Source organism: Ipomoea nil, unplaced genomic scaffold (assembly GCF_001879475.1).
Source record: "Ipomoea nil cultivar Tokyo-kokei standard unplaced genomic scaffold, Asagao_1.1 scaffold3265, whole genome shotgun sequence".
Classification (NCBI taxonomy): domain Eukaryota; kingdom Viridiplantae; phylum Streptophyta; class Magnoliopsida; order Solanales; family Convolvulaceae; genus Ipomoea; species Ipomoea nil.
In genome coordinates this window covers 1-72,089 of record NW_017619693.1, presented here as the reverse complement: position 1 = coordinate 72,089, position 72,089 = coordinate 1, and the positions used below count along the sequence as shown (strand labels likewise).

At 39.5% G+C, this 72,089-nt stretch overlaps 2 protein-coding genes, 1 non-coding gene and 2 pseudogenes across 3 annotated transcripts; 1 reads left to right on the top strand and 4 right to left on the bottom strand.

The window, feature by feature from the left end:
* Positions 1–39,945: 39,945 nt before the first annotated feature.
* On the bottom strand, positions 39,946–40,698 carry LOC109169220. Its single transcript, XM_019318067.1, has one exon. It carries the CDS (start codon positions 40,696–40,698, stop codon positions 39,946–39,948), a length of 753 nt encoding a protein of 250 aa, XP_019173612.1.
* Positions 40,699–47,881: 7,183 nt separating this feature from the next.
* On the top strand, positions 47,882–54,183 carry LOC109169226 (calcium-binding mitochondrial carrier protein SCaMC-1-like). The gene is made up of 4 exons (XM_019318072.1): positions 47,882–48,532; positions 52,504–53,289; positions 53,395–53,485; positions 53,602–54,183. The coding sequence occupies exons 1-4, from the start codon at positions 48,088–48,090 to the stop codon at positions 53,792–53,794; spliced, it is 1,515 nt and encodes a 504-aa protein (XP_019173617.1). The 5' UTR covers positions 47,882–48,087; the 3' UTR covers positions 53,795–54,183.
* Positions 54,184–62,695: 8,512 nt separating this feature from the next.
* Positions 62,696–64,680, bottom strand: LOC109169219 (annotated as a pseudogene).
* Positions 64,681–64,748: 68 nt separating this feature from the next.
* TRNAS-AGA lies at positions 64,749–64,830 on the bottom strand. Its single transcript has one exon. It is a non-coding gene; the product is annotated as a tRNA-Ser (tRNA).
* Positions 64,831–65,724: 894 nt separating this feature from the next.
* On the bottom strand, positions 65,725–69,859 carry LOC109169217 (annotated as a pseudogene).
* Between the last annotated feature and the right edge of the window lie 2,230 nt (positions 69,860–72,089).

Here is a 72,089-nt window from a genome sequence, read left to right as displayed (position 1 = left end):
TCCTCCACCTCAGGCACCGCCGTCAAAACCTCATTATCCTCCTCTGTAACCAACCGTGGGACACAGCCCAGCCTAGTCAACTCAAAACCCCCAACCTCCGCGGTGAACATATGCTCAAAGAAAGAGACCGCCTGATTAGCAATCCCTTGCCTATCCTCTAGCCACACACCGTCACCACCCTTCACTCTGTGTATATATAGCTTTCGCCTACGTTCCTTAACAACTGAGTGAAAGAACCGGGAGTTTCTATCCCCATCCTGAACGTCGGTGATACGCGCCTTCTGCTGCCAAAATTCTTCTTCTATAGCAATCTGTTTCTGTAACAAAGCAACACCCTTTTTATATTCAATTAAAGCATTCTCATCATCCGGGTGTTGCTGTAAGGCAGCCTCTAGGGCCTGAACACTATCCTCATACTCCCGGAGCTTCACAAAGATATCCCCAAATACAGTCTTGCTCCAGGTGCTCAGAACTTTCCCCAACCTATTCAACTTGGTGGCTATTACAAACATAGGGCCCCCCTCTACAGGAACCTGCCAGCTATCACGCACCACCCTCAGAAAATCCTCGTGCTTAATCCACACGTTCAGGAACACAAAGTGCTTCGGAATTACCTGCATACTTATCAACTCAAAGGATATTAGAAGCGGACTGTGGTCAGACGTGGACTTTGACAAATGCCGTACGGATGACGTAAAAACCGACTCCCACACCGAGGTGTAGAGGAGCCGATCCAAACGCATCCATATAGCCGCCTCTCTACGGCGCCCATTCCACCAAGTAAAACAGGAACCGTAATAGGCCGCGTCGATCAAGTCACACGCACTGACACACTCCTGAAAATCAGTAGTCTTCCGGTGTGAATACGGTAGACCACCTTTTTTCTCGTCCACACTTAACAGACAGTTAAAATCACCCGCAACCGCCCAAAGCACACCCCCGGGGATCATAGAAAAAATAGCTTTCAGCTCAACCCACAGGGGGTCCCGGAGGCGTACCTTGGTCTTGGCATAAACAAAAGAGAGCCAGAAAGGCGTGAGAACCGTAGAGTGTACACAAGATATCGTAACACACTGCTCAGTCTGACTCTCAAATGTTACTGCCAAGTCATTATTCCAAAATAGCCAAATTTTATTATTATTAGAAGCAAAACCATTATCAAAATTAAAACGAATTCTAAAAAACTCAAGCCAATCAGACGAGCTGAAAGGCTCGAGCAGACAAAGTACAACAGGAGAATGCATTCTTAACAAAACACGGATCCTGCGTGCCGAACCCCGGGAGGACACCCCCCGCACATTCCACACGAGCATCTTCATAAAGACAATAGACCACCCGACTCCGAGTGAGGGGAGCCCCCCCCTTTTCTGGTATGTATAAGCCGACGTCCTACCGGGCCTACACCATCAAGCACCCGATCCTCAGAGTCTGACCCCGACTCCGGGGCCCACTCCTCACGCTCATGACCAGGCACCGGCACGTCAGAATCTGACCAAGCCCTTTCCCTCCCCCTTCTCGGCCCCCAGGGAGCCTTAGGAGAATGAGAAAAAGGAGTGAAAGAGAAAGATACCTGAAGCGGGCTCTGCAGATCAGCCCGCCCTCCCGAGGGGCTAAAACCCCCCGTAACCTCCGGGATAGTGGACAACTGGCCAGGCGACTGGCCAAACCCTACCCCGGGCGCTGTCGTGCCTACAGATATCCTGCTGTCAGCCGGGGTAGATGGCAATTCGCCACCCCCCGGCCCCACAATAGCCTCCTCAGAGGCTAAGTCCTCATCCTGGACCGGGGTAGGCCGGCTAGGTGACAGGGCCCGCCATACCTTATTACCTGTACCAACACCCGGCCCCTGACTATTGTCCATCGCGGCCTTACCTTTTATTTGCTTTTCTTTATTACTTTGTTTTTTTCTTTGACTAGCCGTCATGTCCCGATGATCCAACACAATAGCTGATCCCCGGTCCTGGCCGACCCCCCCGGACGGGAGCGGGCCAGCATCAGCCATTGATGTCGACACATGTGGTGCCGAGGTGCGTGGAGCGCTAGCCCCACCACCAGGGACACGGCAACTATTGGCCCAATGGCCTTGTTTCCTGCAGTTCAAACAATACGGGGTGATACGCTCATACTCTATCGCCTGCCAAAACCCCACGGCCTCCCGATCCGGGCGCGCAGTTCCTAATCGGATGAACATCTTGCGGCACCGGGGTTTCAGCAAGTCAATCTCAACCTTCACCCTAGCCACACTAGGCCAGGTGAACTTAGCCGTAGGCGTATCCACCTGTAGAAATCTTCCAATAGGTTTGACAATCTGTTTGAGGCAAGGCTCCGAGAAACAGTTAGCCTTAAGGTTGGGCAATAACACCCAAACCGGGGCCAATGACGTCTCGAACCTCGTATCAAAGTCCATTGTCCACCTAAAGAGCCTCATCGGGCACTTCCCGTCAAAGAGAATCAGACCCTTGACTAACGTGTTAATGCAATCTTCCGGGTTGGAAAATGCAAGAGATACGTGTCGCGGGTCCACTAAACCAACACTCACAGTTCCTTTCAACTTCAAGCGTTTGGCCAAGTGTTCTCTTATAACGGAAAGTACGGGCCTGCCATAAGAGAATTTTCCAATAAGTAGGGTTTCCCCTATTTTGTTCATCTGCTGCACCTCTATATCCTCAAAGGTAATGCAGGCCTCCCCCTCATACGATTCAACCATTTTATCCGGGATGTTAAGCCCCGGGCCATGGCCCGCATGAACACCTTGAGCTGGCAGACCCGTGGAAGCAAAAAGACTGGCAAAGGAAGGGAGCGTACCTGAGCTCACGCCCAATGCCGAGCTACCTACCTGGGCCGTATAATCCAAGCTAATTGCCCCCTCTGGGGCAGCATTTTGAGCATGTAGCGTAGCAAGCCGAGTCCAGGCATTGGACTCGGTGGAACCCGAGACATGCACACCCCCTGCAGTGGTGTCATGTCTCGGGTTGGGGATGTTATTGGGGGCTTGCATTGCATTTTGCTTGCTCCCAATAGCATCCCCAAAAGGGCCATTCAAAGGCGTGGATATAGAAGTTTGCGTATCTTTCAACCCATCCACACCCCCTTTGTCCCCAAGATTACTAGATGCCGAGAACATGCATCCAAATTGACCAAATTGGGGTGGAGAGTTACCCCCAACCCCATGGTTATTGGCTGCCATGTTACCCACAGTTAGTTTAGATGAGTCCGAAAGCTGCCCCAGCCCAACCACTCCGTCATTGCCCAAAACCAAAGCCATGGACTTAGGGTGACTAGGCAATGCGGCAGCTCCCGGGCTTGGCAAGATTGGGCAGGAAACATAAGAGGGATTAGCTACAACACCCCCACCATTATATAGCAAATCTTGCCCTCTAAGTGTAGGCATTGTACTCGAGTTAACATCTTCATGGGGCCTATGACCAGCATTGTCAAAAATGACTAGCCGATTAGGATCACCCCCATGAGCCCTATGACCAGCTTGCCCAGCAAGAGCTTGCCGATTAGGGTGAGAAAATGATGTCTCTTGTACAGTTCCCACACTTAGGTTAGAAACAAAAGATAAGGGGGTAGAAACATTACCTGTTGCCGTGCAGCTAACCTCCGGCAAAAAGGCCTTTAAAGAATCCTTAAGCATTGCTCCCCCTTGTTGAAGATTTCGGCCACCACCACTATCATTCATACCACTCATATGCCTTTCCTCACCCAAAGATTCAGAATGCACAATCGTGCTATGAACCATAGTTGGTGTGAGATTGCAGCCGTGCTTAGTAACCCCTTTGGTAGACAAAAGTGGCGTATGGTCTAATGTTGGCATACTATCAACATTAGCAATCAACCCCATATTATCATCTATCAAAAAAGGGCAACTCCAACCAAATGTCAAGCAAAGATTATGAGCGAAGCACTTAGGATTGGGCATGAGAACCACACCTTGATCCCCTTCTACCCTTTTTTCAGCGTATTCTCGGCTTCCTCTTCCCTCAACAAGAGAACATGAGGCATTGCCAACACTGATCTTGCTTTTCCCCATCACAAAACCACCAAGAGGCACACGGAAATCCATGCCCTCCACCTCACTGCCTCGTGCCACCAAAGTAGAGGACTCACCCACGCTCATAGCCAGTCCTCCACTATGATTTCCCCCAAGATTATGAGATGCCTCGGCATTGAGAGCAGATTTATTGGCAGTACTGCCTTCGACCCTCTCGCTACTTGCCCGCAAGGTGGAACCCGAAACATGCAACCCATCAACAAAGGGCATAATGGCTTTGCCATTACCACCCACATTGAGCAGTTCCACACCTCGTTTCCCCTCACCAAGCAGCTTCGAACTGCCTTCTAACCCGTGAGGGGCCATAGCATCCTGCACCCTATGACCAGCATTCTCCTTAGGAGTAAGCCGATTAGGGAGATGTTGTCTATGACCAGCGTGCTCCAATTGAGCTTGCCGATTAGACAACATTGTTGATGGCTGCCCCCTCCCAGTTTCACACAGTAAATTAAGAGGAAGCTTACCTGGGATATGTTGTTGCTGGGACGAGGTGGGCGTGACCTCATATGGGGCACGAGACTTGGCACGCTTCTTGCGAGCCAACCTTCGCCCTTTTCCCACATAGCCAGTGGCCATTGGACCATCAAGCTCCGTAGACCCAGCTGCCATGAGACCACCAAGATGCTTCTCCTTCTCCGAATCATCCATATTCCCCAGTATGGCACCGGGACCTTGAGCAAAAGCACTACGGCCTTTCCTCTTGAACTTGGACTTCAAACGATGAATTTTGGCCTGAGGTTTAAACTGAAAACCCCCAAGCTTTGCTCGACTTTCCTCCTCTTCCATGGCTGCAAACAGAACTGCCAAGAGGTCCTCGGGCTTGGAGTGGTTTTTCGCATCCACCAACGACACGCCCAAGGCCTCAAGGCAACGCTGAGCTGCTATCCTTCCAAAACCATTCCCAGGCGTGGAGACCACCGCAGCCAGCCCCTTAGAAGCCTCCTCCAAACTCCCACCATGGACCTCCGCAACTGGCTTTCCGGCCATAGCGCAAGCCGAGAGGTCACGCCCCCGGCCAAAAGCGCTAACATCCAAACTGCGGCCTTCCCATGGCTTATCTCCTCCCTCCTTCGAAGTCACAACCCCGGCAGAGCCAAGGCAAGGCGCCATAGCCCTGGACGCGCAATCGCGACCCTTTGCGCTGACTCCAACCTTGCGACCGCCATCTTGGCCGTCGACCGATAGACCACCGGTCTGCCCACCATGGCTCCGCTCCATTACAGCCCCTTGCGTCCCCCTCACACCAAAAATATCACCACTGGCCGGCACAGTCGCGCACAAAGTCGAGGGACCACAAGTCGCCGGAATCGCGACTGCCCTCCGATCACCCCTAAGGCCTTCGCGATCAACCCCCGGCGTTTCCTGCATATCCCGTAGGTGCGTAGAGGGGCCAGAAGAAGCTTGAGACGCCATCAATGGCGATTGGGCAGAAACCCTAGGTTCGCCGGCAGAAATTTCCGGCAACCTCTGATCTCGCGTCTGAGCACGTCGATCACCCCCCTTAGGCTCCTGGACATCTCCGACCTCACCAGAAGGGCCAACAGAGCCATGGATGGCCGGCATCGAGGTATTGGCCGAAACCCTATGTTCGCGATCGGAATTCTCCACCAACGTGCGATCACGCCGATTTTGACTGCGTTGGGTAGCCTTTGGCCTGACGAACGCCTTGGACAGCTTTGGGAGAGGATGGCCATTCTTGAGGCACCTGATCGCCTCCTCGGAGAAGATGAGACCTTTGCGACGCAAATACTGCGTACGGCTTCGGAGCTCCTGCAGCGTCTCTTGGATGGTGAATGGGAGTCGATCACCCATCACCTTATTCGCCTCAACGAGGCGAGTCTTCTCACCGATTCAGATCGGCCGGACGAGGCTCGCCGGCGCCGGAAAATCCGGCCGGAAGACTTGCGCGGGAAAATCGCCTTTTTTTCTCTCCTATCACCAGAGCAAAGTTTCGGACCATTGACCTATGGGCTGTTGGTGTTCCTTCTTGTGTGCAGGCATGTTCGGTTTGATGAAGGGATCTTTCCCTTCGCCTCTAAAAATATTTTGCAGGAACCATCGACTAAGCAGAACTAGCCGTGGGCTGAGTCCATCCTTCAACCTCGTCCCACGACGTCTACTCATGTTCGGCCTGACCAGCCCATGCCGGCTCACCCAGTTCCAGCCGAACCAGAATAGGAAAATCAACCCGAACCTCCTACTTCACCAGTTGCACCCGTTACTTCGACAGTTGCACCCGCTGCTTGTCCTCGTGGCCGACCGCGTGGGCGGTCAACTTGGCCCAAGGTTCAATCACATGCCATGGCTACACGGAATCGGTAATAGGCTCCACCTACGGTTCTGACTGCACTGGTTTGTCTCACTGAACCTACATGCTACACTTAGGCAGTTAAATACCAAGAATGACGTAAGGCAATAGATCAAGAGTTAAATGCTCTTCTTCAGAATGAGACATGGTGCCTTGTTCCATCTACATCAGACATGAATGTTTTTGGGTGTAAGTGGGTCTTTCGCTCAAAAAGGAAAGCAAATGGTTCAATTTAAAGACACAAAGCAAGGTTAGTGGCTAAAGGATTTAATAAAGTACCTGGACAGGATTTCTTTGACACATTCAGCTCAGTTGTGAAACCCACTACTGTCAGGTTACTTCTCTCTTTAGCTATATCATCTGGATGGACTATCAGACAGCTTGATGTTCACAATGTTGTTTTGAATAGCCACTTATCTGAAACTGTTTATATGAAGCAGTCGCCTGGTTATATTGATATTCAGTTTCCTAATCATGTCTGTCTTCTTGAAGCGTTCTTTTTATGGGTTAAAACAAGCTCCTAGAGCTTGGTTTAATCGTCTACATGCGTTTCTGCTGTCAGTTGGTTTTAATGCTTCGAAAACATGTGTCTTTGTTCCATTATTCCCAAGATTCTGTGTTTATGTATGTTTTGGTCTATGTTGATGACATACTTGTGATGGGAGTAGTACAAATCTAGTCAATGGGTTGCTGACTAAACTCTCCACTGAATCCAAGATTAGGGATCTTGATGAACTTTGTTTTTTTTTTTCTTGGAATTGAGACTGTTAAATGTGATAATGGAATCTTACCCTTCGAGCAGTGATACATGACAGACATTTTGAATCATGCTGGTATGACGGATTATAAACCTTTAGCCACTCCTATATCTGTTTCGAAACCTACTTCTTTTAGTGCAGTTTTATATGATGATGCTACACAGTATAGGTGTTTAGCTGGAGCGATGCAGTATCTCACGATTACTCGTCCGTATTTGTCCTTCGCTATCAACCAACTCTGTCAACATATGCATGCTCCTACAGTCTCGCATTGGGAACAATTGAAGTGTGTGCTACAATAGGTTAAAGGTACTATTACTTATGGTTTACGTGTACGGAAGTCAGAGTCTAGGGAATTGCATGCTTTTTCTGATTCTGATTGGGCTGGCTGTCCTGAGGACCGTAAGTCAACTAGTGGCTATGCTGTGTTTCTTGGATCCAATCTTAGGTTTTGGGTATGCAAGAAACAAAGAACCGTTGCTAGATTTTCTACGCAGGCTGAATATAAAGCTCTAGCAGATGTTTGTGCTGAAGTAATTTGGACTCACTGCAAGAAATTTCACATTTAATGACAACAGAAGTTGCCACCGAAACTATCAATTTTGGTCACTATTGAAATTAGTGACCAATTTTTGAAGTCGTCACTATTGTAGTAGTGACGACTTTTGAAAAGTTGTCACAATTACTCAGTACTTTTGTGACAATATTTACTTACACTAAAAGTAGTATTTGAGTGATTAGTTGTCACAATAAATGTATAATTTGAGACCAAATATGTTATTACAAAAAATTGATCTAGTGACAACTGAAATCGTTGCAATTAATTATTTTATTGTGACAACACTTTAGTCACAATAGTTGTACTTATTTGTGAGAATTGTTCTTGACGCAAAAATGATTATCAATGACCAAAAAAGTTGTATCAATAATTACTTTGTTGTGACCATTACTTGGTCACAATTCTTTTTCCAAATAATACTAGCCAAATGCACAAAATATAAAATTATTTATTTCAAAATCTTTTCATAATTAAATGTTTTAATTTAATTACTATTTGGAATAAAGTAATTCATTCAACAAATGTTACTCACCAAATTAAAAATATATATATATAAAAAGACATCATTGTCGAACAAATATACTTTGTAAGAAATACAACTGAATTCAAATAAAAACGTTTTAAAATAAAATGTCTTGATTATTATTCAATTGAGGTAGTTGATGGAGATGCATTGCTTAACATATTTTGAAGCCTTTGATTGCTTGCTAAGTGAGCAAAAATTTGCTTGATTTCAGCAGCTTGTTTCTCTAAAGCTGTTTGCGCGATTTCTTTAAATTTTACAACTTATTCTTCTAAATTCTTTTCACGCTTCTTTGAAGCTTCAATTTCTATTTGAAAAGAATTTCTCCTGGACTTTTGAAGTTATGCTCTTAAAACCTAAACCACGTGCATAGCTTGACTTTCTCTTTAATACCAAATCAAAATGCTCAACAAGTGGTAGAGGTGTAACTGAAATCTTTTTTTTTTTATTCTTTTCTCTCTCTTCTTGAAGTTTATTCTTCAATTAAGATATATAAATATTAATAATTGAATAAATTAATTTAACAAAGGTCACAACATAATATATATACTTCTTTTATATATATATATATATATATATATATATATATATATATATATATATATATATATATATTAATATAAATACGTATGTCATTCAATAATAATAAAATAAGTTTTTTTTATATACAAAATAAATACGAAAGTATATATGTGTGTAAATACAGACCATATAATAAATCAAACATTACACTCATTTTTTTTTAGCATAATACATGTTCAATACTAAAAAATTATATATTTCAACTATTATGAATATAATTTATCTAGATATGATTCATAGAACAAAATCAACCAACCAAAATATCATATTTATGCATTTTTAACTAATACATCATACCAACATTTTTAGATAACACTTGGTCATTTCATAAAATAATTCATTTGATTCATAACTTTCAACCAATCAAAAATTCATTTAAAAAAAAAAAAAAACAAAGATGGGCAAAGTAAGATAAAGGACAACCACTTACTTCGAACAAATTCTTCCCAAATATTTTTAATCTTTTAATGCTCTAAGTTCTCCTCCTTAGGCCTGTGTAAATTGTTTCAACTCTTGAGAATAGGGGAAGAATTTCTTCTTTTTTTTTTTTTTTTTTTTTTTTTTTTTTTTTTTTTTTTTTAGAATTTCGGAAATGGAGAGATGAGAAGAAGAGAGGAATTTTTTTTTTCTTTTGCTAGTAGAATCGGCCAAGGTAAAAAGAAGGAAGAGAATATATATATATATATATATATATATATATATATATATATATATATATATATATATATATATATATATATATATATATATATATATATATATATATATCGATCATCATCCAACCCTAGTCAACTTAATAATTAATGGAAATGATTAACTAAAATAATCATTTCCATTAATTATTAAGTTGACTAGGGTTGGATGATAATCGATATATATATATATATATATATATATATATATATATATATATATATATATATATATATATTACTTACATGCAAATAATATATGTACTACACATATAATACATAATTATATATAATGTACATATATAATTATATGACACAAAATGATATGTACACAATTTATATTAAAATAATTATTTTGTTTTTCAAAATATTACCCACATAATTATAATTAAACATTATAATTATACACACTTTATTCTGTATTTATTTATAACAATAATAATAGCATAAGAATAATGTAATTTTAAATTTTTTTAAGGCTTGATTAGAAAAGAAATGAATGATCAATCGGAAAAATGACATTTACCATTTAAGGTTCGAATTTGGAAGATACGAAGTATATACTAATGATGTTATGGTATTGCATACGCCTGATTTGGATGCGGCAACTGTTGAAGTAAGCTCATCAAATGTTCATACCATGAGTATCGAAGAAGATGAAATTGATAGTGATGGAGATGCTTTTATTAATGATGATGATGAGATTCCAACATTTGAAGATGAGGAAGGTGGTGATGATGATTATGATGATTGAGTACTATATGAATTTGTATTTATAACTTTTGAATTCTTTACTTTTTATATTTTGAGTTTGAAGTTTTCAAATAAAAAATATTTTGAGTTTTAATGGTTAATTTAAAAAATCTTTTTGAAATATATTGTTGGTACTAAACATATACATGTTTATTTTCAAAAAAAAAAAAATTGATTTGACAAATTAGTAAAATAAGTAATAGTGAACTTATCTATCACATAAGAACGTTTAAAAATGAGTGATTATAAAATCTGTTTTCACAATTACATTCATTTCACACAATATCCAACTATTTAACTATAGTGACGAAGTCATTCTAACAATTAATTACTCGTCACAATTATAATAAATTAGGGACAAAAAAGGAAATCAACAAAATTAGTCACAATTTAGTAATTTTTGTTACGGAATTATAGAGCGTCACAAATATTTGTAACAATTTCATCACAAAAAATGACAATATTAGTGACAACAATATTTCTTCTCTCAATTGTTTCTAATTTCTAATGGTACAAATCAATTGTATTTTTATTGACAAAAAATGTTGTCACGAATATTATCAACAAGAGTGACCAACAACTATTTGTCACAAAAAGTACAAAAAATTGTGTCAACATTGTTTTTTGTCACAATTACATTCGTTCCCGCCATAATTATAATGCTGCTAAAATAAACATACATTTAGTGACAACAAATAGGGACAACGCATGTTACGACACAATTATTCTAGTAACAGTGACAATTTATTCGTAACAAATACTTACTCGTTACAATTACCATATTATCTGTGACAAAAAAAAAAGTTATCACAATTACACCACACAATAGTGTCGAATTATTTTTTTGGTCACAAAAAGGGTATTATTTGTGACTAAATTATGAAGTGTCACAAAAAATTTGTCACTAAATGTCTTTATTCTTTTAGTACAGTTTTATATGATGATGCTACACAGTATAGGAGTTTAGCTAGAGCGCTGTAGTATCTCACGATTACTCGTCTGTATTTGTCCTTCGCTGTCAACCAACTCTGTCAACATATGCATGCTCCTACAGTCTCGCATTGGGAACAATTGAAGTGTGTGCTACAATAGGTTAAAGGTACTATTAATTATGGTTTACGTGTACGGAAGTCAGAGTCTAGGGAATTGCATGCATTTTTTGATTCTGATTGGGCTGGCTGTCCCGAGGACCGTAAGTCAACTAGTGGCTATGCTGTGTTTCTTGGATCCAATCTTAGGTTTTGGGTATGCAAGAAACAAAGAACCGTTGCTATATCTTCTACGCAGGCTGAATATAAAGCTCTAGCAGATGTTTGTGCTGAAGTAATTTGGACTCTATCTCTACTGCGTGAGATTGGCGTGAATAGCATTTCTATTCCCAAGCCATGGTGTGATAATCTTGGTGCTACATACATTTGTGCAAATCCCATATTTTATGCGCATACCAAACATGTGGAGATTGATTATCACTTCGTTAGAGACAGACTTGCCAATGGAGACATTCAAGTTAACTTTATCTCAACAAAAGATCAACTTGCTGATATATTTACAAAGGCTCTACCTGATCCTAGGTTTTCTTTTCTTAGAGACAAGCTACAGGTCACCTCTGTACCCTGTGCTTGAGAGGGAGTATTAGGACTCTATGTATTTGAGTCAGTCTATGACTCCCTATCCTAGTCTCCCTATGATTGACTGACTCCCTATCCTAGTCTCCCTATGATTCTTCTTGTATATATACCTATGATCTGTACATTTGTAATCATATTCATACAATACAATTCCGTATGTGAGTGAAGAAAAGCTTAGAATTTTTCTTGGTGCAAAAACATTTTGCCAATATAGAGAGAGTTGGACTAATTAGCATTCATGACATTAAATTTTGAATTCAAAATTCAAAACCATAACCCTCACTTAAATCTAAAATAACACATAAGATTACAATTGTTATACATTAAATTCTAAGCTTAAAAATTGAATTTAAATATTATCACTCCACTCACCTATGCGCATGCACAAAAAAGAGCTTCTATGGTCTATACTACACAATTCAAACTTTTTAAAATGTTAAATTATATTTATACTAGTGCAAACTAACACACTTTTTAAATGTAGAACAAAGGCTACTTAAAAGTCTTTCAAAATTCCTTTTTTATTTTGTTTTTGTTTTTTTTTTTATTTTTGTTTTTATTTTTGTTTTGTTTTGTTTTTTTTTTTTGCTTTTCTGTTTTCAACTCAATAGGTGTTGTTGGGAGCATTTAAAGGGAAAAGGCTTCTTATAGCTTAACCAAGTTGTCCCACATTGGTAGAATAACCTCTTATTTCCCTACTTATATACTCCAAGCCTTTTGAGATAGTTTGAAGTGTTATGAGAAGGGAAAGGAGGTAAACCACGCGCGTGCCGCCGCTGCCCGCCTGGCCCGTCACGACGCGCGGTGGGGTCAACGTTTTGCCCCCAAACCTATTTTTCTCAGCCTATTTTTGTGGATCATCTAATGACCTTGTCCGCACAACTCCATGAATGAATGTGCAGAGATGGTCTTTGCTATTTTGTAGCCCTACAATTGTGGATGATGAGAGGTGGGCTGTTACAAATCATATACTATATAAACCTGCTGTCATTGTTGTTAATATACGAAAATTTCCAGTACAGATACAACACTGCCAGTTCGAAAAACCTTCTCCCAGTTTCGCAAAGCTTACTGCCAGCTTCGTATATATTGCCTGAGAGTTTTTATCTGTTGTGCCTGTCGAAAACATGCGACTCAATCCCTGGTCGTAAATGTTTTTAAGGTAGTGTTTAAAACACGATACAAAACCTTTCTTTACCATTTTTGTTCCAAAACAGAATTCCACAGTGCTGAAATTCCAACAGTTAAAAACATTTATCACCAAGTAGAGTCAAGAATGTCGGAAATAGCAAACACTGTGTCTGATGTTACTCTAGTTCAACCGCTCACTGGTGGTTTAAACTACAAAAGATGGGCTGCGAAAATGCTCATGCTTCTAGAATCGAAGGATGTGGATTACGTCCTTTTTGAAGATCTTGCAAAATTTAACGTGGCTGCAACACAACCTGCTGTGCAGACCACGGCTTCATCTGCTTCAACAGACCCAAAGTCTACAGATGCATCCAAGGACCCAAAGTCATCATCAGCATCTGAGGCAGTTCGCATCAAATATGAGAAAGATAACAAGACTGCCCGGACAACCATTCTCCAACGTGTAAGTGACCCGTTGTTTGATATGTTTTCTGAATACAAATCTGCAAAAGTAATTTGGGATTTAATGATTGAGAAATATGGTGCTGATGATGTGGGGAGATGCAAATATGCTGTGGGTCGTTGGTTACACTTTAAAATGGTGGACACCAAACCTGTAATCGAACAGGAACACGAGTTTGAGAATCTGGTCGGTGACATGAAAGCAGAAGGTGGAATAGTTAATGAAGTGGTCCTATGTGACTCCTTGATTGACAAACTGCCCGACTCGTGGGTGGACTTCAAGAACAAAATGAAACATGACCGAAGGAGCTACACACTGCAACAGCTAATAAATAGCGTGAATATCGAAGAAGAAAACCGCCTGGTTCAAAGGTCTGTTATTCTTACTGACAATGTTAAAGCTAATATTGTTGAGACTGACTCTGGGTTTGACAAGTCAAAAACTGGTGACAGTTCTAGAAACCAAAAGAAAAATTATAAGAATAACAGTTCCACTCGCGGTAAGGATGGAAAAATTCAGAAAAAAAGGGAAAAATTCAGGTGAATGCTATGTATGTGGTAAACGAGGCCACAGTGCTGCCCAGTGCTATCATCGCAAAGGGTCCACGAGTCAAAATGGTCAGAAGCCAAACAACGAGAGGCCGAAGAACCAAGCTAACCTCACGGAGAACACGGAAAATGCTGACTTAGTAGCTGCAGTAATAACTGAGGCCAACGTGGTAGAAAATCCAGACGAATGGGTTGTGGACACTGGAGCTTCACGACATTTCTGCAATAACAAAGCTTCATTCAAAACTTTTGAGCCTATCACTGGTGGAGAACAAGTCTTCATGGGAAACTCGAGCGTTTCCGAAGTAAGTGGTAGAGGAAAAGTAGAATTACTGCTTTGTTCTGGAAAACATTTATTGCTACAAAATGTGCTTTATGTCCCTTCCCTTCGAAGAAACCTGATTTCTGGAGGCCTTTTAAATAAGGCTGGAATCAAGATGGTTTTTGAGTCTGACCGTCTGGTTATGACTCGTTGTGAGAAGTTCATTGGGAAGGGATATCTGCGTGGAGGTCTTTTTGTACTAGATGTCTCTATAGTTAACAATCACCCTGATGTATCTGGATCTTCTCTGACTGCTCGTGATAATAAGAATGTTTCTTCTGCTTATATTACTGTATCAGTTAATGTTTGGCATGCTAGATTAGGACATGTTGGTACAAAATGTTTAAATAGACTAAAAAACGTGAGCATGTTGCCAAACTTGTCTAATGATACATGTGAACAATGTGAAACATGCACTGAGGCCAAATTTGCTAGAACATCTTTTTCAACTGTAAAGCATCGTACTTCATCATTGCTAGAATTGATTCACACTGATTTAGCAGACTTTAAGGCCACTGAAGTCGAGGTGGTAAGCGTTACTATATAACGCTTATTGATGATTTTCCCCATATACAAAATTATACTTGCTAAAATAAAAAAGTGAAGCCGAACAAAAATTTGTTGTTTTTAAAAATGAAGTAGAAAATCAGTTGGAAAAAAGGATCAAAAGACTTAGATCCGATAGAGGAGGAGAGTATGAATCAAATTTCCTGAAAGATCTGTGTGAATCTTCTGGCATTATACACGAAGTAACTGCACCCTACACACCCCAACAAAACGGCATAGCAGAAAGAAAAAATAGAACTCTCAAAGAGATGATCAACGCTATGCTGATCAGTTCAGGTGATTCTGACTCGTTGTGGGGGGAAGCTGTTCTAACAGCAAACCACATTCTAAACAGGGTCTTGCACAAAGGGTTTGAAAAAACCCCTTATGAACTGTGGAAAGGGCATGCGCCTAATCTTAAATACCTTAAAGTATGGGGTTGCTTGGCAAAGGTGGGACTCCCGTCCTTTAAAAAGCCCAAATTGGGACCTAAAACCTTAAATGCCGTATTTGTTTGGTATGCTGAACACAGTGCAACTTATAGATTTATGTGTTTAGAAAACCGTACAATCTGTGAATCTAGAGATGCAGTTTTCTTTGAACACGTGTTTCCTTTGAAGGGTGTTTTTGAACTAGATGCTAATAAAGAACAAAATCTTTCTTTCCATGATTTCTCATGTAATTCAGAAGAGCCTAGAAGAAGTAAAAGGCCTAGAATTGAGAAAAACTTTGGCTCAAACTTCATAACATATATGACGGAATTGAAAGATCTAAATGAACTCTGTGATCATTTTATATGTCAACTTGTGTTAGAAGAAGAACCAAAATCCATTCAAGAAGCTATGCGCTCAGTAGACGCTACTCTATGGAGAGAAGCAGTTAAAAGTGAGTTAGACTCTATACAGTCTAATCACACGTGGGAAATAGTGAATTTGCCTAAGGGTTGTAAACCCATAAGTTGTAAATGGATTTTCAAGAGGAAATTGAGACCAGATGGCTCAATTGAAAGATTTAAAGCCAGACTGGTAGCTAAAGGATACACACAGAAGTTCAGTGAAGATCACTTCTATACCTATTCACCAGTAACAAAGATAGCTACCATACGTGTTCTGTTTGCTTTAGCATCTTTACACAGGTTGATAGTACATCAAATGGATGTGAAAACAACTTTCCTCAATGGTGAACTAGAAGAGGAGATCTACATGGAACAACCCCCCGGATGTGTTGATCCGGGACAAGAAGGAAAGGTATGCAGACTTAAAAGATATCTGTATGACTTGAAACAAGCCCCTAAGCAGTGGTATGAAAAGTTTCATAAAACTCTATTAGAGCTAGGTTATTCCACTAACCGCTCAGATGCTTGCTTATACATAAAAGAGGTAGAGTCTAGCATCGTAATAATCTGTCTCTATGTAGATGACATGCTTATCTTTAGCTCAAGTATAGGAGCTATAAAAGAGACTAAAAGAACTCTATGTGACAAGTTTGATATGAAGGATCTTGAGGAGGCTAATGTAATACTTGGAATAAAGGTTACAAAAACGGAGAAAGGTTACCTTTTATCTCAAAGTCATTACACGGAGAAACTCCTGAAGAGGTTTGAGAGTTATGATGTAACTCCGGCGAAAACCCCCTATGATCCCAGCATCAAATTGTCAAAGAACATAGAGGCCAGTGTGTCTCAAGTAGAATATGCAAAGATAATTGGGAGTCTAATGTTATTGATGAACTATACTAGACCAGATCTTGCATTTGCTGTGAATAAACTCAGTCGGTATACTCACAACCCTGGTATCCCACATTGGGATGCACTGAGAAGGGTACTTCGATACCTAAGAGGCATGATAGACTGGGGCCTTAACTATAAGGGACACCCAGTTGTGCTCGAAGGGTTCTGTGATGCAAACTAGGTAAATGACACTAATGAAGTAAGCTCGACTAGTGGATATGTGTTCACTATGTGCGGAGCCGCGATATCATGGAAGTCAACCAAACAGTCCTATATAGCCGGATCAACTATGGAGTCAGAGTTCATAGCTCTAAATCTAGCAAGTCAGGAAGCCGAATGGCTGAGAAATCTTTTGGCAGACGTGCCATTGTGGGGGTGCCCAGCACCTGCTGTTCCCATACATTGTGATTCCCAGACTGCTATCTGTGTTGCGCAAAACAGTGTCTACAATGGGAAACGTAGACACATAAGAGTCAGACATGAGTCTGTATGGCAGTTGATAATAAATGGGGTGATCACAATGGTTTTTGTGAGATCTGAAAGGAATGTTGCAGATCCTTTCACAAAGGGCCTAAATAGAAAGGCTATCCTTGATACATCAAGGGAAATGGGTTTGGAACCCACACATGCTCTGTAGCCAACCATGGTGGTCTGCATTGAGGTAGACTTGACAGAGTTGAAGGTCTATACTAGAATAGACCTAACAGGGGATATTTCAGGGTCAAGAGTATGACCACACATAATTCATGGCGACTAAAGCGAATTAAGTGCATTTAAGTTCAAACTTTGTCTATTCGGTGAGTTCAAGATCTAATTCACTCCCGCGTAGAGAAGTACTTAATGTCACTATATGACAGTTCAAGTTCTATACACTGGTATGAAAATTTTCTTTTGGTCGTATTCAGGCAATGTGAGCACCAGCCTAATCCCTTTTCATGGTGGGGGATTTGGTGAGCTGTCGTAGGCTCCCAAATTAAAACCTTACAAACGTAGTAGCGGGAGTAAGGATCGTTCCCACGAGGAGTAACTAGTTTAATGTATGTGCTCAAATTAAAGTAAAGGGGGGTTTGGTATGAAGGTGATCATCAAAGAAAATAAACGAATAAAGCAATGAAAATAATATATTGAAAGCACCTATAATAGAAAACCTTGGTTAGTAAAGATCCACCACCGGAATTTATCACTGATCATTGATTCAAAAGGTAATTAATATGCAATTGAATATTTGACGTGAAATTATTTCATTTCCGTTTTTCCTTAGTTGTAGGTAACTAAAGCACACGCGATTTAATTACCCCTAACTACTAAATAACCTAAGACAAGCGCTATATATTTAATTTAATAGCAGCAATAGGAACTAGGAAAACCGACAAACTAAATAACACAAGCACAAGCGGTTGCATTTAATTTAGAAAAATATTCTTCCTGAAATCAATTATCACTAAGTCGTCAATAATTAACCTCAGTTGCTACTGAATATTAAAATAATTTGTAGCACAACATTATCTAATATAGCAAATAATTATATCAAATAACTTAGAAAAATATTTAATACCCAAATGCATAAAAATTATATAATAAAATAAATAAATAATCTTACAGCATAATCAATTCCGGAGCTTCAATTCACTAAACCAAGCTAAAAAATTAGCCACGAATGGACATTAACAACAACTTTAAAGAATAATCGAGAGGGGAAGAATAAATGTTTTACAATAGAAAACTTCTACTATTTATATATTTTCTAAATTAATTTCTACCACCCAATTCTTATTGTTTCTCGCTGCATGACAAATTCCTCCGCTGCTGCCGCATGACTCGGTCGACCATCTGCACAAATTGAAGTGGACCAAAAATCATACTTAGTTTTGTCTTTTTGCTATGAAATGGTCCAAAGATCATACTTAGTTTTATTTGAGGATTCATAATATATATATATATATATATATATATATATATATATATATATATATATATATAATGCATATATAGATATATACTTGTACAGTACGTAGTATGTATTCTTATTATATATTATATATTATATAAGAATAGATTATATATTATTTAAAAAGAACCAATTATTAGATAACATTAAATAATTAATGCAAAATTATTATAAAAATGTACCTAAAATATGAGTGTAAAATATGTCTATCAGGATTGTTGGGAGCATTTAAAGGGAAAAGGCTTCTTATAGCTTAACCAAGTTGTCCCACATTGGTAGAATAACCTCTTATTTCCCTACTTATATACTCCAAGTCTTTTGAGATAGTTTGAAGTGTTATGAGAAGGGAAAGGAGGTAAACCACGCACGCGCTGCTGCCGCCCGCCCGGCTCATCACTACGTGCGGTGTGGTCAATGTTTTGCTCCCAAAACTATTTTTCTCAGCCTATTTTTGTGGATCATCTAATGACCTTGTCCGCACAACTCCGTGAATGAATGTGCAAAGATGGTGTTTGCTATTTTGTAGCCCTACAATTGTGGATGGTGAGAGGTGGGCTGTTACAAATCCTATACTATATAAACCTGCTGTCATTGTTGTTAATATACGAAAATTTCCAGTACAGATACAACACTGCCAGTTCGAAAAACCTTCTCCCAGTTTCGCAAAGCTTACTGCCAGCTTCGTATTTATTGCTTGAGAGTTTTGTTCTGTTGTGCCTGTCGAAAACATGCGACTCAATCCCTGGTCGTAAATGTTTTTAAGGTAGTGTTTAAAACACGATACAGAACCTTTCTTTACCATTTTCGTTCCAAATCAGAATTCCACAATGCTGAAATTCCAACAGGTGTTGGTCCCAAGGGGTTTGGGAACAAGTTTAGAGAGAGGGGAGGGGGGAGGAGGGGGGAAGTGTGAATAAACTTGTTAGATTTTTAAAAATTTTCAAAAATAGAATATTCAAGTAAACTTGAATGTTCCCTTCAAAAAAAAAAAAAATTATTAAACTTGAACGCAATAAAAAATTAGAGTTTATAAAGTTTGTAACACAACGGAAAATATGTTAAACCCCTTTTAGTTTAGGCACTAGTTTTGTTCTTTTTAAGTTTAGATTTGGTTGATTAGTACACAAAAATTATTTCTATCTCCAACTTGTGTAGAGTTGGCTTGAAATCTTCTTTCCTTGCTGAAGTCTTGTTCTTGATTCTGAACTCGAAGTCTTGTTATATCTCTCTTACTAGTCAATAGCTAGATTGCTAGAATGCATGTTCGCATAGTGCACTTTTTCAAAATTAAAGGACTAGTACTTTATTCATATTTGAATGAAGATATTTATAGACCAATTTGAATTTGTCTATTGGAGGCGAGCAACAAATTCGAATAGTCTTTTATCCTTTGTGCAATGATCAATGGGTATTTGGTTGGTTGTCTTTGTTAGTCTTTTATTCCTAGGACTTTTGAAACCTAGGTAACATTCTGTTGGTCCTGGTGAGGGTTAGGGAACAAGCCTAGAGGGGGGAGGGGGCGGGGGCGGGTGAATAGACTTGTGTAATTTAGAAATCTTTTATGATTCGTTAAAGCAATTGAGAGGTGACTTTAATGTCTCGAGAGTTGAAAAACAGAAATTTTAATTAACCCTTTATATATATATATATATATATATATATATATATATATATATATATATATATATATATATATATATATATATATATATATATATATATAGAGAGAGAGAGAGAGAGAGGGGGGGGGGGGGGGGGGGAGGGAAGGAGAGAGAGAGAGAGTAACAACTCAAAAAATTTTCTTCCCAATTAAGCCAATTTCATAAATAACTAGTCAAAATCTTTTCCCAATATTTTGTTCCTAAGTTGACTAGTGTCTTTGACAAATAAAGTATTTATTCAAGAATCCTTATAGTGAATAATTCAATAATACTTCAGTTTTCGAGACTCAATTTGGGAGAAATATTCTTTTATTCAAAAGTCAATCCAAAAGTCAATCTGAGAGGAACATGTGAACTTGATAGCCAAGTTTTCTTTCAAAACTTGATTTCAAATAAACCTATCATATTTCTATATCTCTTATATTGAATTCTAGTCCGAATTTAACCCAACTTTTGACCCAAATTATAAATCAAAGTTCAAAACCCCAAATTTCCAAATTACCCTTCATTTTGGCGTGAAACAAGGCTGATGCATGACCTAGGGCTTTGTGCCCTAGGTATACATGCTCACTATCCCATTGTCTGCCCCTTTATTCTCCATATTTCACCAATTCTCCTTCATTTCACTTCTCCTGAGAAAGCTAAGAGAGCAAGACGCTAAACTCAGAGTAAGACTTCTTCATCTCTCTCTTCTTCCTAACTTCTCACAGTGAGTTTGTATGTGAATGTATGTTGTTTGTTGGTTGAGTTGGAGTCTTAGAGGATGATGAAGAAGGAAACCAAGTTTGAGGTTATAGAAAAGGGATTCTAGCTTTTGGAGCATCAAGCTTGAGGTATAACTCATGGACATCCAAAATATACTATTTTTCCTCTATTTGTCCGATAAATGCATGTTTGAATGTTATTGATGATGTGTGAGCTTTAGAAGTGATTTAATCTCTTGTTTGATGTGAAAAATGTGTTGGAGGATGTTGTATTGTGTTCTTGTGTTGTATTTGATGTGCACCAAATTGTGCACATCTTTAGTATTGATTTAGTTATATTTGTTGGGTTTAAGTTCATAGTTTTGGTAATTTAATTGCATAAATTCTTTATTTTATTATTAATTTATAGTTCACACTTGTTTTGAATGTTTTACGGTGTTTGTTAGTGTTTCTGAACCATTTTAGGTCAAAGATATGAGCAAGGGGAGTTTAAGGATGAGTTTGGAGCAATTTTGGACAAGTTCGGGGCCCAAAGGACTCGACGCGTCGAAAATTTCCAGAAAGTTTTGTGATCAAGACCAGGAGGACTCGACGCGTCGAGCGAATGACGCAGCAGCGCTAATTATATTCTAAACCCAAAAGGCACAACGCCAAAGTTAAGAAAGCGGCATCATTAAGCTTTCTAAATTACAAAGTGGCGTTCTAGTATTAACATGAGTGAAATCTTTATTTTAGGAGTCTAGTCCTTTTTTTTTTTTTTTTTTGCTAACCCATAACAAGTTCCTTGTTCTTGAGTGTGATTTTGCTTTGAATCTAAGAACTTGGCTTTGTATGCGTACACAATCTTTTGGGAAAGAAGGATTATTACCTTTGAACCTTGAGATTGAGAAAAGAGCCAAGTTTCTTAGAAAACAAACTAGGATGGCACAGGTACAAGAAAACCAAGTTGAAGAGAGATCAATGTCCAACTACCTTGCTCCGGATGTTGAGGAGAATGGTAGCATCAATATTCCAAATGTGGAGGCCAACAACTTTGCGATCAATCCGGCCATACTCAGCATGGCTGCGACGGATCGTTTTGGAGGTACACCCACAGAGGATCCCAGTGCTCACATCACCAAGTTCCTACTACTTTGTAGCACCTTCAAGATGAATGGAGTCACTCAAGATGCTATAAGACTTAGGCTTTTCCCCTTCACACTGAAGGACAGGGCTGAGGATTAGTTATCCTCACAGCCAGATAACCATTTTGACACTTGGGGAAAATTACATGGAGAATTTTTGAAGAAGTTCTATCCTACCTCCAAGACTCAAAGGATAAGAAGGGCAATTCAAAACTTTAAGCAACTGGAAACTGAGTCCCTCACTGAGTCTTGGGAGAGATTTAAGGAATTGAAGAGGCAATGTCTACACCATGGGTTTCAAAGTTGGGATTTGATGATGTCTTTCTATGAAGGATTGCTTGATAATTCCAGGATTTTGGTGGATGCTTCTTCTGTCCCTTTACTTGATTTTCTCTCCCAAGTCCCCTCCTATGAAAAATTCTTGAAAGAAATACTTGTTAAAAAGAGAAAATATGGGGAACATGAGATGATTGCAATGGCACAACAGTATAGGGCCTTGACGCCCGGAGTTGGAAGAAGAGTGACCAAATATAAAGATCCGGGAAAGTTCACAATTCCTTGTATTGTTGGAGGTCGTCCTATAAAAGGATCCCTTTGTGATCTTGGAACCAGTGGCAGTGTCATGCCTCTTTCACTTTGTATGAAGATGAATTTGGGTAAGCAAAACCAATCAACCTCACATTGTGCATGGTGGATCAGTCTACTTCAACCGTTGTGGGTATACTTGAAGATGTCCCTATTCGTGTGGACAAATATTTTGTCCCTGTTGATTTCATTGTAATAGATGCTCAAGAAAATCCAGAAATTCCACTCATCTTGGGGAGACCTTTCTTGGCCACAACCGGAGCATTAATTGATGCTAGAAAAGGGAAAGATGATTTTTGATTTTGGAGAAGAAAAAGTTGAATTCAATGCCTTCGAGGAGAAAAGTTCATGCAACATGGTTCATCTAATGAAGTGGGATGAAGACAACCTCGAAAATCAACCGGGCTAAGCACTCCATAACCAGGAATCTCATCTTCTCTCTAATTGTTTTTCAAGATCTTGAATCTTTGCTTTATTTATTTAATGCAAATCAATCATCTAAGCAATTGTTAGGATTATCTCTAATGAATAAATTAGTAACTAGTGCTTGATACAACCACTTCCCTGTGGATCGTTAACTCCTACTCCGAGTATTATTTGTTTGCAAATATACTACGCATCAGTATTGTTGATGTGTTGCTTGGTTAGCATGCTTGGAGGTGTTGTATCAGGTTGAAAGTAGGCAAAAATGCTCAAGTGTGGAACAAAACAAGGGAGACGAGGCTACTACCTCGTCTCTGCCTTGAAGGCGTGCGGGCCTGGCCGCGGGTCCTGGGAGACCCGCCGGCCAGCCCTCGTGCCTAGTGGCAGGTTTGGGTGGCAGGCCCTTTGCGACCTGCCACTTCAAACCAGGCTGAGCGGTTAGCGCAGCGAGTCTCCTGAGACCCGCCGCCCAGCCCGCGGCCTAGGGCCCGTTGAATCTTCGCGGGTCCGCCACTTGTGTTTTGCGAGTTTTCGTGACTCGGGGACTTGTACTGAAATGATATGTGTTACATACCATGTGTACAAAAATCATTTTCCCTGTCAAAGCATGATTATCTAATTACTTGATGCATGAACCAATCTTGGAATATTTATAAGTGTTGAGAATGATTCGTTGCTTGAATGTGGCTTTAGCATGCCTTTTAAATGAAACCCATTTTGAAATATTATGTCACTTGTGTGCTGTGTTGTGATATACTATTATGTGGGAAAATAATGAGACCTGGTGGAACACTCCTGGAAATGTTATGATGTAATGAGACCTGGTGGAACACTTCCAGAAATGTTATGATGACTGATGAGACCTGGTGGAACACTCCCAGAAATGTTATGCTGAGACCTGGTGAAACATTCCCGAAATTATGTTGTGATGAGACCTGGTGGAACACTCCCGGAATTATCTTCTTTATTAATTTGGTAGTTCATCTAATTACATGTCACTTTATCTATTCTTGAATTATTGAGTCAACTAGATTCATGTCTTGTTATTAGGTAGCGAGCATATATTTTTACTCGAGTATGAATTGCATAAGTACATTGAATATTGATTTCACTTACATGTGAGCTATTTACTTATAAGTTAATTACTATTGTTATATATATATATATATATATATATATATATATATATATATATATATATTTACATACTTGCGAACATATTTCACTTACATCTACGATCTTGATTGGATTAACGTGTTATAAGTGCAAAATCATCTATTTTCCAATCTATATCTATATGTATTTTATAGTATGGAGTGGTTTATACTTAGCATTCGTGCTAACGGATTATTTTCATACTCTTTTTACTTAATTAACCCCTTTCAGGTTTGACCGGTGATTGCTGAGCGCGTTTAGAAAGAGCTAGTATAGTGTAGAGTTTTGATGCTAGTTCCCTAGTTGTTTGTTAAACCTCTTAAACTTTGTTTGATGTTAGATTCGAGTAGTTCAGTTGATCCCTTTTATATTTTGTAGTGCGTTGACACTTAGGCCTGTGAGCCTTTTGCTCTGTTATGAGCTTAGACTGTAGTTTGTATGGGTTATGTGGACCCTTATGAATGAATGATGATGTTGTTTGAGATTAGCTTTTCCGTGTAGTTACTCTGTTGAGGGTGACTACGGAGTAGCATCCCCTTTTGGTTGTTTGTTTGGGTAACTAGTATTTATATGTTACCCCTTTCTTTTATTCCACAACCCTACAATTTAAGGGTGATTAATACTAGGCTTAGGTGTCCGAAAATTTGGGGTGTTACAGTTGGTATTAGAGCTCTAGGTTGAAGTCCTAGGGTGGTTAAGGAATGACAGTATGAGCCTAGGAAAATTGACTTGATAAACCCTTAAAGTTTGAGACCTTAAGGTTTAGGATTTCTTTAAGGTTTAAGATCTCTTTAAGGTTTCTAGTTTCTTTAAGAATACGCGGTGAGATTGTGAGTTATTTGCGCATGCTTGTTGTATTATGTGTTTTGCTTTATTCTCTTGATCTGTGGCTTTTGCACCCTGATGGTGTGCACCTATTTAGTATGTTCCTATCTGTTAGACAAGAGTTTGCTTCTTGAGTTGTTTTGTTGCCTCCCGTGCAGTGGTTATAGTAGATCGTTGAAGACGGGATCTATGCAATCAGAAGTCCAAGATTTCCCTTCTTGGAGAACCGCTCTATTGTAGCCCGCTTCCCTGACTCGCTCTACATTGTTCCGCAGTTGCATGGTCTTATGTCCACAATTTCAGCATAAGAGTTTTCTTCTCAAGTTCTTCTTTATAGAACTCAGATCATATGTCTTGAGAAGAAGATGTGCCAGAGTATCTCTTTCATAATATGGAGAGAGTATTTTCAATGATTCAAATGTCAAGAGTATTTTGTAGTAGTGCTTCTCACTTTTCTTGAATCATCTCTCCCTATATATATAGACTCTCTGACTTAAGGTAGACAAGTAATCTTAAAAGATATTCCATATAGACAGATTATTGTCTTACCCTTTGAGGTATATCGGAGATGAGGACTTTCTTGTAAACAACCTTATGAACTTGTAACTACTTGGCGAGATAAATCCAAATAAGTCAGTGTAGTCCAACGAATAGATTCCAAGCACTCTAGCGTAGTGTCTGCTCGATCAGGTTTTCACTCGGTACATTGACAGACACTAAAACTTAACCTATATAATTTTTCTATGATAATTCAGCCAATTACAAGTTAGGGTTTATGACATTTAAACACTAACATATATGTTGATCTATATACTGAAGTTTATATATAATGATCAATATAAACCCACACTCACCAGTAAGCAGGATTTTCAACTATCATAATCTGTAGGTTTACTAGAAAGCATAATAAAATAGATATACAAATCACTTCAATATAAATATACAATCACGGTGAAAGAAAGAATAATGCAGCTTTATATACTTAAGTGTATATATTGTTTTTGATACGGGAACTTTTTCAAGCACATATTCCGCCGGAGCATGTTAGTAGTCCTACTAATAATTTCATAGAAGGCAATGTATACTGTCTGAATTTTTTTTTTTCAGTAATTAGTAATTTCTACACCTATAAAACTGGCAGTCACCCTTACATGTTGAAATTCAACCATGCTACTTTGGCCAAAGACTACAAAGGTAAAAACTTCCCTAGACACATGTATCGGTTAAAATCTTTTACCTCTTTGAAGTCCTATGAACGAATTGATGAAAAGGAGTTGGTGGGTAGGTTTTATTTACCAGTAGTACTTAACATTTTATATTTAGTTTATTTTAACTGTCTGACTAAATACCTTTTATGTTTTTATAGATGTGATTGGTAGGGTCGTTGAAATCTACTCACTGTTGGATAAGTTGATTATAGGGAGGCCTTCGCGGCTAATTGACTTCCTCATTGCGGACTTAAAGTAACATTTTAAATTTATTTGGATTGTTTCATACTGACACAGATTTAATGTTTCTTTTTTAACTCTACATGCAGGGGCGGACCTACAATGGGGGCAGCTGCCCCCCCTCACCCCACCCCCACCCCATATATAATCTTTGTATGTATATATGTATATATAGTACAGGATTTATAATAAGTAAAAGAAAATTGATAATGGTAAACAATAGAGGTGTTAGATTAGTTGGCAAGAGGCTTGTTTAATTATGAGAAGGGTAAGGGTTCAAATCTTTCATGCTACACACTTGGCTATTCCATTCAACCTACTTTGTTTTTTCCCTCACTATTATTATTGCTTCAACACATACACACCGTTTCTTTATGATTTTTTTTTTATAAGAGTTTCTTTATGATTTTTTTTTTATAAGAGTTTCTTTATGATTTTTATATATTAATTAATGGTGAGATTTTTTACACACACATATATATAACCTTTTTATTATTATTATTAATGAGATGTGTGATTTATAATGTGTTTTTTATTCGAATTATTTTATCAAATTAATTATGTTTCATATTTTGTTATGAATTTTTTTATAAAAGTTTGATGTGCTTTACTTTTCATTCATATCTAACAATATTTATAGTTATACTTCTTTTAAGTGTTTCATTTTTTTTCTTCAAACTATCTGTTTTATTTTAATGTTTCGCCCCCACTGGAAAAAATTCCTGGGCCCGTCACTGTCTACATGCTTTTTTACGGGGGCAATCAACTCAAATGTACAGTGTAGGATCATCAAGTGGAAAAAGTTGTCTTTCTTCAAATCTGACTTAATTGATCCTGTAATTGCTCTTATACAATTGTGTAGGGTCAAGATTGCAGAAAATAGTAAGTCTTAAGTTTATTAACTTATACTTTTTTGTTATAGTCAGTTTTAATCTTCATTGAGTAGTGATATGGAATATACCCCGGTTTTGACTTCCCTATACGTCCGTTCTCTCGTTCCGTAATCGGATCGAGGTCAAACAGTTCGGGTCATGGTCAAAGTCAGAGGGTCAAAGTTAACGAGTCAAGTGCCTATATAAAGGCCACTAGCCATTCATTTTAGGGGGATTTTAGGCTGGACACCCTCTCTCTAGATTATTTCCATTTACACATTTCCTCCCAATTCTCTATAGATTTATGAATAAGAAGACTTATGGGACTAGATTTTTCTGGTGATCTTCCCTGTCTATGTTCAATTTGTAATTTCAAACACTTCCTATACATTTTCCTACACATTCTATACGTAAAAGGGATATTGAAGGAATTAACTACATCAAGTAGTATAAAATAATTTTTTCACACACGTGAATTAAAATGCAGTAGAGAAATAGAGTATGTAATATGTACTTCACATATGCCGGGGATAACAGATTGCACATGTTAGTTGCACATTTAATATGGTATTAATTCACCTATTTTAGAATCCTGCAATGCAAATATTTCAATTAGGAAATCGTTAAGGTTGTACCCTAAGTTCACATCAATTGTAATATAACAGTCATCTCAATCTAACAAGAATATAACATGTATTCTTTGTAATAAACTTTGAGATCCTAATTGTGTAGCTGGTGAAGTCAATGTTTTCAACTCATATAGTGCTATACAACTACTTTTCAACCAAGATTCTATAGAGTTCATTCAATTTCGTGAAAGGTTTGCTATTTTTTTTTTTTAAATACACTTACTTTAATTCAATTTTTAAACACTATTTTTTTTTTATTTCAACCTATGTGATCAACAAACCCCTTTGAGGAGCACTACATCAATGTCAAGCTTTAGTTATGGTAACTGTAACACCCCCGATTTTTACCACATTTTTAAAACTTAAATGCACAGGAAAACATCTAATCATCAAGACATAAAGCAACGGAAGCTATATAAAATCGGGACGAGTTATGCCACATCTATCTCAAAACATAGGTGCACAGGCGGAAAAACTAATCACTTCAAATAAGTCATAAAGTGTCAAGGCACACAGGCCGCTAACTAGGCTCAAAGGCCAACAAAACCTAACATCTACACAGGACAGCTAATCTATCTAGCGATCCACGTCTAGCGCTCTCAGACATCTACTCGAAACCTGTAGAACAAGGGAATAAACATGGGGATAACACCCGGTCAGCGAATATTGCTGATAACCCATCAATACGCGTTAAATAACATTAGATAAGTATAAGTCAAAACCATTTTGAAACGGAATACAATATATATCATTTCAAAGCCAAGGAGAGAGGTCAACTTCAAAGACTCATTCAACACTCTCAAAAGAAATGGAATCACCATCCTCACAGCAACGACAAGACAACAAACATGAAGGACAATACAACTCAGGATGCACTCTACTGATCACAAAGTAGAATACATCAAGACATGCTCATAAGCAAGGAATTCACAATCACGCAGTAGCAACTACATGCCACAGTGACAACTACATGTCACAAGTATCATAGTTCCAACCTTATGGCTACCCCGACCTTATTTCAATTCCAACATTTACCTCCTAGTGCCACCCTGTACTTCTGAGTCCAACCTTGTACCGCCAGGGACCGTCGTCCCCCCTCCAACAACCTCCTATTCACCGACGAATTCTCAGTACACGAGGGTACCATTAATTTCATTCACATAGCCTCCAACATATGAGCCAAGCTCAGATAACACACCACCAATTTCAATCATAGTCACACAAGACCATCATCATTACCAAGAAGACTAAGGCTCAACAATAACCTTAATCAAGTATCAATCAAAGGGTACAACAATTTACATACGTTCACATCATAGGAATCAATCAAAGATCACAACAAAGACATGAGACCATACTCAACAACAAAGGATCACAATCCAACACCAAATGATTGTCAACACAAGTTGCCAATCCCAATAGGAATGAACAAACCTCACATACTAGCATTTCAACATCAAACTAGCATGCTTGCCAAATGGGTAAACCAAAAGTAGTTCCAAAGAACATTCAAGACTCACATTAGTCCAACGAATCACAATATCGGACCCTTAGCAAGATTCAAGACACCAAATCCTACATGGATTCCTAACAAACCGTTCTAGACATACGAAACATCAAGAAGACTCACAAATAGCCCAATAAAACAACATCAGGAGGTCAAAACATCAATACCGAGACAAAAGAATCACGGGGAACAAATCCCCGGCCAACCACCACTGTGTACCCCGCGGATGGGACCATGGGTGGATAACCACCAGCGGTTCCGCCCGCGGGTACCGACCCACGAGGAATACGTTCCCTGCGGATGGGGTGGCGGGTAGGCCTCTGCCTACCGTTCTGCCTGTGGGTACCACCTGTACACCAATAATTTCCCTTCGGGGATTTTCAACAACAAGGCCAAGTTCAAGTCCAAAACAAACAAAATCGCACACACAACAACAATATGACTTGAACCCAAGAAATAGCCAAGCAATGGAATTCAAGAACCCTAAGAACAAGCTCTAAACATGCATCACCACAAGACAGTGCATCAAATCTCACAAATCAACACAAGAATCACAAGTAGAAGCCAAGAATCATCATATAAGTAAGAAAATAGGTTTTGTAAAGCATGGGTTACCTTTGTAGCCTAATAACTTCCTCTTTTCACCCTTAAAAAGCCTTTCCTAGAGCTCCTCTTCCACACCAACTTCATACACAAACCAAAAAACAACAAAGATCCTATCTTTAGAAAAAGACACCTAAAAGAAGGTTAAATACATCAAAGGACCAAGGATCTTACCCTCTCCTATGCTCAAGATGAAGAAATTAGGAATCTTGGGAGAATATCTTGCAAGACTTGGATGCTCAAATTCTAGCTTGGAGAAGAAGCTAAATCTTTTAGAGAGAGGCTAGAGTTTGTGTGTCTTAGGTTGAGGAGTGAATGAAATGAAAGGGCTTTGCTAGGTTAGCTTGAATCACTAACCTTAGGTAGAAAGACATTTCTACCCTTACTAATGTTGGAAAGACAAGGGAACAACGGCACAACTCAAGAAGCACAAGGTACAACCCTTTGACTTAAGTGACTAGTCAAAATCTAGTCCCTCGACTATTAAATTTCAGGACTTTTAGGAATAAGGAAAACATAGGTTGGACTCAAAAGTACAGGGGCGATGGCCCTCGGAAGCAAAAGGTTGGACTCAGAAGTACAGGGTGGCACTAGGAGGTAAAGGTTGGAACCGAAATAAGGTCGGGGGTAGCCATAAGGTTGGAACTATGATACTTGTGACATGTAGTTGTCACTGTGGCATGTAGTTGCCACTGTGTGAATGTGATTCCTTGCTTATGAGCATGTCTTGATGTATTCTACTTTGTGATCAGTAGAATGCATCCTGAGTTGTTTGTCTCTTATGTTTGATGTCTTGTCGTTGTTATGAGGATGGTAATTCCCTTTTCTTTGAGAGTGTTTGATGGGTCTTTGAAGTTGACTTCTCTCTATGATTTTGAACTGATATATACTGTATTTCGTTTCAAAATGGTTTTAATACATACTTATCTATATATGCTATTTAACGCGTATTGATGGGTTACCAGCAATATCCGCTGACCGAGTGTTATCCCCATGTTATGTTTTCCTTGTTCTACAGGTTTTGAGTCGATGTCCGAGAGGGCTAGACATGGATCGCTAGATATATTAGCTGTCCTATGTAGACGTTATGTTTTGTTGGCCTGTGAGCCTAGTTAGCGGCATGTGTGCCTTGACACTTTATAACTTGTTTGAATTGATTGTTTTTCCCGCCTGTGCACCTATGTCTGAGATGGGTGTGGCATAACATACCTTGATTTTATATAGCTTCCGTTATTTTATGTCTTGATGATTAGATGTTTTACCTTTGAAATTAAGTTTTAAAATGTGGTAAAAATCGGGGGTGTTTCAGTTGGTATTAGAGCCTAGGTTTGAGCCTAGAATGTTAAGAGTTGGACTTTAAGAACCTAAGTCAAGCTTAGGTTAGTGCTTGTAAGTTGAGACTTTAAGTTGCTTAGTGAAGCCTGTAAGTGTTTAAGTACCTGAGTATAGGATTCTTAGGACGCGCGGTGAGGTTGTGAGTTACCTTTTTGTTATCTGTGTAGTTCTCTTATCTTGTTCTGTTGTTAGCGCTAGTAGTTGTGGTTGTTGCTCTCGGTTGGTGTGAACCTTCTCGGTAAGTCGCCTCGTTTTGGTTTTGTTGAAGACCTAACGATGGCTGTGGCTAAGAGAAAGAAGACTCGAAGGTCTGCTGAAGTAAGGTAGTCAAGTCGTGGTGGTTGCAGCTGGGCACGTGGTCAACGCAAAGAAGATGGACTGCTTTACCCGCAACCGGGAGTCAGCTACAACAATCTCCGTTCAAACAAGTGGTGTCGTCTCTCGTACGACATCTTCATCAGTTCTACGCAATCCTAGAGTTGTAGTCTAAGTTTCGCGTAACAGAAGTTCGATAAGAAGCGAAGACGTCGTTTAGAGTTCGAAGATCAAGACTTGAAGACCCTCACTCGCGAGGGGAAGTCAAGAGCGGTCCCAGATGCTCTAAGAAGATGTCAACTCACGCCAAGGGGTCGTTCGTGGGTCAACGTGATAGAAGCCTCCCAGAGTTAAAGAGCTAAGAGTCAACCTTGAACCTTTCTAAAGCACGAAGAGTTGAAGTGTAAGATCGAAGCGTTCAACATAGAAGTAGTCCTACCTACCCTTGAAGAAATCAAGAATGGGCAAGTTCAAAGCAATGAACTTGGAAGTAATAAGATCAAGATGGCTATACAGGAAAAGCTTGGACCTTTAAGGTACTTGGAAGGGGGAAGAACCTCGTTGTTGGCAAGTCGTCTAACCCTGTGAAATGTGAAGAGGTTGAGAAGTAATTGATAAAGGAGGAAAACATATACCCGGGTTGGCGTGCCTTGAAGTGGTGGCTAACATGAAGACTTAAAGGAAAGAGTTTGGCATAAGAAGGAAAGAAGATTTAACCAAGTGCAATCAATCAGTGAAGCTGTCAAAAGACTAATACCGACAAGGGCGAATCTAAAGGACGTGCTTTAATCACCGAGTGTTCCTAAATCACAATAGACTCTGGTGCTGATGATCTCGGGAAAGAGACCTATCCTTGACTAAAGCAAGGAAGGATCGGGAAGTAGCTAATCTCGTATGGGAAGATCGAACAGTAAAACGATAAGACTGACAGGAATGAACTTAAGGACCAGTTATACTGTTGAACCTTTATAAGTAAGATATTGTGCGGCAACAAAGTTTTCAGGGAAACTTACCGTTAATCAAGACCAGAAAGGACAAAGTGGGTTTGTAGCCGACTACCTAATGAAGATTGCAAGGTTATAAACCGTGAACGAGTTTTCAACCTTCGGAGCATTTAGTAAGGACTTGAGTGAATCTTTGAGTAAGGAATCATGGGTTGTCTCAAGATGTTGACTTTGATAAAGATTTGACTCACGCTACACTTTTGGAAAGGCACCATCGTTGGTGTTAAGTGTGAAGCCGCAGTTGAACTCCGCAATTCAATCAGCTAAAAAGTAGTTAACGGGAAAGGATCGTACAAACCAAGGAGGCAAGTTGGGAACTTTCGCTATGGATTTACGAAGGCCGTGGACTGTGCCCTAATGATGGATCAAGTTTCCCTTATAGTGGTGGTTATTGTCAAGCATTCAAAGGACTCTTTACAAGATTTTGTGAGATTCAGAGTGCCAGAGTTCACGATGCTAAGGAAGGTGCAAGGAATACGTGGGTGTTTAGACCACAACGGTCTCCGGGTTCAATAAGGAAGGAAGTTTGGTTTGTAAATCACCGGAAGTCCTGAGATGACAATAACAGACGACCGGGTGCGCTTAAAGAAAGAGGAAAGCGTTGGTCAGTGCTTTAACCAATAATGATTTAACAAGGACGGATAACAAGCCGAGTCTCTAAAAGATCAAGGAAGTTTTCTAAGAGTTTCGTTTCTGACGCATTGATGAAGACCGATAAGGGAAGCAAGTCAACTCACAGTTGCCTGGTCCGTGTGAGTTTCGCTCAGCTGTAACAAAGTTGAAGAAGAAACCAGTGTTTGAAGAAGGGTTTGGGGTGAAAATGTTTGTGATCTCAGCTTATGAAGAGGGTCCGATAGAGATCTTAGCGTTAGAACGCGTCAGAATCAAGGTAAGGAACCCTCAGTTTGTCAAAAGTGCAGTGACTGAAGCGTCAAGTCGAAGAAGTCGCCTGAAGTCGAGGATCCTTAACCCTTTGTAAGCCGTTTTCCCCTCCTTCCCTTGTCAAACCAGATATCCTTTTTCCGAGAAATCCTTCATATCTCTTCGAGCCTCGTTCTTGTTTCCTTCTTAATTTGATTCTGTACAGGGTGACAACCTCGTTTTCCTAAGTTGTGACCTTGAAAATCTTGATTTCCTTTCTAATCTACGCTATCCTTGAGCCTAAACCTAGTACCCTTTTGTTAGGAAATCCTTTCAATCCTTTCAAACCTCGTTCTTAATCTTGTACCTTAAACGATTCGGTGCAAGGTGGCAACCTTATTTCCTAAGTTGCAACTTTGATGGATTTGAGCCTATTCCTAATTAACGTTGTCCTCAAGTTTGGAACCTAAAACTTTCATTCTCTTTTCCTTACCAAACCGAACATTGACAAAACTTAGTATATATATATTTTCCCATAAAATATTTTCTCTATATACTATCGTATCTTTGGTGCTCTATCCCTCAAAATGATTCTTCAAGCTTCGGGGACGAAGCTTCTTTTAAGGGGGTGAGGATGTGACACCCCGTATTTTCCTAAAATAATTTATAGTCCCGATATTAAATATTTTATTAAAAATATTTATATAGCTATTTAATTTAAAATGGGCTCGGGACTACCTATTATTGTGAACCGGTATTTTTTGCCCAAATGCCTTAAGCCCGAAAAATGATTTTTAGCCTAGAAGTTTATTTGTTATCCCAATCCCAAAATGTATTAATCTATTATATGTTATGTAAGGTTTGAACCCAAACTAGTCAAACTCATATGTTTTTATAAATATATGTGTTATAATTATTTGGTGATCCCAAAATGTTGGCGTAGAATCCATATTTAGTCCAACCCAACCCACTCTTTGAGTAACCCTACCCATAGTGTGTATGTGTATGCATTATATCATCCCTTTTCCAGGCATCCATGTTCATCAGCCTCTTTTTCCCTTCCGCCCTTCTCCCTTTCTTCTTCGTAAATGGCAGAGCAAGAAGCAACAGTGAGGACGCTAGTTTTGGTAGTAGTAACTGAGTCTTCCGACTTACAGGCCTTCCTTGGCAACAAGGCAGCAAACATCAGCCACGATGGACAGAAGTGAGCTCCGGTGTGACCTCCGGCATGGACAGAGTAACGCGGCGAGGCCTCGACGACCCTGGTGGCAGTCCGACGGCCCCCCATCTTCCTTCTCCCATCGACGACGGCTTCAACGGAGTTACGCGACGGTGGTCCGGAAGTTTTTCTCTCTGTTCCTCCCTCCGGCGTTTTCCCTCTGTTTCCGGCGATGCAAGCAGTCGGCGGTGAAGAAGCAAAGCAGCGGCAGTAGTCGGGAGCTTGTGGCAGTGGTGGTGCGTGGAAACGGCGGTATCGACGGAGCTCGGTAGTGGCGTCTCTCCTCCGTCCCCGATGTGGTAGCTTTTCCGGCAACATTCTGGCTTGGTAGCAGCGGGCAGAGCCACGGGTGGTGGTGTGCCTGCCGTTCCACCCGCGGCTTTAGCAGCTTGAAGAAGACGAAGAAGAAGAGATGTGAGTTGTGCCTTGTTGTTGTTGATTAGTTTAGATGTTAATTAGATTATGTTTCATAAAAGTCATTAAGAAATGCCTTAGCTTGTTGGTAATGAAGGTATTTGGTGATGAGAAGAGCTAGGGTTCAAATCCCTTTTTAGCCTTTATAATTAATTTATAAGCATGTGTGTTAGCTTAGTTAGTTGTTTAATAGATTTATGATGCTTAAGTTACCTAAAGAGATGCTTAGCTTAGTTGGTTAGGATATGTTTAGCTTTGGGAAAGATTTAGGGTTTTAAATCCCTTAATATCTTGTAATGTTTTAATAGTTGTTAACTAGTAAAAGCTGATGTGATTCACAGGTTCCCGATAGATTGGCTTTATAAGTTGAGCCTATGTTGGCGTTGTTTTTGGATGGTTAAGCGAAGGAGGTAACCCATGCTTTACAAAACCTATTTTCTAGGCTTCTACTTGTGATTCTTGTGTTGATTTGTGAGATTTGATGCATTGTCTTGTGGTGATGTATGTTTCGAGCTTGTTCTTAGGGTTCTTGAATGCCATTGCTTGGCTATTTCTTGGCTTCAAGTCATATTGTTGTTTTGTGTGAGATTTTGGGTGTTTTGGACTTGAATTTGGACTTGTTGTTGAAAATCCCCGAAGGGAATTGTTGGTGAACAGGAGTGTACCCGTGGGCGGAACGGCGGCCAGAGGCCTACCCGTCGCCCCACCCGCGGGGAACCGGTGTCTCATGGGTTATGTACCCGCGGGTGGTTGTCCACTCGTGGCCCCACCCACGGGGAACGTTGTTGGATGATGGCGGGGATTTGTTCCTCGTGATTCTTTTGACTCGGTATTGATGTTTTGACCTCCCACTGTTGTTTTAATGGGCTATTTGTGAGTCTTCTTGATGTTTCGTATGTCTTGAACGGCACGTTAGGAATCCATGTAGGATTTGGTGTCTTGAATCGTGCAAAGGGTCCAACTTTGTGATTCGTTGGGCTAATGTGAGTCTTGAATGTTCTTTGGAACTAATTTTGGTTTACCCGTTTGATAAGCATGCTAGTTTGATGTTGAAATGCTAGTGTGTGTGGTTTGTCCCTTCGTATTGAGATTGCCAACTTGTGTTGACAATCATTTGGTGTTGGATTGGAATCCTTTGCTGTTGAGTATGGCCTCATGTCTTTATTGTGATCCCTTGGTTGATTCCTATGATGTGAACGTATGTAATTCGTTGTACCCCTTTGATTGATACATGATTAAGGTTATAGTTGAGTCTTGATCTTCTTGGTAATGATGAGGTCCTCGTGTGGCCATGATTGAGATTGGTGGTTTATTACTTGAGCTTTGCTCACGAGATTGGCAGTTTTGTGATATGATAATGAATGGTACCCTCGTGTACTGAGAGATCAGTTGAAATGTTGGCGGTGTAGGCGGGGGGTGACGGCCCTCAGAGGCAAAAGGTTAGACTCAGAAGTACAGGGTGGCACTAGGAGGTAAAGGTTGGAACCGAAATAAGGCCGGGGGTAGCCATAAGGTTGGAACAGGGCATAAGGTTGGAACTATGATACTTGTGACATGTAGTTGTCACTGTGGCATGTAGTTGCCACTGTGTGAATGTGATTCCTTGCTTATGAGCATGTCTTGATGTATTCTACTTTGTGGTCAATAGAATGCATCCTGAGTTGTTTTTCTCTTATGTTTGATGTCTTGTCGTTGTTATGAGGATGGTAATTCCCTTTTCTTTGAGAGTGTTCGATGAGTCTTTGAAGTTGACTTCTCTCTATGGTTTTGAACTGATATATATTGTATTTCGTTTCAAAATGGTTTTAATACATACTTATCTATATATGCTATTTAACGCGTATTGATGGGTTACCAGCAATATTCGCTGACCGGGTGTTATCCCCATGTTATGTTTTCCTTGTTCTACAGGTTTTGAGTAGATGTTCGAGAGCGCTAGACATGGATCGCTAGATAGATTAGCTGTCCTATGTAGAAGTTATGTTTTGTTGGCCTGTGAGCCTAGTTAGCGGCCTATGCGCCTTGACACTTTATGACTTGTTTGAATTGATAGTTTTTCCCGCCTGTGCACCTATGTCTGAGATAGGTGTGGCATAACATACTTGATTTTATATAGCTTCCGTTGTTTTATGTCTTGATGATTAGATGTTTTACCTTTGAAATTAAGTTTTAAAATGTGGTAAAAATCGGGGGTGTTACAACTCATCCTTCGACTCCTCGGCATCCTCGTCCGAGTCTTCCTCATCTCCACCACGGCTAGAACCGGCCTCCAACCTATCTAACCTCTGATTGACAGTGACAAACTGAGCCTTCATGAGAGAGATGCCTTCCTCAATCATCTGGTTCTGTTGTCGAAGGAGGGTCACCACACGCTCCTTGTGTGTCATTGCATCATGCTCCTTTTTGGTTCTCACTTCCTTCCTCCTTACAGTCTCTTCACTTTCGGAGTCACTCTCCTCGACCTCCTCTGCTTCTTCTCCTTCTTCTTCCTCTTCTCTCTCTTCTTCGCCTTCATTCTCAGTGTCTCCACCCAAGCTCTGTACCGCTAGGTTCAACTTTCCCACAGGGATCTCAATCTCTTCAACCAACGAACTCCTCTCGACTGGGGCTTTCCTTGCGACCTCCTCAAGAGTGATGTAGTCACCATCATCCAGCTGAAACAAGTTGCAACTGCGGAGATTTGTGGCATCCAGAACCATCTTGCCCACCGGCTTAGGCACACATCCTTCAACACTCACCCCTTTCCTAACGAAGATCCAACTTAACACCATGCCATAAGGCAAACTCTTGCGGTTATGATCTCGACAATAGACCATATGTTGCAACATCAACGAAGGCAAGTTGAACTTCACCTTGAATTTCAGACAAAAAGCAAAAGTGCACTGTAGCTTACCCAACAAACGACTCTTAGGGTGTGTTTGGTTCGCACATAGGAATCAGAATCGGAATGGGTATCAAATACTTGGTAATGGTAATGGGTTTTGGTGAAAGTATTTAACATGTTTGGTAGTAGGGTGGAATGGGAATGGTTACTAATAATAGTGCTTGAGAATGAATAAGGTAATAAAACCCTTATTTTATTTGGGTATGGGTTTTTCAATTGATGGGGTATTCGAAACCCATAGTAGTGTTCTAAAAACCTATCAACCAAACAACAACAATCACTTTCATACCCATTCCTATGGGCAAAACCCACCAACCAAACACACCCTTATTGTTGTTAGGCAACAAACAGTCCGAAACGAGCATGACCAAAATCTTTTGCTCTGCGGAAAGCCACTTCCTCTTTGGCCTCGTGGCCTGGGTGAACCCACTAGTTCTTCCCAACAGATAACTCATATAATTCCAATAACTCATGCTGCTTGTCTCAATCCAAGAGTCACCACTATACTGCGACACTCCCGTAGTTGTCAAACTCAAAAGCTGAGCCAACCGCTTTTCGGTCAAGACAATTTTCACACCTCCCACCTAAGAGGTAACTTCCAACCTCCCACCATCTTTGGTCACACTCATGTGATGGTAGAATTCTTTTACCAAACTCGGGTAAGTCGTGGTCCTAATGGCGAGATACCCATCCAACAATCCTTGGTAACTCAACAACTCCAACAAAGAATCCGAAAAGGAGTCGGGATCAAAAGCTTTACCTTCCAAGACTAGGTAATGGGCATCCACCCATTTCACCATTCTCGCATATTTAGACCTCCTAGGCACGATTCTGAGATGTCCGAAGACCGAAGGTAGGCCCAAAATTCCTCTCCTTCTCTTTTCCCTTTTTCCTCCTCTTTCTCAGCTTCTCCGCAGTTCCGGCGGCAGCAGCACGGCGGCGAGGCCTCGGCGACGGAGGACGATGGCAGTTGGCGATTGACAGGGACCGGTCAGCGGCGGGTGACTCGTGGTCAACGGGCGAAGGAGACGCAGCGGGGTGGAGTCCTCAGCAGCAGCTCACGGGTGGGAGAAGAAAAGAGGGAAGGGTTTTGGGAAATTTTGGGAAATTTTGGGGAAAAGAAGATTTTAATTTGGGGATTTTTGGGGTAAGTTGGAAATTATTGGTTAAAAGGGATTTAAGTGGACTAAGGTTCAAGAAACACAATTGGTCTAGATGGTTCAAGGGTTGGGTTAAAAACTTGGAGAACCGGGTTCAAAATTTAGTAGCTACAAATTAAACTCCCATTAACTTTAAATGTATACTCATAAAGCTCCGGGATTAAGAAAGAGATAAAGGAAGGCTTAAGAAAGGTTACCTGCCGACTCTTCCACTGCCCGTAGGCCTTGTCCCTGTCACACCTCGCAAAAGTTACCTGCCGACTCCCCTCGGAGAGGGCACACGAAAGTTTTGTGGCCTCTTTCCCCGCACTTGAAACATCGGAGGGCACACGAAAGCTTTGTGGCCTCTTTCCCCGCACTTGAAACATCGGAGCGCAAACGAAAGCTTTGTGGCCTCTTTCCCCGCACTTGAACATCGGAGCGCAAACGAAAGCTTTGTGGCCTCTTTCCCCGCACTTGAAACATCGGAGCGCAAACGAAAGCTTTGTGGCCTCTTTCCCCGGAGCGCAAACGAAAGCTTTGTGGCCTCTTTCCCCGCACTTGAAACATCGGAGCGCAAGTCCTTGGCAATCCTTCCCAAAACGTGGTCCTCCCCACATTTCTTGCATCCAAAAGTCCTCGCTTGAGCTCCATTCTCCACCCGAGTTGATCCTTGTGAGGCTCTGAAATCTTATCTCGGCTTCTTGAAACTGTGGGACCCACTTCCTTCATTTCTCTTCTTGGCGAACTCAAAAGACCCTCGCTCAAGCTGTTGCACTCGATACAGATCTGCTGCACTCAGATAGGCTTCATTAAGCGTCCTAAGCTTGCTCACAGTTAATGCCTTCCGGGCTTCGTAGTTGAGCCCCGCTACAAACTTCTCCACCTTTGCCAGCTCGGTGGGAACCAACATCCGAGCAAAACGGCCTAGCTCAAGGAAGCGCTTGTGGTATTCAACCACGGATGACGACCCCTGCTGAAGATGTAAGAACTCCTCGTACATGGTTGCTCGGACATGAGATGGGTAGAACCTCTCCCTCATCTTGTCCTTCAGGGCTGACCAGTCAAAACCAGGCTCTTCTTGGCACGCGAGACCCACGTGCACCCACCAGAGATCGGCCTCGTGTCTGTAGTAGAAAGAAGCCAACTCCACACGACGATCCTCAGGACAACCCACAACAGCGAAGAACTTATCGAGGGACCGGATCCATTCCTCGAGCAACACGGGATCTTCCTCTCCGGCGAAAATTGGCGGCCTATGCCCCGAGACTAAGCATCTCACATCCCCATTCCCGGCAGGCGGCGGCGGAGGAGCAGGGTTGTTGTTGTGCAGAAGGGCTTCACTCAGCGTCTGCATTGTTTGTGTCAAATGCTGTAGGTTCTGAGCCAGCTGCTCGTTGGTCGGCGTCTCGGGAGTACGGGTGCGATGACGAGACGGAGCCATGGCGAGACTTCTAAAGAAACAACACGATTACGGTAGGCACAAACAAACAATGCACCCTTACCCGGCGCTAACGGCGAGAACGCTAAAACTAAACAGAAACAACGAAACAGACATAACAAACAACAAACAACTCACAGCTCACCACGTGTCTTAAGAGTCCTAAGTCCTAAACACTTAGGTACTTAAGGGTCATCTTATGGTCTCAAACCACACTTAAATTCCTAAAGTCCAAACCTAACATCCTAGGCTCAAACCTAGGCTCTGATACCAATTGTAAGACCCCCGATTTTAACCACATTTTAAAAACTTAAATGCATAGGAAAACATCTAATCATCAAGACATAAAGAAACGGAAGATATATAAAGTCGGGACGAGTTATGTCACACCTATCTCAAAACATAGGTGCACAGGCGGGAAAACTAATCACTTTAAACAAGTCATAAAGTGTCAAGGCACACAGGCCAACAAAACATAACGTCTACACATGACAGCTAATCTATCTAGCGATCCACGTCTAGCGCTCTCAGACATCTACTCAAAACCTGTAGAACAAGGGAATAAACATGGGGATAACACCCGGTCAGCGAATATTGCTGGTAACCCATCAATACGCGTTAAATAACATATATAGATAAGTATAAGTCAAAACCATTTTGAAACGGAATACAATATATATCATTTCAAAGCCAAGGAGAGAAGTTAACTTCAAAGACTCATTCAACACTCTCAAAAGAAATGGAATCACCATCCTCAATACAACGATAAGACAACAAACATGAAGGACAATACAACTCAGGATGCACTCTACTGATCACAAAGTATAATACATCAAGACATGCTCATAAGCAAGGAATTCACAATCACACAGTAGCAACTGCATGCCACAGTGATAACTACATGTCACAAGTATCATAGTTCCAACCTTATGGCTACCCCCGGCCTTATTTCAGTTCCAACCTTTACCTCCTAGTGACACCTTGTACTTCTGAGTCCAACCTTGTACCGCCAGGGACCGTCGTCCCCCCTCCAACAACCACCTTTTAACCGCCGAACACTCAGTACACGAGGGTACCATTAATTTCATTCACATAGCCTCCAACATATGAGCCAAGCTCAAATAACACACCACCAATTTCAATCATAGTCACACAAGATTATCATCATTACCAAGAAGACTAAGGCTCAACAATAACCTTAATCAAGTATCAATCAAAGGGTACAACGATTTACATACGTTCACATCATAGGAATCAATCAAAGATCACAACAAAGACATGAGACCATACTCAACAACAAAGGATCACAATCCAACACCAAATGATTGTCAACACAAGTTTCCAATCCCAATAGGAAGGAGCAAACCACACATACTAGCGTTTCAACATCAAACTAGCATGCTTGTCAAACGGGTAAACCAAAAGTAGTTCCAAAGAACATTCAAGACTCACATTAGTCCAACGAATCACAATATCGGACCCTTAGCAAGATTCAAGACACCAAATCCTACATGGATTCCTAACATACCGTTCTAGACATACGAAACATCAAGAAGACTCACAAATAGCCCAATAAAACAACATCGGGAGGTCAAAACATCAATACCGAGACAAAAGAATCACGGGGAATAAATCCCCAGCCAACCACCACTGTGTACCCCGCTGGTGGGACCACGGGTGGACAACCACCCGCGGGTGGGACCACGGGTGGACAACCACCCGCGATTCCGCCCGCGGGTACCACCTGTACACCAAAAATATCCCTTTGGGGATTTTCAACAACAAGGCCAAGTTCAAGTCCAAAACACCCAAAATCTCACACACAATAACAATATGACTTGAACCCAAGAAATAGCCAAGCAATGGCATTCAAGAACCCTAAGAACAAGCTCTAAACATGCATCACCACAAGACAATGCATCAAATCTCACAAATCAACACAAGAATCACAAGTAGAAGCCAAGAATCATCATATAAGTAAGAAAATAGGTTTTGTAAAGCATGGGTTACCTTTGTAGCCTAATAACTTCCTCTTTTCACCCTTAAAAAAGCCTTTTCTAGAGCTCCTCTTCCACACCAACTTCATACACAAACCAAAAGACAACAAAGATCCTATCTTTAGAAAAAGACACCTAAAAGAAGGTTAAATACATCAAAGGACCAAGGATCTTACCCTCCCCTATGCTCAAGATGAAGAAAGTAGGAATCTTGGGAGAATATCTTGCAAGACTTGGATGCTCAAACTCTAGCTTAGAGAAGAAGCTAAATCTTTTAGAGAGAGGCTAGAGTTTTTGTGTCTTAGGTTGAGGAGTGAATGAAATGAAAGAGCTTGTCTAGGTTAGCTTGAATCACTAACCTTAGGTAGAAAGACATTCCTACCCTTACTAATGTTGGAAAGACAAGGGAACAAGGGCACAACTCAAGAAGCACAAGGTACAACCCTTTGACTTAAGTGACTAGTCAAAATCTAGTCCCTCGACTATTAAATTTCAGGATATTTAGGAATAGATTAGCAAAGAGACTTGGATTAATTCTTTAATTAATCCTTGATTGGTGTTTGGATTTACGGGGTGTCACAGTAACACAGTAGGTAACTTAACCAGTGGGAAAAATGCATATAGCAAAGGCGAAAAAAGTATGGAACGCAGACTAGTTGCTGCAGCACCCGCGGGTAGCAGCCCAGCCTTTTTCAGAGCTCTCAGTGGGGTCCAAGTTCTCACCTACACCCAACCGAGGTCATGGAAAGCCTATACATACTGGCTAACCCCTGGTCAGTTCAGGCGGATGGTTGAACATAAAATATGAAGATGGCCAATAAGTGGTTGAAAACTCAATCATACCTTCAGTGGACTGAGTGGTGACCTATCCAGAACCATGTCAATAGAAGGGCTCAACATGGTTCTAATACACTCCAAGTGGGTCTGTCTCAAAATAGAGGTGCGAGGTGGAAGAGGATTGATATCAATTGACACTGAAATTTTGATAAATAGTGATTTTTTAATATATTAGTATATTTGAATATATTTTGGATAATATTGATATTATCTAATTTGTTTAATTAGATAATATCAAAAGAGTTTTAGCTTATCAAAACACTTCTATCATACAGCTATCACAATAAAATGATCCTGAAAGTAAAAGCCCCCCCCCCCCCCCCCCCCCTCCATGAACTTCATGCCTGTTGATCCAAACCTCTATTGAAGATCAAGCCATTTGAACCGGCCGGATGCCCTTCAATGAAGAACAAACATATAAGTTCTTCTTTGGAGATCAAACCACTTGAATTTCGGAGGCCTTTTAATGGTGGAGTGTTCAAGGCATCAATTGAAGAATCATAGGACCATCCAGAAACTTGTACCCACACCGCATTTATACTCCTTGTAAACCAAAATTTTAATTTGAATTTTGACATATTTTTCAATTTCCTTTGTTCACAATATCCTCAAACACACTAGGACCTAAGGAGAATCCATAAATGGCAAAGGCACGCCCGCTAGGGGGATAGTCTGGAGATGTGGAGGGGCTAAAAATAACCGACAAGAGGCCAAAGTGGTGGGACAGGCTGACCTGGCAGAAGATAGGGTGGAAGGTGAGTGAGAATGGGAAGATAGTACTATGGGTGTAGACCAAAGCTGAGAGGTCGATGCCCTCAGGTGCGGATAACCCTTGGTAACCACCCATGAAAGGGAGCGAGCTGGAACCTAAAGAGGAGGACCACTCAGAAGAGGATGAGGAAGGGTCGGTGGAAGACAATGACTTAGAGGAGGAAAAAATTCTAGGCATGACACTCACCTGGAAGGAGTGCCAAATAAATAGATAAAAAAGTTAGGAGAACTGACTTGGAAGGTGCGCATCAAGGAGGTAAGCAGTTTATCCCGTGACCTGGAAAAGGTGATTAACAAAATATAAGTACCCAAAAAATGAAGGGAAGCGATTGCAAGCTGCGGCACTAGTGACCGACCGGTTAGCCGTGTAGATTGACCGGTTAATCACTGGTGGTCAGCTGGTTGTAAGAGGTGGAGGGTGTAACACCCCGTGTTACGACCTTTAATCCCGAATTATTTATTTAATTAATTCCGTTAATAATAATTAAAAAGGACTTAATTTGATTAGGATTCCCTTTAATTAATTAATGTGGTCCACCATGGATTGTGGTCCCTTGTCTAAACTAGAGTCTTAAGCCTATTAGGAATAAAGAGAGTAAACATTTTACTAGTCAGACTCTAATTAGAAATCCTAGACCTATATATCTATTGGGAATAAAGAAAGTAGGTCTTTACTATTCAGATTTTTATTAGGATTCTTGATTCTATAAATAGAGGATTAGAAAGCATTTAGAACCCACACCACCCATAGTTATATTACACGAAAATATTCCCGGGCGATTCCCCACCACCAAGCCTAGGGAGATCAATCGGATAAAAATCTTAGAGAAGAACCTTAGTAGCCAAGGATTCTGATTAAGGCTAAGAGGTAACCCATGTCTCAACAAAACCTATTTTCTTTGCTATAATCTTCTTCTTTAGCTTCTTCTCTATTGCTTGAGTCTTGATAAATCTTTTATGATGATGATGATATGATCTTGATGATTGATAAGATGATCTTATGTGTTGATCTTGATAATCTTGATGATTAGAAGAGGATCTTGATGATTGTGTGATGTTATTGATAAATCATGATATTCTTGATATTAAAGATAAAATCATGATTTTGATGATTTGAATATGATTAGAGCCCTAGGTTGAATTGGGAATTTCGTATTGTGATATTCTTGATATAATTGGGTGGGATTTCGCATGTTCGGGTGTTATTTATGTTTAGAAGTCATGTTAGGATATGTTCAATATGATTCTTGGTTTTGATCCATTATTTGACTACGTGGTGTCATCGTTTGTGTTTAAAAGTGTCTAAACATGGTTTCGGGTTCCACGAAAGATCCCGGGACCAAAATATTTTAAGAGAGTCAGTGGGGGGTAGGTGGGGGTAGGGGGACCCGCTGCCCAATTTGGCATCGCCGGCAGCGGGCAGACGACTGCCCGCCGGGCACCCGCTGCCCGGAGGATTGCCGCCGGCGGGTGGTCCTCCACCCGCCGGCCACCCGCTGAATTTTCTCCACCTTGGGTTGTTAGCTTCCCCGTTTGATGTTTCCCGACCCCCGTGGTGTCCTGGCGGACTCCGTTTATCGTGCCTAAGTCTAGTTTGATGTTTCAGGTACGTTCGTAGGATAAAAGAGTCTTGTGTATTGCATGCTAGCTGAATTGGTACCCCGTTAACCTAGGTGAAAGATGCATGGACCCTTAGGATATTTCTTAGTATGTGGATGGCCACGCATAAGTTTCTTTATACGTTTTCTCCCCTCTCCCGATGTGTTAATGTGAATTGCATGTGCTTGCTATGTGTTATATGTGCATAACTCCCCAATATTGGCTGCGATCAAATTGGTCTACATGGGCTACAGTCCATCGACTGAGCTAGTCAGCGGTGTGTAGGGCTGTGGTCCATGGGTTGTAGTCCACCGACTGAGCTCGTCAGCGGTGTGTAGGGCTGCAGTCCACAAAGAGGATCATAGTCCACCGACTGAGCTCGTCAGCGGTGTGTAGGACTATGGTCCGCCGCTGAGCTCGCCAGCGGTCTTACAGGGGCTGCGATCCACCGACTGAGCTCGTCAGTGGTGTGTAGGGCTGTGGTCCGCCGACCGCCGTTGAGCTCGTCAACGGTCTAATCGGTTGGATGTGGTCAATCCCTTCATGCTGCGGTATGAGGTAGGGTGCTGCGGGGCCGTATTAGCGCTATATGCGCTAACCCTCATGTATGGGCATGCGATTGGTCCTGTGGCGCCACCAAAGTGTGCTTATGTGATAATGATATTGATTGAAAGATGATATAAATGATATGAAGTTAACCTGTGACCTTAGGATATATGATGATGTCTTTATATGTTTGATTATAACTGTTAAATGTGCTTGTCCCCACTTGTCGAGTCTATTCCTGGTTTTAAAGCTAAAGTCTCCTAAGTATATATCTTACAGCTATATATATATATATATATATATATATATATATATATATTGTATTTTAACGCGTTGGAGTGGGTTACCAGCATCATTCGCTGAACAGATATATTTGACTTTCAAGCATAGATGAGTAGCTCCGGAGCGCGCTAGAGAACCTGAGGCTTAGATAGTTAGCTTCCTTTTTGGCCTGCGTGCCATGATGATGTAATGACATTGATTTGAGGATAATTAGATAGTTTAGCTTGTGCATCTAAGTTCTCCAGCTCAGATGTGGCATAGCACCCCAAACACTTATGTTTAGTATGCTCTGTTTTGGGAATTAATAAGAGATTACCTTTATTATATAAGTTTAAAAAGTTTTCGAAAATCTGGGGTGTTACAGGTTAGTCACTGGTGGTCAGCTGGCTAGCTAACGCAGCCTGTTGGTCGCGCTAACCGACCGGCACCGACAACAGCCTAGTCGCTCAAAGAAAAAAAAAAAAAAAAAAAAAAGGGAGACCGGAGACTCACCGGTGAATTTTCGCTAAAATTTTAATCGGATGGACTGAAATTGAGAAAAATTGAATAGTTATAATCGGATGGACTGAAATTGAGATGCCAGTTATAGTACTAAACTGACAATTTTGAAACTTGTGAACTACAAGTAACAACATTCGAATAGTCATAAGACCAAAAGTGAAATTTTCTCTTTAACAAAACATCAATTACGTATGAACATTTGAATTTTAATACTAATTATTCGTATTAAACCTTTCCCTACAAACTAAATAATAGAATATAAAACCTACCTTTATTCTTTTTAATTGAAATTTATATTCCATTCTTTGTTAAATGATGTTAATTTCCACTTTGTCAAGCGATCTGCAAATCATGCCACATTGTTGTGTTGCTCGGGAATCTGTTTTTGTGTTAAGTTGCGGAGAATGGATGGATATTCCTCCCCCTTTCCTTTTTAATTAATTAATTTTTTTTTCAAACAAAAAAAATTCCATTGTTCATAAAATGATAAATGTTGCACCACATCATTGTCCACATGCCCCAAATGTTAATTTTACTGGCTTGAATATTTGAATTTTGACCCGAAAGTGTAAGAAGTCCATTTTACCAATTTCGGGTCAATTTCTCGGATCTTCATAAAATAGGATCCTCCTCCACTCAAATATTCCCTTTCTCTCACCTCTGATCATCGTCATCGTCATCGCCAATTTGTCCTTCCAAGGCAGCACTCCTTTTCTCAGTGGAAAGCAATTCGAATCAATCAGCGTCTCGATACGCTAACTGGTTTCTATATGCGTTAGATCTGAGAATTCGCGTCTTCTTCTTCTTCTTCTTCTTCTTCAGTACATGTGGTGGTGAAGGATCCGGATTTCTGGCGGCCATGTCTGGGGCTGGAGAGGCCGTAGGGCATGTCAATTTCCCAGCAATGACTGCAAAGGACCGGTCCGAATGCTGCAATCCGGTTATGAAGCCCGGCCCGGTCTCCATGGACCACGTGCTGGCAGCTCTCCAGGAGACTAAGGAAGAGAGGGACATCAGAATCCGGAGCCTCTTCAGTTTCTTTGATTCCGACAATGCTGGCTACTTGGATTACGCCCAAATCGAGAGGGGCTTGTCCGCTATGCAAATCCAGGCGGACTACAAGTTCGCCAAGGAGCTCTTGAGAGTGGTTGATGCAAATAAGGATGGGAGAGTGGATTATCCGGAATTCAGAAAGTATATGGATGATAAGGAGCTGGAATTGTACAGGATTTTCCAGGCTATTGATGTGGAACATAGCGGCGGCATTTTGCCGGAAGAGCTCTGGGATGCTCTTGTAAAGGCTGGTACTTACGGTTACTTGTTTCATTTCTTTCAAAAGTTTTACAATCTCCAAGTTCATCATTACTATGAGTCTATGACTTTATGATCATTGATTATCAATGCTCTGTGTGATGAATAACGGTTGCTTGTTATGGAAATTATAATTCAGCATGGGGAGTTTAATCAATCTTACAACTATGTAATTAACTCTTGAGATGTTTGGAATGTGGTGAATATATTCAAAGTGGCAAAGTTATTAGAACAAAAAAAATAAACTCCATAAGTAGAATTTTTTGGAATCGAGTTGTTCCTTGTTTTTTGTAAAGTTACATTGAAAACTCCAAGTCTGCTGAATCTGATTCCTCATCCTATGTGGCTCACTAAGGTTATTTATTTATTAATTTAAATTAATGGCCTTTGCCTGGTTCTTTCAGGATCATCGGTCATCAGCATTTACTCAATACTATATATTTTTGCAGAAAGTATATATAAATGTTGCTGATTGTCTTTTACTCTTTTCCAAGAGTCAGGATGCTTTTTATAAGTAGTATCAATAAGAAAAGCTCTTTCTTTCACTTGTCCAAACGAAAAAAAAAAAAAATCTCTATCTTTTTCTTTTTTCCCAATGAGTTTGAACACTGCTCTAGTGTTAGGCAAATACTTGCTCGAGCCACCAACTTTAATGTGGTAATACAATCCCCTGTTAATGATATTCAGGTGGTTTAGGTGCTAGCTGAAAGCAAGTATATTACCACTTGTACATCATTGATTGGGTGCATGCTAATCTGTTTTAATTATAGACTTACCTGAACATTAGTAAATTATCAATTGCTGGTACTAGGATAGAAGGTCTATTGCTCAGTTGTTTCAATTGTAGACTTAGCATAACAGATCTTTACGAGTAATGAAGAGGATTGTCTAATAGCATTATAACGGCATGTCAATTCTAATATTTGGAGTATTAACTGAAATGTTATAACTTCTCCTTGCATAACATATATGAACATTATATGATCCATACATAATAAAACATTGGGGCATAGGAATAGATGGACCTAAAAGGGGTGGTACATCAACTATAAGTTGAGGTTAAAATATCACTTATTGCTCATACTATGTATATTCCTCTAAAGGCTTCTTCAGAGAAAGAGAATTCTTTTTTTACCCTTTAGATGGCCAATTATGGTATTAAACTCTATTTAAGTTTGATGATTTGTGTGATATGAATTTCTGTCTATATTGTAGGTTTCTGAGAGCTGAACACCTTCTTATGTTTGAAATTTTAATATCAAACAAAAGGGCTAAAGATGGCAATGAGAAAACCCTTGAAAAGTAGATTTGGCAGTGCATCTTGTTGAATTTGGAAGATGGAATGGCCTGGCGGGTGGAGAATAATACCATCCGCCAGTTAGGCGGAAGCAATATGAAGAATCAAGGACTAGGAAATGTATATAAGACTGAAATTATATTAGTATTCTCTGTGTTTCTAATACAGAAACACAGTACATATATATACTCAAATACATAACTGTAAATACCTATTCATAAACTGACACCTATTCATAAACAGACACAACCCTATAGATAAAACTAACTCTTTATTTTCAACACTCCCCCTCAAGCTTGAACATCTGGAAGTTTCAAGCTTGGATTAAAACATACACTCTACCTTACTTAGAATTACAAATGAAGATTAAAAGCAGCTAGAGAATAACAGTGTTGGATGGCTTCGAAGGAACAATGCTATAAACAACCCTTGTGAATGAAGGCACCAGGGACGAAGCTTGTCACAAACTGACACGAACACCCTCACAGCAAGTCAGCAACATAAGCACTCTGGGATTTGCCAACAACAATCTTCATCACGAACAACAGAGCAAACCAATCTGAGCAGCAAATGGGAGGTAGTAGAGCCCACATGATTGTTGTATGAATACCGAGAAAACCACATGATTGTTGTTTATACCTCTTATAGGATAAGTGAATAAAAAAAGAAGCTTCCGGAAATAAACAAGGTGCCAAACATGAAAACTCTAGAGAAAGGTATGGTATACCGAATATAAAGAAACAAATACGGTTATACCAAAAACACCCAGGAAAGAGGTTTGCAACAAACCCAAAAAGCCTTCAAACTTTCACCAAAAGGTCCAAGGGCAAAACAACAATCTGGAATTTTCACTGGAGAATACATCACAAGGAAAAATACACCACAGAAAAATCCACGCAGATGGGGTTGTGGGGTACGGACAGAAGTTTCTGGAGAGTTTCGCCAAAAAATCACGCCGGAGGTGGGCTCACGCGCCGGCGCGTGAGGGAAGGTCGCCGGCGGTGGCGTGTGATGACGACGACGGTGACGGATGGCGATGAAATTTTCCAGATAAGGTCGAAAGATGGAGAGGAATTCATCAGTGTGGGAGGTGAGACCAAAAAACCACCGGAGAAGAAGAGATCTGAGAAAGACAATCGGTGCTCCAGCAAACTCTGACGGCGCGTGTGGGCGCGTGCATCGGCGTTTCTTGGGTAAGGTCGCGACGTGATTCCGAGAGTGACTGTGGTTGTAGATTTTGAAGCAAACCACCATAGATACGTTGGAATTCAAGAGGCAGTCTCAGGGCTACTGTTTATGCCAGAAAAATTAAGGAAAATGCCCTAGGAAAGTGGCTCTGATACCATGTTGAATTTGGAAGATGGAATGGCCTGGCGGGTGGAGAATAATACCACCCGCCAACTAGGAAATGTATATAAGACTGAAATTATATTAGTATTCTCTGTGTTTCTAATACAGGAACACAGTACATATATATACACAAATACATAACTGTAAATACCTATTCATAAACTAACACCTATTTTTAAACCGACACAACCCTATATACACAAATACATAACTGTAAATACCTATTCATAAACTAACACCTATTTTTAAATAGACACAACCCTATAGATAAAACTAACTCTTTATTTTCAACACATCTGTTTTCATAGAGATATTAGTTAGTGCCTTTTCTTTTTGTTTAAAGAGTATCACTTTTCTTTCATTTCATTTTGTTTGTATAATCAGAAAACAAATGCTCCTTGTTAAGTGAAAGTTTTAGCTCTTGTATCCATGATTAATACTAGTGATAGTACAAGCATTATTAAATGTAGCATTGACCCTCACAAGATCCTTTCAAAGGAAGGATATTGCCTCATTTGGAGTCATGGACTCATGGTGTTTATTTTTGCAGTAATATTCTCACTTTTGCTGGTCACTGTTATATTTTTCTTGACAGAGAATGGCTGCTTAGTTCTCCCATTAGATTCAGTAGACCTGAAAAATTGAGCAATAGGAAAAATATTCTTGACTAGTTTAGTTTATCACCAAGTTGGTTGATCTTATTCTTACATGGGTCAATGTGGTTAGCTGAATTGCTAGATACTTGATTCATTCTGAAGCTTAAATTAAGGACCTTAAGGTACTTGGCTCTTACCAATGCTTAATATAAATCACTGGAACCGGCGGTAAAGTTAGAAAAACCTTTATAGTTAAAATTAAAGGATAAGTGAAGAGCTAAGTTGAATGACTGCATTTGATTGCTCAACATGCAACAAATTATAATCTTAGTCATACTTGATTTTGGTGAGCATTCCCCAATGTAAAATTGCCTTCAGTGAACTTTGGTAGCTAAGATTTAAATTGGTGTATTAATATACCAATGCTGCAGATTTGTAAGTTGCTTTATATTTGTCAAGTGTTTTACCCATTGTGATAAATGAAGCAAACATTTTAACTTTTTAATGTTCACTTTCTTGGCAAATTTTTGGTTCCTTTGACTTTCTTTCATCCATGAATTGTTCCTTGGACGAAATTATCTTGATTGCTTTTTTATTTCCTACTAGTTAGATCCTCCTTTATATGCTAGTTATTATTAGGAAAATTTGCATTTCATTTGGGATGGTTTCTTTTTTCCGTGAATCATCTTCTCTTAGAAGTTGGGGCAGTTTCTTTTTGCAGGGATTGAAATTGACGATGATGAACTCGCAAGATTTGTTGAGCATGTTGACAAGGATAATGATGGCGTCATAACTTTTGAAGAATGGAGGGATTTTCTTCTTCTCTATCCGCATGAGGCCACCATTGAAAATATTTACCGGTACTTGGAAAGGGTCTGTCTTGTAGATATTGGTGAACAAGCAGTGATTCCTGAAGGCATCAGCAAGCATGTTCATGCATCTAAATATTTGATTGCAGGAGGGGTTGCTGGAGCTGCTTCTCGTACAGCAACTGCACCCCTTGATCGCCTTAAAGTGGTTTTACAAGTTCAGACTACACGTGCTTCCATCATGCCAGCAGTGAAAAGCATATGGAAAGAGGGTGGAATTTCGGGATTTTTTCGGGGCAATGGAATAAATATTTTGAAGGTTGTACCTGAGAGTGCCATTAAATTTTACACTTATGAAATGTTAAAGAATGCTATTGGACATGCCAAGGGACGGGATCAGAGTGATATAGGAACTTCAGGACGACTTATTGCTGGTGGATTGGCAGGTGCAGTAGCACAAACTGCTATATATCCAATGGACCTTGTGAAAACAAGGTTACAAACATATGCTTGTGAAGGTGGGAAGGTCCCACACTTAGGAAAATTGTCAATAGATATATGGCTTCGGGAGGGACCCCGGGCATTTTACAGAGGACTTGTACCCTCTCTTCTTGGGATTATCCCTTACGCAGGCATTGACTTAGCTGCCTATGAGGCGTTGAAGAATTTTTCAAGAACATATATTCTCCAAGATAGTGGTGAGGCTTTTAGTTTCTTCCTTATTTTGACCATATATTTTATCTCTTCATCCAGTACAATATATTCTGAAGATTGCTCATTTAGCTACTTGGGTTTCAATGCAGAACCTGGTCCTCTTGTGCAACTGGGCTCTGGGACAATTTCGGGAGCTGTTGGAGCAACATGCGTTTATCCATTGCAAGTTATTAGAACTAGGTAAATCTGCAACTTGATTGGTCTTTGCCACATTTCATCCTGTGGTTTGAACAAGTTGTCATTGATTAAGTGTAACATTTCTTTGATTCATGCCTACTTGTTTCGTTGTTCCTCAGAATGCAAGCTCAACCTATGCATACAAACACTGCTTACAAAGGAATGTTTGATGTATTCCTCAGAACACTTGGACATGAAGGATTAAGGGGCTTCTACAAGGGGCTGTTCCCAAATCTTCTTAAGGTTGTACCAGCAGCAAGCATTACATATCTGGTTTATGAAAGTATGAAAAAGAGTTTATATCTTGAGTGAGTAGCTGATACAAGGTTCTACAGGCAGCACAATTGTTATTAAATGAGGTAATTGGTGATGATGACGAATAAAATTCTTAATCAAATTGGAGATCGGTGATGTCTTTATTGAAATTTGAAGCCAAACACTTGAATTTTTTAATCTGTTTGGATAGATTGAGAGATTGGATGAATCACTATGTTCATCACATTGACTGACTAGTGTCTATGGCTGTGACTAGTATAGTACTAGTTCGAATGCAAAAGAGATGTGTTTCGAGTAATAGGGAGATCCTTGTACAATTTTGCCTAGTTGTATGCAAAACGAAAATGTCAAAGCTGGGGAACATTAAATTTTTGTTACATTAATAATAAATATGCAGACAAGTTGAAGCTCTGCCACCCTGATCATCTGTTGCATACCAGTGACATAGATTCATTGATGTTCTGTGATTACTTGTTACTGGAGCTTGAAGGGGAGGGTGTGGTTCTGCAGATTTGCTGCCATGCTGGATTTCCCAAGGGAAGCTCAATTGTGGTGGATACACAACACATGATCAATTTAGCAGGTGATTTGTGTGTGTGTGTGTGTGTGTGTTTAGGAATTAGGAGAAACAGCCAAAGATGAGAAAGAAACCATTGTCACTTAAAGCACAGTATTAGACAGGTGTGCAACAAGCCAACAACACAATAGGGCCATACAAATTGCTTTCAACCCAGCCAGCATAGACCAAGAACAAGTACACACCTCAAACCTCAAATGCCATTATGTGAGTAGTTCTCTAGTTGAATTATTTCTACTTTGCTCTCATGACTATTAAGTCTTTTTCACATTTAGTTCATAAGTGTTATATTTGTCACATTTGGTGCATATTTTTCAGTTTTTTCTCATATTTGGTCATTTTGATCAAAGCTCTAGTAAAAAAAAAATAGTTAGAATGTGTTACATTTTTACTTCAAAAGTATCAATGTTTTGAAACTGGTGTGGTTTGGAATTGAAAATGAATATGATTCATTATGGTTGTTTTCTACATGCCAATAAAGTTAGGTCTATAACTGGAACTAAAAAATGTTGGTCCAATTGTTTGTTGAGATGAGTGGTTCATATTATTTTATTTTAGTATTCTTTATTATTTTTTCTACTTTACCCTCTATTATATCATTTATTTTTCTAATTATAATTATTTTCTTTTATTAAAAATAATTATTATGATCAATCAATTAAAACTAAATAATATTAATTATAATTATACTATATTAAGATTATTATAATTATAATTTGCATAAAAAGGTTCAGTCAAAGTTGACTTTACAATTTAATGAGGTGGTGCCGCCGTTGTATAGCAATTATAGAACGACGGTGCGTCAAATATTTTCTCATATTGAGATTTAATTATGATTTTTTGCATTATTGGGAATGGTTTAAGTCATTATGGTATTAATTAATATTTTTGTCTGTATTTCTATAATGGTATAATTTTACATTACTTTACAAATATTATATTACTATTTGTTTATCAAACAAAATTGTTCTTACATCATTAAAGTTTCATACCTATAAGTTGTGGAGTTCCAATTCATGTTATATATATATATATATATATATATATATATATATATATATATATATATATATATATATATATATATATATATATATATATATATATACACACATAGGCCTGAGCATCGGACGGATCGGATCGGATCGGATTGATATTCTGACCATCTGATCGGATTTCGGATTGCTATTTTGGAATCCTATCCGTTTTTTTTGTAACTAAAACCCTATCGGATATGCAATGTCGGATTTCGAATTGATCGGATCGGATTGTCGGACTTAAGTCGGATTTGGAAAAGGTCATTAATAAATAATAATAGAAAATTTAAAACTGAAATAAGTAATAACTAATAAGTAAACAAAATATTACATGCTACAACAATTTAATGCACAGTTTGCACTTTGCAGAGCTAAATAATTTAAGTAAACCAAAAATACAAACTTAATACAAGTTGAAGTTATAAATTCCAAAACATCAAAAATTCGACTCCTTCAAATCAGCAATCATTCAAATCAGCAAATCAGCTTACATCAATCACCATTTCTACATTTCGTCCTGTTCATATGAAAGCTTAACACAGTATTAGATTATTAGACATTTAGACAACATATGTAGTAAACAGCTAACTAAGTAACAATAGTAGGCTCAGATTGCAATTTTCCATTTCAAGTAAGGATAGTGGCAAATTGCTCAAATGTGTTATAATAACACATGAGCAACATAGCAACACTATACCATTTTTTCAGACAGTGGTGGAAGCATCATCATTGCCAAAAAAATAAGTAATAAATAATAATGCATCAACAGAGATCAATTCAGATTTCAGAGGGTGAGAGGAATACCAGAGATCCAGAATGGATGTAATGGGAGTAAGGGATACCAGTACAGAATACTGAATACTGCTCATTGCTCAACTCTAAGTGGGGTAACATTTCTATAATATAATAATAGAAAGTTTCCAAGCCACTCAGACTGTTAAGACTCATACAGTTTCATCTTGTGTAGGCCAACAGCAAACAACAGTACAACACCAGTAAAGATAAATAATTAGTAAAACAAATAATCATTATGGAAAACATTACAAGAATGGATGGCAGCATTGATGGTACAGTAGTTGCAGCTCCAGTGGGTAACTCTGCAAAACAGTTAAGTAAATATGTAATTAGTTCTAGACTATCAAGTTACAAAAGTAAAAAAGAAACTATTATTTAATGGATATTTTTACCTTTCTCCAATCTTTCAACCTCATCTAAATTTTCCTCAAGTGTGATTGGCTGATTATGTAACCTCAACCAATCTTGGGTACACAGTAGGGCTTCCACAATTTTAGGAGTCAAGGAACTCCTAAATGCATCAAGCACCCTCCCACTTGTACTAAATGCACTCTCAGATGCCACTGTGGAAATAGGAAGTGCAAGTACATCTCTAGCCATTTTGGAGAGAATAGGAAATCTCTCACTATGATTCTTCCACCACTTTAGAACATCAAAACTCACAGATTCATCATCCTCAACCAGATTTTCACTCAAGTAAATTTGTAGCTCTGTCTGCTTACTGCTTCCACCACCACTCTCCAATCTCTTTTTTTTAAGTTCACTCTTCATCCTTGAGACAGGCCTACCAACTGTACAAGTAGTAGGCTGAGACTGGACAGGTTGGTTAGAGGATGAACTGTCAGAGTATGTAGCTGCATAGTCATGGTACAATGCAACCATTGAATTTTGGACCTTGGCAAAACATTCTTTGCCTTTGGCCTCTCCATACAACTGGACAAACTGGTGAGGCATGTACTCCTCCTTATCTCTAGGGTCCAGAATATTGGCAAAGAAAATGATATGGTTCATTTTTTATGGATCTCCCCAGTACTTATCAAACTTCTCTTTCATTTTTGTCCCCATTGCCTAATAAATGCAGAAACTCAGAAAGCATAAGCATTTAAAAACACAAACAAGTAAACAACTTACAAGATATACAGAATTACACAAATAAATTGCACAAGTTTTTTACCTTTTCAGTTCTCTCAGCTTTAGTCATATCTTCCAGCATGCAACTGAGATCAGAGATCTCAGAGAAGAATGTGTTAGAAGTGACATAAAGAGAACCAGATATTCTCACAGTCATTTCATAAAAAGTTTTCAAAAGCTTCATTAAGCTTTCAACAGTCTCCCAATCAAGGAAAGAAGGTGCAGAACCCAAGTCAGCAGAAAAAGAAGGATCATTTTGATGATATGAGTCAAAGACACTTTGATATTGAATTGCAGTGTTGAGCATAAGGTAGGTGCTGTTCCACCTTGTAGGGACATCAAGCTGCAAAGCTGATTTGGCTTCCACCCTAATGAGTTCAGCAAGTTCTCTGAACTTATTCAACCTAGCAGGTGAGTTCCTAACCCATCTCACTGCATCCCTCACCCTTTTAACTGACTCATCTGCAAACCTCAAGCCATCTTGAACCACTAAGTTTAAGATATGGGCTATACACCTCATGTGCATATACTGCACCCTAACAGAAGAACCCCCCCAAGACAACAACTTGCTTTTAAAAAATCTCATAGCTGTATCATTAGAAGAAGCATTGTCCACTGTCACAGTGAACACATTTTTAATCCCCCACTCCAACAGACAGCTCTCTAAGGCTTTGGCAATATACTCCCCCCTATGAGAAGAAACAGGGACAAAGGAAATGATTTTTTTCTGAAGCCTCCACTGGTCATCAATAAAATGTGCAGTAATGCACATATAATTAATCCTTTGGACAGAAGTCCAAGTATCAGTCGTTAAACTGACCCTTTGGGTGCCCACCCTAAACAACTTCTTAAGACTCAACCTCTCATCTAGGAAGATTTGGTAGATATCCCTAGAAATAGTCCACCTAGAAGGAATCTGAAACCTAGGACAAGCTACAAGAATAAACTTCTTGAACCCCTGACCCTCAACAAACCTAAAAGGGAGTTCATCTATTATGATCATCTCACATAATGCCCTTCTAATGGCTTCTTGATTAAAGACCCAAGTCCCCAAAACCCCCACAGGAGCCTCTGTTGCAGAAGTTGAAACAGTATTGAATGTGAGAAGGGACTGCCTCATATCCTTTGAAACAGGATTTTTAAGGCATGCCAGCATATGATTTTTCAAAGATGATGTGCCATGTTTCTTAGGCTCACTGAAAAACTCTTTCAGGCAGTAAAGGCACTTGCCTTTAACCACTATATTTTCAGAGTTTTTAATCTTTTCAAAGTGATCCCAGACTGGAGATCTAGACTCAACCACCCTCCTCTTTTTTGCAGGAACAGCAGGAGCAACCTGAGGCTGCTGAGCAGGATTCTCAGTGCCTTGGGCTTGTCCTCCATGTCCCTCTTGAGTTGAGGGTTGAGGTCCAGAGTCAGGAACATTGATGCTTTCCATCTAAAATGATGGGCATCAATTACTCAGCAAAGGCAACAAGCCAACAATCACATTCACATAAACATACAAAGAAATCAGGATTCAGACACTTTTTGTGCCATCATGTATCAAGATTTCACATTTTAATATTTACATATTTACATATTTACATTCAAATATTCAATAAAGGGTAATACATCCATAAACATACTCAAATAATGAAAGAAATCCAGATTCAGGAATTGTATCCAATTCATCATTATCTGGATTTCAGTTAATGGCTTCCACCAATAAATGGAAATTTCAAGTTTGAAACTTGATAATTTCACATTCAAGCCTTTAACTTTTATTTCAACGTTTAATGGCTTCCACCAATAAATGCAATCTGGAACTTCTCAAGTATCAACAATATCACAATATCACAGTCCACACAATCACAAGTACAAAATTAGGGGCAAGTGAGATGCAATCTGGAACTTCTCAACAGATCACAATATCACAGTCCACACAAATCACAAGTACAAAATTAGAGACAAGTGAATAATGCAATCTGGAACTTCTCAACAGATCACAATATCACAGTCCACACAAATCACAAGTACAAAATTAGAGACAAGTGAGATGCAATCTGGAACTTCTCAATAGATTACAATATCACAGTCCACACAAATCACAAGTACAAAACTAGGGTTTGGGCTTCCACCATAATAGATCACAAAATAGAACACAACATAGCATAATCTAACAAAAATATACGAGCATATGAACATACAGAGAGAAAAGAATCAACAGATCACAAAAACAAAAACTAGGGTTTCTGCTTCCACCATAATAGATCGGAGAATAGAACACAACATAGCATAATCTAACAAAAATATACGAGCATATGAACATACAGAGAGAAAAGGATCAACAGATCACAAAAACAAAAACTAGGGTTTCTGCTTCCACCATAATAGATCAGAGAATAGAACACAACATAGCATAATCTAACACAAATATACGAGCATATGAACATACAGAGAGAAAAGGATCAACAGATCACAAAAACAATGGAAAAACTGGGGTTTCTGATTTACTTGGTTTCCCCTTAATATTCCCCGGAGAACAAGGGCCTCTAATCACCAGTCCACGTTCCACCACCAACTCGAGAAGGGCTTCCACCAGTCCACCACCGCCCACCGGACAATCGGACAGTCGAAGACTTCACAGTCCACAGAGACTCAGAGTCTCATACAGTCAGACTCTCAGTCTCAGAGAGTACAGACTAGAGAGAGGTGAGACTGTGAGAGTCTGAGAGACTCAGACTCTCAGTCTCAAAGAGTACAGACTAGAGAGAGGTGAGACTGTGAGAGTCTGAGAGACTCAAAGGAATGAGAGGATGAGATTGAGAGGAGTAGAGAGCAGAGAACGAGAGAAGAGATCTGAGAGTGAGAGAGTCTCAAAGAATGAGAGAAGAGTAGGGTTGCGCATCTGGCTTCACAAGGGCTTCAACATACATATATACTCACCTCATACGACGTCGTCTAGCATACACATAAAACCTAACCCTAGGTTAGATCGGATTGTCGGACGGGTCGGATGGGAAAAAACCAAACCCTATCCGACCTCCTTTATCCGACGTCGTTTATGCTTCGGTTCGGATATGGCTAATCGAACCACGGGCGGGTCGGATGTGGTGGTTTCGGTTTTCGGATCGGACGGGTTGGGTCGGGTTTGCACAGCCCTATATATACATATATATATATTGATGGCTCCGACTCCTCATGTTGTTTGCCATTTTGATCAAGCAAGGTAGATTTTGTTGTGAAGAAAGAAAAGTAACGAGAAAGTGACTCGTTCAGATCCTCACAGACAACGCCAATGATCGCGTAAATGAAATCGGGAGTTACGATTACACTACGAATACTAGGTCGGTCGATCGGGTGACGACTGAGCGGTTCTAGGCTAAGTAGTATTACAGTTTACAAGTAGCAAATGAGTACGGATTGCTACAAATGGTGTAGATTGCAATGTAGGGTGGATCACAAGTAGGGAGACGTTACAGAGTGAAGATTACAAGTAGAGTTTAGTAGTTGTAATGAGATGAAGATGAGAAGTGAGGGGGAAACCCTCCTATTTATACTAACTAAGTCGGTCTACGCATTTAATGCACTTGCTGCAAGTGGCTTGACGTGGCGTCTTCTCGTTGGCTTGGTCAGTCGGTCACTCCGCAGCTATGCGTAGGTTGACTGACCAAGGCGATAGAATCGTCATACCTGCAAGCTGTCAATCGCCGTTCTACAAGTGCAAGTTGGTCTTCATTTACTTGTCGTGTAAGTTAGGTTTTCCGGCTTGCAGGTTGCGTCACATTGTAGGCCGATCGGCCAACCTACGGTAGACCGGCCAGGTAGCTCTCCATCAGGGCGACTCCAAAGGTGATTCGAGAACATCTTCTTCTGTCACGAGGCCTGTCGACATGAATGGTACGATTGGTCACGAGTGATTTAGTTCCATCGGGTTGATGATTATGACGGACCGGCTATACGGATTAGTCCTTTATGTTTATTTTATCCATCAATTACATTTTGATTTTAAAATATTACTTTTTTTTTTTCAAAATCCCTTACAAGTAAAAAAACAATTCATTTATTTTATTAACATTATATTTTCCAGTATAAGTACAACATTAACATCTTGACCCGATTCGTTTCATGGATAAAGATGTGTGATATGTTCTCATAGGAGACTCACCCTTTCTTAAATAATGTAAACCATTGACTGTGTATTTAAAAATAAGATGCTAAACAGTAATATAATGAGTTACTACCCAAAATGGTGCTCGACTATAATGGTTTTTCTCAATTTCGTCCTAAATGATTTTGGTGACCTAATGTAGTCCTAAATTTGTGTTTTTGCTCAATTTAGTACTCCGTTTGTTATTCTGTCAATTTGTTGTTAAATAGAGGGACAATCCAATAATTTCAAAATTGGCATTTCTTTACTCCTAGACCTGTGAAGTACGAAATCCCTCTTTCTTTTATGAATTACTCTAGAATTACTCCCAGACCTGTTTATATTTGCAGGTCTGGAAGTAACTCGTAAAAGAAAAATGGATTTCTCATTTCGCAGGGTTGAGAGTAAAGATATGTCAATATTGAGATTAGTGAATTGTCTCTTTATTTAACACCAATTTGACGGAATAACAAACGGAAGACTAAATTGAGCAAAAATAAAAAAGTCTGGAACTACATTAAGTCACCAAAGTCATTTTGGACGAAATTGAGAAAAATCATTATAGTCGATAACCATTTTGGGTATTAACTCATTATATAAGTGTTACTCAAAAACAATCACTCTTGAAATGGCAAAGTGTTATTACCACATTCAAGCAATAACTATCTAAACATACCACATCACAAATATGCAATTTTCACATTAAGAACTTTCTATTTATGAGTGATAAATATAAGGGTATGTAACATAATTCTTAAAATTATACACTTTTATCGTGTCACCATGTGTTACGTAGTCATTGAAAAATAGGAGGTGGTAAAGTTTGTAAATACAAAGTGATCAACAAATTAAGAAAAATGTTTTTAACACCAAATATTTTATCATTTGATATGAGTTTTGATAAAAATCACAACTCTTCATATTTATATACTGTGTACACCAATCGTTCAAAATCACAATGAGTTATGATAAAATAATAGAGTTAGTCCTGGGAGATGTGGTTGGTTCGTTGTCTGATTTAAAGATCATGACTAGAAGTGACAATGTGGGATTCAAATTATTTATGTGAAAAATACTTAAGGATGATGGAAGGTCTGAATTGAATCTCTTGTGTGTACTTGAAGACTCGCATCTGACCGGCAGGCTAATTGCAGCGAAGCGGATCACCTAAGTTTTTTTTTTAAAAAAAAAAATTATTCTATTCTTTTGGGTGACGTAGGAACCCTCACCTAAGTTTTTTTTTTTTAAAAATAGAGTTAATTCTATTCTTTTTGGGTGACATAGGAACCCTCAAGGCAAACTCTGTTGTTAACTCTATGCATAAGGAATTTATCTCCTCACTTCTGTCAACTTGGAAGGGATTTATCTCCCCACTTCTGTCAACACACTTCTGTCAACTTGGAGAGTCCACTCCACTTCTATCAACACACTTCTGTCAACTTGGAGAGTTCACTCTCACTCTGCCGCTAGAGTGGTAGTTTAAGTCATGTAGTCTAACACTTAGCTAATCTCGCAGGATATAAAGCTTTCTCTCTAGATAAGCTTTCTTTCTAGATAAGCTTTCTTTCTATATGATACAATTCAAATGAATCAAACTGCAACCACCATTCTTCTTTATGCTTCTCCCACCATCTATCACTCTCCTAATCTTCACCAACTCATCCCAACGCTCTGTATTGGCATAAACATTTGCCAGTATGGAGTAAGCCCCTCCATCTTCAGGCTTCATCTCCATTACCCTCTCAGCAGCTTTCTCTGCAACCTCCACATTCCCATGCGTCCTGCACCCTCCAAGCAAACCCCCCCACACGAACACGTCCCCCTTCATTGGCATTCCCTCTATCATCTCCATGGCTTCCTTGATCAAGCCTGCGCGTCCCAGCAAGTCTGCCATGCACCCGTAGTGCTTCAGCTCTCGGGGGACTCCATAGACGCTCTCCATCTCCCCGAAAAGCTTCCTTGCTTCGTCAACAATGCCTGCATGGCTGCAGCCCACTAGCACTCCCAGGAAGGTTACCCCGTCAGGTGTTGTGCCAGAAGCCACCATTTGTGAGAAGTAATCGAGCAGCGATTTGCCATGACCATGCATGGCTAATCCAACAAGCATGGCATTCCATGTGAAGAGATTTTTTTCGATACATGTCTCGAACACCTCCCGAGCTGCCTCTATGCAGCCGCATTTGGCATACATGTCGACCAGGCCAGTGGCCAAGTATGCATCTATAAAGACTCCATTTTGCTTGATATGATTGTGTATGTTCATTCCTTTCTCTAACTCCCCAGCTGCGAGCAAGCTGAGAGAGCCGAAACCAATGATGTATTACAAGGTTTCAGAACATTCAAGTCAAGCATTTGATCGAACAGGCTGATAGCGTCCCTGCACTGGCCCATTTTTGCATAGCCTGCAATAAGGGCACCCCAAGAGAACGTGTCTCTCACAGGCATTTCATCAAACAACTCCCTCGCCTTCCCCGTCTCGCCGGCTTTAACAAACCCATCAATCATCACATTATACGAAACCACATCTCTGTCACAACTTTCATCGAACACCTGAAACGCATCCTCAACTCCGCCGTTCAAACAGTAGGCATGAACAAGATTATTGACCACATACACATCCACCAAGAACCCAAATCTCAGGGCTTGACAATGGAGCGCCCGTGCAAGAAAACTCGAACCCAAAGAAGCACAGGCCTTGAGCACAAAAGGGAAAGTATGCGAGTCAGGGGGACGCCGGATCTCTGCATTTCAGTAAAGAAGCCGAGGGCAGTAGTGGGGGAAGAAAGAAGGGCGTGGGATCGAATGAGGGTGTTGTAACAGAAGGAAGACGGGGTGCGAATGAGGTTGAAAATGGCGGTGGCGTAGTTAAGGTGGGTGGCAATGGAGGGTGTAGAGGCGGGGAGGGGAAGGAGGGAAGTGAAGGAGTGGAGGATTTGGGTGAGGAGAGGAGTTTGGTTGAGCGGAGAGAGGCAGCCATTGGTGAGGGCTTGAGCTTGGAGTTGGTGGATATGTGATATGGTGTTGCATTTGAGCTTGAGAATGGTGATGAGACGCCATGATTGCTTGCAGATTAATCGCGTATTCAGATGATGAGGACACAGAGCCACCATTATAATTCCTCCATTCGGATTTCATGTTTGCCTTTCAAGAACACAATCCCCAAAAATAAACGAAGGCGGCATGCCTGTAAATCAAAAATTCAAAACAACAAAGGAAGAGGCGAAAATGGGGAGAAGTTTTAATTCCTCGCTCCGACGGCCCCCCACAGAGACCGGGAATGGGTTACAAGGTCTCTAGGAAGACTAAGAGAAATAAAAGCGTGGACGGCAGGATTCGAACCTGCGCGGGCAAAGCCCACATGATTTCTAGTCATGCCCGATAACCACTCCGGCACGTCCACCCAGTTGTTACTTTAATTATAAACATATCAATATTAGCTTACATCTTGCAACCATGGGTCAAAGTACCTATGAGATTACTACCGTGTTTTGTCCAATTTAGTCATTGTACTTTTCTTTATAAAGTGGTGCAATTAAGAACAATAGTTAACGTGTTAATATTACAGTTAAATTAGCTTACATGGTGTTGACATTGTCACTGTCACATTATTATATTTATATTCTAACTCATATATTACTTTATAAATATTTAAAATTAATTATATTTACAACCAATATATTCCCTTAATATGTCAAAAATAAATAATTACAACTATGCTCCCAATGAAATTTGAACACTTGATGTCATCATGCATGTAATTATTTATTTTGACATATTAATGAAATATATTGGTGATAAAATGAGAACATGAAATTGTTTTGTTAGAGATTGTTATTATTCTGTAATTATATTAGTTACAGTTTTAAAGTCAAATTATATATTGAATTAGTCCACATGAGAATGAGCCCCATATAACATTCTCAAGTCTAATTTGAGTATAAATAAATAGTAAAAAAGTGAAATGATCGCCTATCTGTTAGGCGCTATTCGTGCCTTCAAAAAGGTTACGAGTTGATTTTTTCTTTTTAATTTCAAAAAACCAAATAACAAGTTATTGTAGAAAAATATAATTTTTTCCCCTAATATATCACATCGTCATTTCTCTCCTCCAACAATACACTAAAAACTCACCAAAAAACCTCCCTTGAACTTACTCTAATGCCACTCCAAGTGCATTGTTCATTCATTTCCTGAGAATAGAAATCGCAGTGGCATTTAAGTAATTGAGTGACCATAACAATTGCATTATCAACATATATAAACCCAAGCAAACTCAATATATATATAATCAAAATGGTAGTAAACAGAAATCATACATAATCATTCTAGTGAGATTTTACCTTTTATGTAGTTTGCAGACTATTACACAGGAGTAAAACATTGACATCCACAAAAAGACTAATGAATTACAACATATGAACACTCCATCAAGGCAAATATTTTGAGTAGAAAAGAAAAAAGAAAATATAATTGGGATAAAACAACACAAGACAATATAATAGTGTGATTAGTATTCAAAATTCGAAATGATCATATCTCTACTGAATTCTTTTTCCAACAGTTTCTTGTCCTCCCATGTTTTAAATTCAAGTCTTTTGTAGATTCACATGTTCTCCAAAAAAATGTTGACTTACATCACTCGAATGGGGCAGGGGGGACATCAAGGGTAATTCCGGCTTGAATTTGACCCCAGCCAATAAGTCGCCAATGCTTCTCAATTCTCCGACTGAGAGCAATTTTCTCGCCTTTGCTGGTGCACACGGGGATGTCAACTGAAGCTTTGCAAAGACATTCTTGACGGCAACGACACGAGCTCCAGTAGACATAGATCCTATATTCAACATTAAAATTTCTCCCTTTGTCAACTTTGTGACCTTGCCCTGTTTTTCTGTGTCTTTTGTTCTGACACCCAAAAGGCGTCGCAACAAAAAGAAATTCACCTGCAGTAAAGGAGAAAAATATATATTGGGTTCGATGCCAAACAAAGTAAACATAGAAAGTAACTGATACAAGTATAGGAAAAATATTCCAAGGAACTACCCTTTACCTCTAGCTCACTAAAAATGTCTGGAAGTGACCCAACCTCACCAAGGACTTGTCCCACCAATCGATCAGCACGTGTCAGCGTTGGGTCCATGGTTGTGCCAACTCCAATTAATCCTCCAGGCACGGCAAATTGGAGTTCATTCTGCTCAGCGTATAATGAAACTATCCTAGAGTATATGGGGGTGCATTTGATGTTTCCATTCTCATCCTTGACAACAATACCAGGACGAACCTCGATTTTTTGGTTAACCTTCAAAACACCCTGCACAATGAATTGAATATCTTTGAATCACTAATCCAGTATAATTCCCATGGAAATCCAGCCTGTCTATAAATTAGTCATGACCATTAGTAACTACAGTGAAAAGACCAAATAACAAAAATGAAAGTCACATCCTTGATCAGTGATTACTTCACACATCTACAACTTACTTAAAGACTTTGAAATTACAAGCATACCTTCAAGATACTGCCACCAGCTACGCCACCTCTGATTTCATCAACTTCAAAACCAGGTTTATTAACATCAAATGAGCGGATAACAATCATGTTTGGTGCTGAAGTGAAGTTCCGTTCTGGAATGGGGATTTTTCTTCACAATATATTCGCACACAACATCAATGTTATACTTTAATTGAGCAGAAATAGGTACCACTGGTGCACCATCAGCAACTGTGCCCTGAAAAATACAATTAATATGGTTTGACACTCCTGAATATGATCCAGTAGAGAAACCTTGACCAGACCTCAGTTAAACCCACTAACCTGGATGAATTTCTGAATGGCCTCGTGCTGGTTGATGGCAATATTTTCCTGCACTTAGATCAACCTTGTTCTGAAGAATGATTATATGTTGGAGGCGGCATAATTTCAACGGCAGCTAAGTGTTCCGAAGTCTGAGGTTGAGGACAGCTCTCATTGGCAGCAATTAGAAGTAAAGCTCCATCCATAATTGCCGCTCCATTAAGCATAGTAGCCATGAGAATATCATGGCCCTACAAGAAAGGAAGTAAAGGAAAGACTGTCATCTTATATCTGATAATACATTGTGATGGATGAAACACTTGATGTAGAATTGTAGAAAAGCAGGCACAGCTGTTGAAAGGAAAAGCAAATATTGATGTTTCCGTACTTTCATGCAATAGACATTGATTGAAAAATCATGCACTTCTATTTTGGACATATATAAGGGATCAGACCAAAGAAAATGATTTGCATTAACAGATTGGCAGATAAGAATACTAAATTTGCAAAGTTATGGGGTACAAGGTTGTGAGCTGATAATGTGGAGCAATGAAGCAATTAGATAATGACGAAAATGCAATTATTAAAGAAAGAATCCCATGGGATATTTTGTTAGGAGCTTACTGGGCAATCAACGAATGACACATGCCTCAGCAACTTCATCCTGCAGTTCTCAAAACCAGGCACATCGCACATAGGACTATCTTCTTTTCCACTTCCATATGCCTACAAAATGATATTGTACGTAACAGGGAAGCTACTAGAGTGAATCAAAAAGACAGCCTCCTTAGTCCCTTCCCATATCACCAAAACTTACTTGTAGCACATAGGTCTAGGGCAACGTTCATCTTCACATTTATATATCTTTGCATTGGCATATCCAAGCTTAATCGTAATATTACGTTCAAGCTCATTTTTAAAACGAACAGTCTGCAAAGAGAAGGTATATTACCAAAAATTTCAACTATCTCTTCTGACAACTATTCTTTCTATATAAAACTACTACATCATTTACAAAGAACATGAAAAAATGCAAGTCAGACTACCAGCAAGTATAGATTTGCTTCAGATGAGACAACTCAGCACTTACAAGCAAACTTTTCAAAGCGAAAAAGCGCACTGAAGCAACGAGCCCGGGCTTTGCTTTAAAGCGAAAGCGCAAAGCGAAGCGTCGCCTTTTCACATAAAGCGATGCTTTTTTAAAAAATTCATATATATACTCAAAATACTCAAATAGTAATGCAAAATAACATAAACAGTGATAAACTGATAATCTCATAAGTGATAATACAATGGTCCCATCCAGGATCTTGATTTTTTGGATTAGACATTATGGTAATATCGTAACATACTAATATTGACCTAAAAATACAAATTATTCAATTCAACAATCAATAATTCAATAATAAAGCTTAATTGAATTAAATGTAAATTGAAATTAAGATTTTAATTATAATAATTTCGAAACAACTTAATACAAAAAAATAAAAACAACCACAAACACAAACAAAAAGTGTACTATGAAGTGTACACTACTACTACTGCCATGTGTCCAACCAAGACTCCAACTCTATTCCTATTTAACATTTTAACCTCATATCTCAGTCGTCTTCTTCAACTAAGAAGAGAAAGAAAGGAAGAAAAAAAAAAACAATACAGAGCAAGAAGCCGTGGCAATTTACCTCAGGATTCTGAGTTCAGCTCTCAGGGAGGAGGCAACGGCGAGGCGACAAGGAAATGGCAGCGATGATGGTCGAGGCAGAAAGCAGTGAGGGACAAGGGGGTGAGCAGAGCAGAGCAGAGGGCGGAGCTCTGGGGGTGAGGCAGAAGGTTTTTTAGCTACTTAGGGTTGATTTTAGAATTTTGTTTCGTTAGTTTTTTTTTTTTTTGACCTTTGACTTGCGCTTTGTATGGTAAAGCGTGCCACTTCGCTTTTCGCTACTTCATCGCCGCCTCGCCGGAAAGCTTGCCCAGGCAGAGCAACACCTCGTCACTCACCTCGCTTTTGCACTTTAGCGCACGCTTTCACAAGTTTGCATACAAGTATTGCATATACTGAAACCATTCTAAAACTCTTTTTTTTTCCCAATATATTAGAAGTTTTTTATGTATATACAAATCATTCTCCTAGGTAACTACACTTTTATGGCTTCAAACAGAAAAGACTAGCAGCACTACTTAGTTATTCTTCAACCAAGCTTCATTGTTAATTGTATCCAAGTAAGAGTGACTACACAGAAAATAAGGATTCCTCAAAGCGTAAGCACTTATATGCACAAACTCAACAGATTGTGACAAACCTGGACACCAGATATGGCTTTTACAACTGTTGACTTCCCATGGGCCACATGGCCAATGGTGCCTGAAAATAAAAATTGAACTTTAGTATTGAATGCATGACAGTAGCAAAAGCTTGCCTGCTTGCAAAATATGCACGTAACTACATATGCAGGACAAAATGATGCTTGCAGTTTTACATTTCAATGAGCATACCAATGTTTATTGTTGCCTGACGAGAGATCACCTCAGGTGATAGTGGATGTAGCTGTGTTACATCCAACTTACTTAGATCCTGCTCCATTAATCCTTTTCTAGACATTTTTCTGCTCTTTACTTCAATATCCACTCAAATTTCAATTCTGGAATTTCAAGGAGTGAGACAAAGAATGTCATTCTAAGAGGAAATATTTAATATCCATAGAATCTTGCATTTACATATAGACACACGGTCATTCAAAGAAAATCAATAAACTTAGTGTGCACATATCACCTTCAAAAGCATAAAACATATGGAGCAACTTCATCATCATAAAGGTCACATTACATAAGGGGACCAATAACGTAACTACTAAATTTATCTCAAGATGCTTGGATCCCTCATCATAATCTCCAAAAGAGACTAATTTACCCCAGACTGGCAAGAGGCATACTTTGCCCAACGTAGTCCAACATCCCAACTTCTTCCATGACTAAGATTTGATAAATATACAGTAAAGTCATTCAATCCAGCACATATGCAGTTCAGACTTCCCATTAAACAGGGTGAATTGAAATCAGAGAAACACACTCAGTCAGCTAGAAATTACAAGAAATTTACATAAATGCAGCTGAGTTCTAGGTTAGGCATTCCCACTGTAGCATTCAAAGGCGTTCTCAACTCTCTAAATCCCAATTCACCATATCCATGTTTACATTGCGAGCGAGCTCTCACAAAAAAATCAGAGGTTATAGAACAGCAACATGGTTAAAAAATACTAATACTAATATACTAATAATAATAATACCAACTAACTTCCAATAATGAAGAGCTTAAACACCGCCCCAAAAGACCTAATCCCCTGACCTCATTTCACATATGTAAAAAATTTCATTTTGACAACCGAGATAAAGAGAGAGTAAGAGTGTTCGCCGCGCGTGGCTGTGGACTCACCGAGAAAAGGCGTTTCCGGCCGTCGAGAGTGCAGTGGGGTTTTCGAGAGTTGAGCAAAGCGAGAGAGACGCAATGGCCAATGAGAGTGCTGTAGGCCTGTAGCTGACGGAACACCTTCCTCAAGGTTAGGGCTGTCTAACCCGGCCCAACCAGACGGTTGGCCGTTCAGCAAGCCAAACTCCTAAACTCTTTGGGCCATGCAAATTGCATATTTCAGCCCAGCATTTTGCATTAGGCAAATTATGCTCTGGACCCGTGTCCACATTGAATTGTGGACACGGGCCCAAAACGATGTCGTTTTAAAAAAAAATGCGTCATTTTAGTTAAAAAAAAAAAATTCGCGCGTGTTTTGCCGTTAACGGCATTAGCGGCGTTATTTTTTTTTTATTATGAATGTACAGTTATGCCGTTATGAATGTACAGTTATCCGTTATGAATGTACAGTTATGCAATTATGAAATTATGACACAGAGCTCTAACATTATGAACTTACAATTAACATATATAGTGATAAAATTATGACCATGGAGCTTTAAAATTGTGAATATAGAGCTTCGAAGATTATGAATGTACAGTTATAGAGTTATGAATCTACAGTTATGGAGTTATGAATCTACAGTTATGAGATTATGAATCTACAGTTATGGAATTATGAATGTACAGTTATTGATCGAATTATGAACAAAGAGCTCTAACATTATGAACTTACAATTATGAACATATAGTGATAAAATTATGAACATAGAGCTCTAAAATTGTGAACATAGAGCTTCGAAAATTATGAATGTACAATTATGAGTTATGAATGTACAATTATGACGTTATGAATGTACAGTTATAGAGTTATGAATGTACAGTTATAGATTATGAATTACAGTTATGGAGTTATGAATGTATAGTTATTAACATATTAGTAATAAAATTATGAACATATACTTATAACAAAGTGATCTGAAATTTAAAAAAAAAAAAAAGGAAATAACAGTGCCTAACGGCACTGTTACCGTGTCCAGCAAGCATGCTGGACACGGTCGTCCAAGGCATAACGATTGTTTGCATTATCAATCGTTATGCTGTGCATCCGTATGCACCGTGCATGGTGCATACTGATGCAAAAACGACGTTGTTTCGACGTCTAACTTTTTTTTAAAAAAAAAAAAAAAATCAGAATTGTATAGTTACACATTCATAATTTCATAACTATACATCCAAAATTACATAACTACACATCCATAATTTTATAACTATAAATCCATAATTGCATAACTACACATCCATAACTTCATAACTATACATCGAGAATTGCATAACTATACATCCATAACTTCATCACTATAAAATCCAGAATTGCATAACTACACCATGCATAATTACACATCCATAATTTCATAACTATAAATCCAGAATTGCATACTATACATCCATAATTTCATAACTAT

Excerpts from the sequence above, each read along its gene's own strand:
- LOC109169220 (XM_019318067.1), bottom strand. The coding sequence starts at position 40,698 with ATGGCTCCGTCTCGTCATCGCACCCGTACTCCCGAGACGCCGACCAAC.
- LOC109169226 (XM_019318072.1), top strand. The coding sequence starts at position 48,088 with ATGTCTGGGGCTGGAGAGGCCGTAGGGCATGTCAATTTCCCAGCAATG. Across the intron at positions 53,290-53,394 it reads ATATATTCTCCAAGATAGTG|AACCTGGTCCTCTTGTGCAA; the intron begins GTGAGGCTTTTA and ends GTTTCAATGCAG. Across the intron at positions 53,486-53,601 it reads TTGCAAGTTATTAGAACTAG|AATGCAAGCTCAACCTATGC; the intron begins GTAAATCTGCAA and ends GTTGTTCCTCAG.